This window comes from Narcine bancroftii, chromosome 1 (genome assembly GCF_036971445.1).
Source record: "Narcine bancroftii isolate sNarBan1 chromosome 1, sNarBan1.hap1, whole genome shotgun sequence".
In the NCBI taxonomy this organism is placed as follows: Eukaryota; Metazoa; Chordata; class Chondrichthyes; order Torpediniformes; family Narcinidae; genus Narcine; species Narcine bancroftii.
In genome coordinates, this window is record NC_091469.1 from 186,197,748 (window position 1) to 186,269,836 (window position 72,089).

A 72,089-nucleotide genomic window follows, 5' to 3' on the forward strand; every position below is an offset into this window, starting at 1 on the left:
CTCTGATTCCCCACATATGATTTCCCACATATGATTTCCCAACACTGATTCCCCGCCTCTGATTCGCCAGCTATGATTCCCCGCCTCTGATTCCCCGCGTCTGAATCCCTGCCTCTGATTCCCCGCTTCTGATTCCCCGCCTCTGATTCCCCAACTCTGATTCCCCGCCTGTGATTTGCCAGCTATGATTCCCCGCCTCTGATTCCCCGCCTCTGATTCCCCACATATGATTTCCCACATATGATTTCCCAACACTGATTCCCCGCCTCTGATTCGCCAGCTATGATTCCCCGCCTCTGATTCGCCAGCTATGATTCCCCGCCTCTGATTCCCCGCCTCTGATTCCCCGCCTCTGATTCCCCACATATGATTTCCCAACATTGATTCCCCGCCTCTGATTCGCCAGCTATGATTCCCCGCCTCTGATTCCCCGCGTCTGAATCCCTGCCTCTGATTCCCTGCTTCTGATTCCCAATATCTGATTCCCCGCCTCCGTTTCCCTGCCTCTGATTCCCCGCCTCTGTTTCCCCATATCTGATTCCCCGCCTCTGATTCCTCAACTCTGACTCCCCGCGTCTGATTCCAAGCCTCTGATTCCCCATGTCTGATTTCCTGCCTCTGATTCGCCGCCTCTGATTCGCCATCTCTGATTCATCGCCTCTGATTCCCCACCTCTGATTCCCCATATCTGATTCCCCACCTATGTTTCCCAGCCTCTGATTCCCCGCCTCTGATTCCCCATCTCTGATTCCCGGACTCTGATTCCCACCTCTGATTCCCCATCTCTGATTCCGCACATCCGATTCCCTGCCTCTGATTCCCCGCCTCTGATGCCCCGCCACTGATTTCATGCCTCTGATTCCCAAACTCTGATTCCCCACCTCTGATTCCCCATATCTGATTCCCCGCCTCTGTTTCCCCCCTCTGATTCCCTGCCTCTGTTTCCTCATATCTGATTCCCCGCCTCTGATTCCCCAACACTGATTTCCCGCCCCTGATTCCCCAGCTCTGATTCACCACCTCTGATTCCCCGCGTCTGATTCCCCGCCTCTGATTCCCCATCTCTGATTCCCTATCTCTGATTCCCCAATTCTGATTCCCCGCCTTTGATAACCTGCCTCTGATTCCCAACCTCTGATTCACGACCTCTGATTCCCCATATCTGATTCCCCGCCTTTGATAACCTGCCTCTGATTCCCAACCTCTGATTCCATGCCTCTGATTCCCAACCTCTGATTCCCCACCTCTGATTCCCCATATCTGATTCCCCGCCTCTATTTCCCCGCCTCTGATTCCCTGCCCCTGTTTCCTCATATCTGATTCCCCGCCTCTGATTCCCCAACACTGATTTCCCGCCTCTGATTCCCCAGCTCTGATGCACCACCTCTGATTCCCCGTGTCTGATTCCCCGCCTCTGATTCCCCATCTCTGATACCCTATCTCTGATTCCGCAATTCTGATTCCCCGCCTTTGATTCCCTGCCTCTGATTCCCAACCTCTGATTCCCAACCTCTGATTCCCCATATCTGATTCCCCGCCTCTGTTTCCCGCCTCTTATTCCCCGCCTCTGTTTCCCCATATCTGATTCCCTGCCTTTCATTCCCCAGCTCTGATTCCCCGCCTCTGACTCACCGCGTCTGATTCCCAGCCTCTGATTCCCCATGTCTGATTTCCTGCCTCTGATTCCCCGCCTCTGATTCGCCATCTCTGATTCATCGCCTCTGATTCCCCACCTCTGATTCCCCATATCTGATTCCCCACCTATGTTTCCCCGCCTCTGATTCCCCGCCTCTGATTCCCCATCTCTGATTCTCGTACTCTGATTCCCCACCTCTGATTCCCCATCTCTGATAACGCACATCCGATTCCCTGCCTCTGATTCCCCGCCTCTGATGCCCCGCCTCTGATTCCATGCCTCTGATTCCCAACCTCTGATTCCCCACCTCTGATTCCCCATATCTGATACCCGCCTCTGTTTCCCCGCCTCTGATTCCCTGCCTCTGTTTCCTCATATCTGATTCCCCGCCTCTGATTCCCCAACACTGAATCCCCGCCTCTGATACCCCAGCTCTGATTCACCACCTCTGATTCCCCGCGTCTGATTCCCCGCCTCTGATTCCCCATCTCTGATTCCCCACCTCTGATTCCCCATCTCTGATAACGCACATCCGATTCCCTGCCTCTGATTCCCCGCCTCTGATGCCCCGCCTCTGATTCCATGCCTCTGATTCCCAACCTCTGATTCCCCACCTCTGATTCCCCATATCTGATTCCCCGCCTCTGTTTCCCCGCCTCTTATTCCCCGCCTCTGTTTCCCCATATCTGATTCACGGCCTCTCATTCCCCAGCTCTGATTCTCCGCCTCTGATTCCCCATATCTGATTCCCGGCCGCTGATTCCCCAACTCTGATACCACGCCTCTGATTCCCCAGCTCTGATTCTCCGCCTCTGATTCCCAGCGTCTGATTCCCTGCCTCTGATTCCCCGCCTCTGATTCCCCATCTCTGATTCACCACCTATGATCCCCCGCCTCTGATTCCCCATGTCTGAGTCCCCGCCTCTGTTTCCCTGCCTCTGATTCCCCGCCTCTGATTCCCAATATCAGATGCCCCGCCTCTGATTCCCCAACTCTGATTCCCCGCCTGTGATTCGCCAGCTATGATTCCCCATCTCTGATTCCGCACATCCGATTCCCTGCCTCTGATTCCCCGCCTCTGATGCCCCACCTCTGATTCCCCATCTCTGATTCCGCACATCCAATTCCCTGCCTCTGATTCCCCGCCTCTTATTCCATGCCTCTGATTCCCAAACTCTGATTCCCCACCTCTGATTTCCCATATCTGATTCCCCGCCTCTGTTTCCCCGCCTCTGATTCCCTGCATCTGTTTCCTCATATCTGATTCCCCTCCTCTGATTCCCCAACACTGATTCCCCGCCTCTGATTCCCCAGCTCTGATTCACCACCTCTGATTCCCCGCGTCTGATTCCACGCCTCTGATTCCCCATCTCTGATTCCCTATCTCTGATTCCCCAATTCTGATACCCCGCCTTTGATTCCCTGCCTCTGATTCTCCAGCTATGATTCCCCGCCTCTGATTCCCCGTGTCTGAATCCCTGCCTCTGATTCCCCACCTCTGATTCCCAATATCTGATTCCCCGCCTCCGTTTCCCTGCCTCTGATTCCCCGCCTCTGTTTCCCCATATCTGATTCTCCGCCTCTGATTCCCCAACTCTGATGCCCCGCCTCTGATTCCCCATCTCTGATTCCCCGCCTCTGACTCTCCGCGTCTGATTCCCAGCCTCTGATTCCCCATGTCTGATTTCCTGCCTCTGATTCCCCGCCTCTGATTCGCCATCTCTGATTCATCGCCTCTAATTCCCCACCTCTGATTCCCCATATCTGATTCCCCACCTATGTTTCCCCGCCTCTGATTCCCCGCCTCTGATTCCCCATCTCTGATTCCCGGACTCTGATTCCCCACCTCTGATTCCCCATCTCTGATTCCGCACATCCGATTCCCTGCCTCTGATTCCCCGCCTCTGATGCCCCGCCTCTGATTCCATGCCTCTGATTCCCAACCTCTGATTCCCCACCTCTGATTCCCCATATCTGATTCCCCGCCTCTATTTCCCCGCCTCTGATTCCCTGCCCCTGTTTCCTCATATCTGATTCCCCGCCTCTGATTCCCCAACACTGATTTCCCGCCTCTGAATCCCCAGCTCTGATGCACCACCTCTGATTCCCCGTGTCTGATTCCCCGCCTCTGATTCCCCATCTCTGATTCCCTATCTCTGATTCCGCAATTCTGATTCCCCGCCTTTGATTCCCTGCCTCTGATTCCCAACCTCTGATTCCCAACCTCTGATTCCCCATCTCTGATTCCCGGACTCTGATTCCCCACCTCTGATTCCCCATCTCTGATTCCGCACATCCGATTCCCTGCCTCTGATTCCCCGCCTCTGATGCCCCGCCTCTGATTCCATGCCTCTGATTCCCAACCTCTGATTCCCCACCTCTGATTCCCCATATCTGATTCCCCGCCTCTATTTCCCCGCCTCTGATTCCCTGCCCCTGTTTCCTCATATCTGATTCCCCGCCTCTGATTCCCCAACACTGATTTCCCGCCTCTGATTCCCCAGCTCTGATGCACCACCTCTGATTCCCCGTGTCTGATTCCCCGCCTCTGATTCCCCATCTCTGATTCCCTATCTCTGATTCCGCAATTCTGATTCCCCGCCTTTGATTCCCTGCCTCTGATTCCCAACCTCTGATTCCCAACCTCTGATTCCCCATATCTGATTCCCCGCCTCTGTTTCCCGCCTCTTATTCCCCGCCTCTGTTTCCCCATATCTGATTCCCTGCCTTTCATTCCCCAGCTCTGATTCCCCGCCTCTGACTCACCGCGTCTGATTCCCAGCCTCTGATTCCCCATGTCTGATTTCCTGCCTCTGATTCCCCGCCTCTGATTCGCCATCTCTGATTCATCGCCTCTGATTCCCCACCTCTGATTCCCCATATCTGATTCCCCACCTATGTTTCCCCGCCTCTGATTCCCCGCCTCTGATTCCCCATCTCTGATTCTCGTACTCTGATTCCCCACCTCTGATTCCCCATCTCTGATAACGCACATCCGATTCCCTGCCTCTGATTCCCCGCCTCTGATGCCCCGCCTCTGATTCCATGCCTCTGATTCCCAACCTCTGATTCCCCACCTCTGATTCCCCATATCTGATACCCGCCTCTGTTTCCCCGCCTCTGATTCCCTGCCTCTGTTTCCTCATATCTGATTCCCCGCCTCTGATTCCCCAACACTGATTCCCCGCCTCTGATACCCCAGCTCTGATTCACCACCTCTGATTCCCCGCGTCTGATTCCCCGCCTCTGATTACCCATCTCTGATTCCCTATCTCTGATTCCCCAATTCTGATTCCCCGCCTTTGATTCCCTGCCTCTGATTCCCAACCTCTGATTCCCGACCTCTGATTCCCCATATCTGATTCCCCGCCTCTGTTTCCCCGCCTCTTATTCCCCGCCTCTGTTTCCCCATATCTGATTCACGGCCTCTCATTCCCCAGCTCTGATTCTCCGCCTCTGATTCCCCATATCTGATTCCCGGCCGCTGATTCCCCAACTCTGATACCACGCCTCTGATTCCCCAGCTCTGATTCTCCGCCTCTGATTCCCAGCGTCTGATTCCCTGCCTCTGATTCCCCGCCTCTGATTCCCCATCTCTGATTCACCACCTATGATCCCCCGCCTCTGATTCCCCATGTCTGAGTCCCCGCCTCTGTTTCCCTGCCTCTGATTCCCCGCCTCTGATTCCCAATATCAGATTCCCCGCCTCTGATTCCCCAACTCTGATTCCCCGCCTGTGATTCGCCAGCTATGATTCCCCGCCTCTGATTCCCCGCCTCTGATTCCCCACATATGATTTCCCACATATGATTTCCCAACACTGATTCCCCGCCTCTGATTCGCCAGCTATGATTCCCCGCCTCTGATTCCCCGCGTCTGAATCCCTGCCTCTGATTCCCCGCTTCTGATTCCCCGCCTCTGATTCCCCAACTCTGATTCCCCGCCTGTGATTTGCCAGCTATGATTCCCCGCCTCTGATTCCCCGCCTCTGATTCCCCACATATGATTTCCCACATATGATTTCCCAACACTGATTCCCCGCCTCTGATTCGCCAGCTATGATTCCCCGCCTCTGATTCGCCAGCTATGATTCCCCGCCTCTGATTCCCCGCCTCTGATTCCCCGCCTCTGATTCCCCACATATGATTTCCCAACATTGATTCCCCGCCTCTGATTCGCCAGCTATGATTCCCCGCCTCTGATTCCCCGCGTCTGAATCCCTGCCTCTGATTCCCTGCTTCTGATTCCCAATATCTGATTCCCCGCCTCCGTTTCCCTGCCTCTGATTCCCCGCCTCTGTTTCCCCATATCTGATTCCCCGCCTCTGATTCCTCAACTCTGACTCCCCGCGTCTGATTCCAAGCCTCTGATTCCCCATGTCTGATTTCCTGCCTCTGATTCCCCGCCTCTGATTCGCCATCTCTGATTCATCGCCTCTGATTCCCCACCTCTGATTCCCCATATCTGATTCCCCACCTATGTTTCCCAGCCTCTGATTCCCCGCCTCTGATTCCCCATCTCTGATTCCCGGACTCTGATTCCCACCTCTGATTCCCCATCTCTGATTCCGCACATCCGATTCCCTGCCTCTGATTCCCCGCCTCTGATGCCCCGCCACTGATTTCATGCCTCTGATTCCCAAACTCTGATTCCCCACCTCTGATTCCCCATATCTGATTCCCCGCCTCTGTTTCCCCCCTCTGATTCCCTGCCTCTGTTTCCTCATATCTGATTCCCCGCCTCTGATTCCCCAACACTGATTTCCCGCCCCTGATTCCCCAGCTCTGATTCACCACCTCTGATTCCCCGCGTCTGATTCCCCGCCTCTGATTCCCCATCTCTGATTCCCTATCTCTGATTCCCCAATTCTGATTCCCCGCCTTTGATAACCTGCCTCTGATTCCCAACCTCTGATTCACGACCTCTGATTCCCCATATCTGATTCCCCGCCTTTGATAACCTGCCTCTGATTCCCAACCTCTGATTCCATGCCTCTGATTCCCAACCTCTGATTCCCCACCTCTGATTCCCCATATCTGATTCCCCGCCTCTATTTCCCCGCCTCTGATTCCCTGCCCCTGTTTCCTCATATCTGATTCCCCGCCTCTGATTCCCCAACACTGATTTCCCGCCTCTGATTCCCCAGCTCTGATGCACCACCTCTGATTCCCCGTGTCTGATTCCCCGCCTCTGATTCCCCATCTCTGATACCCTATCTCTGATTCCGCAATTCTGATTCCCCGCCTTTGATTCCCTGCCTCTGATTCCCAACCTCTGATTCCCAACCTCTGATTCCCCATATCTGATTCCCCGCCTCTGTTTCCCGCCTCTTATTCCCCGCCTCTGTTTCCCCATATCTGATTCCCTGCCTTTCATTCCCCAGCTCTGATTCCCCGCCTCTGACTCACCGCGTCTGATTCCCAGCCTCTGATTCCCCATGTCTGATTTCTTGCCTCTGATTCCCCGCCTCTGATTCGCCATCTCTGATTCATCGCCTCTGATTCCCCACCTCTGATTCCCCATATCTGATTCCCCACCTATGTTTCCCCGCCTCTGATTCCCCGCCTCTGATTCCCCATCTCTGATTCTCGTACTCTGATTCCCCACCTCTGATTCCCCATCTCTGATAACGCACATCCGATTCCCTGCCTCTGATTCCCCGCCTCTGATGCCCCGCCTCTGATTCCATGCCTCTGATTCCCAACCTCTGATTCCCCACCTCTGATTCCCCATATCTGATACCCGCCTCTGTTTCCCCGCCTCTGATTCCCTGCCTCTGTTTCCTCATATCTGATTCCCCGCCTCTGATTCCCCAACACTGATTCCCCGCCTCTGATACCCCAGCTCTGATTCACCACCTCTGATTCCCCGCGTCTGATTCCCCGCCTCTGATTACCCATCTCTGATTCCCTATCTCTGATTCCCCAATTCTGATTCCCCGCCTTTGATTCCCTGCCTCTGATTCCCAACCTCTGATTCCCGACCTCTGATTCCCCATATCTGATTCCCCGCCTCTGTTTCCCCGCCTCTTATTCCCCGCCTCTGTTTCCCCATATCTGATTCACGGCCTCTCATTCCCCAGCTCTGATTCTCCGCCTCTGATTCCCCATATCTGATTCCCGGCCGCTGATTCCCCAACTCTGATACCACGCCTCTGATTCCCCAGCTCTGATTCTCCGCCTCTGATTCCCAGCGTCTGATTCCCTGCCTCTGATTCCCCGCCTCTGATTCCCCATCTCTGATTCACCACCTATGATCCCCCGCCTCTGATTCCCCATGTCTGAGTCCCCGCCTCTGTTTCCCTGCCTCTGATTCCCCGCCTCTGATTCCCAATATCAGATGCCCCGCCTCTGATTCCCCAACTCTGATTCCCCGCCTGTGATTCGCCAGCTATGATTCCCCGCCTCTGATTCCCCTCCTCTGATTCCCCACATATGATTTCCCACATATGATTTCCCAACACTGATTCCCCGCCTCTGATTCGCCAGCTATGATTCCCCGCCTCTGATTCCCCGCGTCTGAATCCCTGCCTCTGATTCCCCGCTTCTGATTCCCCGCCTCTGATTCCCCAACTCTGATTCCCCGCCTGTGATTTGCCAGCTATGATTCCCCGCCTCTGATTCCCCGCCTCTGATTCCCCACATATGATTTCCCACATATGATTTCCCAACACTGATTCCCCGCCTCTGATTCGCCAGCTATGATTCCCCGCCTCTGATTCGCCAGCTATGATTCCCCGCCTCTGATTCCCCGCCTCTGATTCCCCACATATGATTTCCCAACACTGATTCCCCGCCTCTGATTCGCCAGCTATGATTCCCCGCCTCTGATTCCCCGCGTCTGAATCCCTGCCTCTGATTCCCCGCTTCTGATTCCCAATATCTGATTCCCCGCCTCCGTTTCCCTGCCTCTGATTCCCCGCCTCTGTTTCCCCATATCTGATTCCCCGCCTCTGATTCCTCAACTCTGACTCCCCGCGTCTGATTCCAAGCCTCTGATTCCCCATGTCTGATTTCCTGCCTCTGATTCCCCGCCTCTGATTCGCCATCTCTGATTCATCGCCTCTGATTCCCCACCTCTGATTCCCCATATCTGATTCCCCACCTATGTTTCCCAGCCTCTGATTCCCCGCCTCTGATTCCCCATCTCTGATTCCCGGACTCTGATTCCCACCTCTGATTCCCCATCTCTGATTCCGCACATCCGATTCCCTGCCTCTGATTCCCCGCCTCTGATGCCCCGCCACTGATTTCATGCCTCTGATTCCCAAACTCTGATTCCCCACCTCTGATTCCCCATATCTGATTTCCCGCCTCTGTTTCCCCCCTCTGATTCCCTGCCTCTGTTTCCTCATATCTGATTCCCCGCCTCTGATTCCCCAACACTGATTTCCCGCCCCTGATTCCCCAGCTCTGATTCACCACCTCTGATTCCCCGCGTCTGATTCCCCGCCTCTGATTCCCCATCTCTGATTCCCTATCTCTGATTCCCCAATTCTGATTCCCCGCCTTTGATAACCTGCCTCTGATTCCCAACCTCTGATTCACGACCTCTGATTCCCCATATCTGATTCCCCGCCTCTGTTTCCCCGCCTCTTATTCCCCACCTCTGTTTCCCCATATCTGATTCCCTGCCTCTCATTCCCCAGCTCTGATTCACCACCTCTGATTCCCCGCGTCTGATTCCCCGCGTCTGATTCCCCATCTCTGATTCCCTATCTCTGATTCCCCAATTCTGATTCCCCGCCTTTGATTCCCTGCCTCTGATTCCCAACCTCTGATTCCCGACCTCTGATTCCCCATATCTGATTCCCTGCCACTGTTTCCCCGCCTCTTATTCCCCGCCTCTGTTTCCCCATATCTGATTCCCTGCCTCTCATTCCCCAGCTCTGATTCCCCGCCTCTGATTCCCCAGCTCTGATTCCCCGCCTCTGACTCCCCGCGTCTGATTCCCAGCCTCTGATTCCCCATGTTTGATTTCCTGCCTCTGATTCCCCGCCTCTGATTCGCCATCTCTGATTCATCGCCTCTGATTCCCCACCTCTGATTCCCCATATCTGATTCCCCACCTATGTTTCCCCGCCTCTGATTCCCCGCCTCTGATTCCCCATCTCTGATTCCCGGACTCTGATTCCCCACCTCTGATTCCCCATCTCTGATTCCGCACATCCGATTCCCTGCCTCTGATTCCCCGCCTCTGATGCCCCGCCTCTGATTCCATGCCTCTGATTCCCAACCTCTGATTCCCCACCTCTGATTCCCCATATCTGATACCCCGCCTCTGTTTCCCTGCCTCTGATTCCCTGCCTCTGTTTCCTCATACCTGCTTTCCCGCCTCTGATTCCCCAACACTGATTCCCCGCCTCTGATTCCCCAGCTCTGATTCACCACCTCTGATTCCCCGCGTCTGATTCCCCGCCTCTGATTACCCATCTCTGATTCCCTATCTCTGATTCCCCAATTCTGATTCCCCGCCTTTGGTTCCCTGCCTCTGATTCCCAACCTCTGTTTCCCGACCTCTGATTCCCCATATCTGATTCCCCGCCTCTGTTTCCCCGCCTCTTATTCCCCGCCTCTCTTTCCCCATATCTGATTCCCGGCCTCTCATTCCCCAGCTCTGATTCTCCGCCTCTGATTCCCCATATCTGATTCCCAGCCTCTGATTCCCCAACTTTGATACCCCGCCTCTGATTCCCCAGCTCTGATTCCCCGCCTATGATTCCCCGCGTCTGATTCCCTGCCTCTGATTCCCCGCCTCTGATTCCCCATCTCTGATTCACCACCTCTGATCCCCCGCCTCTGATTACCCATGTCTGATTCCCCGCCTCTGTTTCCCCGCCTCTGAATCCCCGCCTCTGATTCCCCATATCTGATTCCCCGCCTCTGATTCCCCAACTCTGATTCCCCGCCTGTGATTCGCCAGCTATGATTCCCCGCCTCTGATTCCCCGCATCTGATTCCTTGCCTGTGATTCCCTGCCTCTGATTCCCCACCTCTGTTACCCCGCCTCTAATTCCACACCTCCGATTCCCCATATATGATTCCACTCCTCTCATTCCCCAACTCTGATTCCCCGCCTCTGATTCCCCATCTCAGATTCCCTGCCTCTGATTCCCCGCGTCTGATTCCCTGCCTCTGATTCCCCATCTCTGATTCACCACCTTTGATTCGCCACCTCTAATTCCCCACCTCTGATTCCCGGCCTCTTATTCCCGGCATCTGATTCCCGGCCTCTGCTTTCCAGCCTCTGATTCCCCGCTTCTGATTCTGATTCCCTGCCTCTGATTCCCCATCTCTGATTCCACACATCTGATTCCCTGCCTCTGATTCCCCACTTCTGATTCCCCGCCTCTGATTCCCCACCTCTGTTTCCCCACCTCTGATTCCCCGCCTCTGTTTCCCCATATCTAATTCCCCGCCTCTGATTCCCCAACTTTGATTCCCCGCTCTGATTCCACAGCTCTGAATTCCTGCCTCTGATTCCCCACATCTGATTCCCTGCCTCTGAATCCCCACCTCTGATTCCCAACCTCTGATTCCCCTCCTCTGATTCCCCATATCTGATTTCCCTCCTCTGTTTCCCTGCCTCTGATTCCCCGCCTCTGTTACCCCATATCTGATTCCCCGCCTCTGATTCCCCAACTCTGATTCTGCACATCTGATTCCCTGCCTCTTATTCCCCACCTCTGATTCCCGGCTTCTGATTCCCTGCCTCTCATTCCCGGCCTCTCATTCCCCGCCTCTGATTCCCGGCCTCAGATTCCCCGCCTCTGATTCCCTGCCTGTGATTCCCCATCTCTGATTCCGCACATCTGATTCCATGCCTCTAATTCCCCGCCTCTGATTCCCCGCCTCTGATTCCCTGCCTCTGATTCCCAACCTCTGATTCCCCACCTCTGATTCCCCATATCTGATTCCCCGCCTCTGTTTCCCCGCCTCTGATTCCGGGCCTCTGTTTCCCCCTATCTGATGCCCCGCCTCTGATTCCCAAACTCTGATTCCCCGCCTCTGATTCCCCAGCTCTGAATCCCCGCCTCTGATTCCCCGTGTTTGATTCCCTGCCTCTGATTCCCCGCCTCTGCTTCCCCATCTCTGATCCACCGCCTTTGATTCGCCACCTCTGATTCCCCATATGTGATTCCCCGCCTCTGTTTCCCCGCCTCTGATTCCCCGCCTCTGATTCCCCATATCTCATTCCCAGCCTCTGATTCCCCACCTCTGATTCCCGGCCTCTTATTCCCGGTATCTGATTCCCGGCCTCTGATTCCCGGCCTCTGATTCCCCGCTTCTGATTCTGATTCCCTGCCTCTGATTCCCCATCTCTGATTCCGCACATCTGATTCCCTGCCTCTGATTTCCCACTTCTGATTACCCATATCTGATTCCCCGCCTCTGTTTCCCCGCCTCTGATTCCCCGCCTCTGTTTCCCCGCCTCTGATTCCCCTCCTCTGTTTCCCCATATCTAATTCCCCGCCTCTGATACCCCAACTCTGATTCCCCGCTCTGATTCCCCAGCTCTGAATCCCCGACTCTGATTCCCCGCATCTGATTCACTGCCTCTGAATCCCCACCTCTGATTACCTGCCTCTGATTCCCCATTTCTGATTCCCGGCCTCTGATTCCCGGCCTCTGATTCCCAGCCTCTGATTCCCCATCTCTGATTCCCCGCCTCTGATTCCCCGACTCTGATTCCCCGCCTCTGATTCCCCAGCTCTGATTCCCCGCCTCTGATTCCCCGCGTCTGATTCCCCGCCTCTGAATCCCCGCCTCTGATTCCCCATCTCTGATTCACCACCGCTAATTCCCGGCCTCTGATTCCCCACTACTGATTCCTGGCCTCTGATTCCCGGCCTCTGATTCCCCGCCTCTGATTCCCCATCTCTGATTCCCGGCCTCTGATTCCCCGACTCTGATTCCCTGCCTCTGATTCCCCAGCTCTGATTCCCCACCTCTGATTACCCGCGTCTGATTCCCTGACTCTAATTCCCGGCCTCTGATTCCCCATCTCTGATTCACCGCCTCTGATTCCCCACCTCTGATTCCCCATATCTGATTCCCCGCCTCAGTTTCCCCGCCTCTGATTCCCCGCCTCTGATTCCCCATATCTGATACCCCGCCTCTGATTCCCCAACTCTGATTCCCCGCCTCTGATTCCCCAGTTATGATTCCCCACTTCTGATTCCCCGCGTCTGATTCCCTGCTTCTGATTCCCTGCCTCTGATTCCCCATCTGTGATTAACCACCTCTGATTCTCCGCATCTGATTCCCCGCCTCAGTTCCCCGCCTCTGATTCCCCATCTCTGATTCACCACCACTGATTCCCTGCGTCTGATTCCCTGCCTGTGATTCCCCGCCTCTGATTCACCATCTCTGATTCACTGCCTCTGATTCCCCTTCTCTGATTCCACATGTCTGATTCACCACCGCTAATTCCCGGCCTCTGATTCCCCACTACTGATTCCCGGCCTCTGATTCCCGGCCTCGGATTCCCCGCCTCTGATTCCCCGCCTCTGATTCGCCATCTCTGATTCATCGCCTCTGATTCCCCACCTCTGATTCCCCATATCTGATTCCCCACCTATGTTTCCCCGCCTCTGATTCCCCGCCTCTGATTCCCCATCTCTGATTCCCGGACTCTGATTCCCCACCTCTGATTCCCCATCTCTGATTCCGCACATCCGATTCCCTGCCTCTGATTCCCCGCCTCTGATGCCCCGCCTCTGATTCCATGCCTCTGATTCCCAACCTCTGATTCCCCACCTCTGATTCCCCATATCTGATACCCCGCCTCTGTTTCCCTGCCTCTGATTCCCTGCCTCTGTTTCCTCATACCTGCTTTCCCGCCTCTGATTCCCCAACACTGATTCCCCGCCTCTGATTCCCCAGCTCTGATTCACCACCTCTGATTCCCCGCGTCTGATTCCCCGCCTCTGATTACCCATCTCTGATTCCCTATCTCTGATTCCCCAATTCTGATTCCCCGCCTTTGGTTCCCTGCCTCTGATTCCCAACCTCTGATTCCCGACCTCTGATTCCCCATATCTGATTCCCCGCCTCTGTTTCCCCGCCTCTTATTCCCCGCCTCTCTTTCCCCATATCTGATTCCCGGCCTCTCATTCCCCAGCTCTGATTCTCCGCCTCTGATTCCCCATATCTGATTCCCAGCCTCTGATTCCCCAACTTTGATACCCCGCCTCTGATTCCCCAGCTCTGATTCCCCGCCTATGATTCCCCGCGTCTGATTCCCTGCCTCTGATTCCCCGCCTCTGATTCCCCATCTCTGATTCACCACCTCTGATCCCCCGCCTCTGATTACCCATGTCTGATTCCCCGCCTCTGTTTCCCCGCCTCTGAATCCCCGCCTCTGATTCCCCATATCTGATTCCCCGCCTCTGATTCCCCAACTCTGATTCCCCGCCTGTGATTCGCCAGCTATGATTCCCCGCCTCTGATTCCCCGCATCTGATTCCTTGCCTGTGATTCCCTGCCTCTGATTCCCCACCTCTGTTACCCCGCCTCTAATTCCCCACCTCCGATTCCCCATATATGATTCCACTCCTCTCATTCCCCAACTCTGATTCCCCGCCTCTGAATCCCCATCTCAGATACCCTGCCTCTGATTCCCCGCGTCTGATTCCCTGCCTCTGATTCCCCATCTCTGATTCACCTCCTTTGATTCGCCACCTCTAATTCCCCACCTCTGATTCCCGGCCTCTTATTCCCGGCATCTGATTCCCGGCCTCTGCTTTCCAGCCTCTGATTCCCCGCTTCTGATTCTGATTCCCTGCCTCTGATTCCCCATCTCTGATTCCACACATCTGATTCCCTGCCTCTGATTCCCCACTTCTGATTCCCCGCCTCTGATTCCCCACCTCTGTTTCCCCACCTCTGATTCCCCGCCTCTGTTTCCCCATATCTAATTCCCCGCCTCTGATTCCCCAACTCTGATTCCCCGCTCTGATTCCACAGCTCTGAATTCCCGCCTCTGATTCCCCACATCTGATTCCCTGCCTCTGAATCCCCACCTCTGATTCCCAACCTCTGATTCCCCTCCTCTGATTCCCCATATCTGATTTCCCTCCTCTGTTTCCCTGCCTCTGATTCCCCGCCTCTGTTACCCCATATCTGATTCCCCGCCTCTGATTCCCCAACTCTGATTCTGCACATCTGATTCCCTGCCTCTTATTCCCCACCTCTGATTCCCGGCTTCTGATTCCCTGCCTCTCATTCCCGGCCTCTCATTCCCCGCCTCTGATTCCCGGCCTCAGATTCCCCGCCTCTGATTCCCTGCCTGTGATTCCCCATCTCTGATTCCGCACATCTGATTCCATGCCTCTAATTCCCCGCCTCTGATTCCCCGCCTCTGATTCCCTGCCTCTGATTCCCAACCTCTGATTCCCCACCTCTGATTCCCCATATCTGATTCCCCGCCTCTGTTTCCCCGCCTCTGATTCCGGGCCTCTGTTTCCCCCTATCTGATGCCCCGCCTCTGATTCCCAAACTCTGATTCCCCGCCTCTGATTCCCCAGCTCTGAATCCCTGCCTCTGATTCCCCGTGTTTGATTCCCTGCCTCTGATTCCCCGCCTCTGCTTCCCCATCTCTGATCCACCGCCTTTGATTCGCCACCTCTGATTCCCCATATGTGATTCCCCGCCTCTGTTTCCCCGCCTCTGATTCTCCGCCACTGATTCCCCATATCTCATTCCCAGCCTCTGATTCCCCACCTCTGATTCCCGGCCTCTTATTCCCGGTATCTGATTCCCGGCCTCTGATTCCCGGCCTCTGATTCCCCGCTTCTGATTCTGATTCCCTGCCTCTGATTCCCCATCTCTGATTCCGCACATCTGATTCCCTGCCTCTGATTTCCCACCTCTGATTACCCATATCTGATTCCCCGCCTCTGTTTCCCCGCCTCTGATTCCCCGCCTCTGTTTCCCCGCCTCTGATTCCCCTCCTCTGTTTCCCCATATCTAATTCCCCGCCTCTGATACCCCAACTCTGATTCCCCGCTCTGATTCCCCAGCTCTGAATCCCCGACTCTGATTCCCCGCATCTGATTCACTGCCTCTGAATCCCCACCTCTGATTACCTGCCTCTGATTCCCCATTTCTGATTCCCGGCCTCTGATTCCCGGCCTCTGATTCCCAGCCTCTGATTCCCCATCTCTGATTCCCCGCCTCTGATTCCCCGACTCTGATTCCCCGCCTCTGATTCCCCAGCTCTGATTCCCCGCCTCTGATTCCCCGCGTCTGATTCCCCGCCTCTGAATCCCCGCCTCTGATTCCCCATCTCTGATTCACCACCGCTAATTCCCGGCCTCTGATTCCCCACTACTGATTCCTGGCCTCTGATTCCCGGCCTCTGATTCCCCGCCTCTGATTCCCCATCTCTGATTCCCGGCCTCTGATTCCCCGACTCTGATTCCCTGCCTCTGATTCCCCAGCTCTGATTCCCCACCTCTGATTACCCGCGTCTGATTCCCTGACTCTAATTCCCGGCCTCTGATTCCCCATCTCTGATTCACCGCCTCTGATTCCCCACCTCTGATTCCCCATATCTGATTCCCCGCCTCAGTTTCCCCGCCTCTGATTCCCCGCCTCTGATTCCCCATATCTGATACCCCGCCTCTGATTCCCCAACTCTGATTCCCCGCCTCTGATTCCCCAGTTATGATTCCCCACTTCTGATTCCCCGCGTCTGATTCCCTGCTTCTGATTCCCTGCCTCTGATTCCCCATCTGTGATTAACCACCTCTGATTCTCCGCATCTGATTCCCCGCCTCAGTTCCCCGCCTCTGATTCCCCATCTCTGATTCACCACCACTGATTCCCTGCGTCTGATTCCCTGCCTGTGATTCCCCGCCTCTGATTCACCATCTCTGATTCACTGCCTCTGATTCCCCTTCTCTGATTCCACATGTCTGATTCACCACCGCTAATTCCCGGCCTCTGATTCCCCACTACTGATTCCCGGCCTCTGATTCCCGGCCTCGGATTCCCCGCCTCTGATTCCCCGCCTCTGATTCGCCATCTCTGATTCATCGCCTCTGATTCCCCACCTCTGATTCCCCATATCTGATTCCCCACCTATGTTTCCCCGCCTCTGATTCCCCGCCTCTGATTCCCCATCTCTGATTCCCGGACTCTGATTCCCCACCTCTGATTCCCCATCTCTGATTCCGCACATCCGATTCCCTGCCTCTGATTCCCCGCCTCTGATGCCCCGCCTCTGATTCCATGCCTCTGATTCCCAACCTCTGATTCCCCACCTCTGATTCCCCATATCTGATACCCCGCCTCTGTTTCCCTGCCTCTGATTCCCTGCCTCTGTTTCCTCATACCTGCTTTCCCGCCTCTGATTCCCCAACACTGATTCCCCGCCTCTGATTCCCCAGCTCTGATTCACCACCTCTGATTCCCCGCGTCTGATTCCCCGCCTCTGATTACCCATCTCTGATTCCCTATCTCTGATTCCCCAATTCTGATTCCCCGCCTTTGGTTCCCTGCCTCTGATTCCCAACCTCTGATTCCCGACCTCTGATTCCCCATATCTGATTCCCCGCCTCTGTTTCCCCGCCTCTTATTCCCCGCCTCTCTTTCCCCATATCTGATTCCCGGCCTCTCATTCCCCAGCTCTGATTCTCCGCCTCTGATTCCCCATATCTGATTCCCAGCCTCTGATTCCCCAACTTTGATACCCCGCCTCTGATTCCCCAGCTCTGATTCCCCGCCTATGATTCCCCGCGTCTGATTCCCTGCCTCTGATTCCCCGCCTCTGATTCCCCATCTCTGATTCACCACCTCTGATCCCCCGCCTCTGATTACCCATGTCTGATTCCCCGCCTCTGTTTCCCCGCCTCTGAATCCCCGCCTCTGATTCCCCATATCTGATTCCCCGCCTCTGATTCCCCAACTCTGATTCCCCGCCTGTGATTCGCCAGCTATGATTCCCCGCCTCTGATTCCCCGCATCTGATTCCTTGCCTGTGATTCCCTGCCTCTGATTCCCCACCTCTGTTACCCCGCCTCTAATTCCCCACCTCCGATTCCCCATATATGATTCCACTCCTCTCATTCCCCAACTCTGATTCCCCGCCTCTGATTCCCCATCTCAGATACCCTGCCTCTGATTCCCCGCGTCTGATTCCCTGCCTCTGATTCCCCATCTCTGATTCACCTCCTTTGATTCGCCACCTCTAATTCCCCACCTCTGATTCCCGGCCTCTTATTCCCGGCATCTGATTCCCGGCCTCTGCTTTCCAGCCTCTGATTCCCCGCTTCTGATTCTGATTCCCTGCCTCTGATTCCCCATCTCTGATTCCACACATCTGATTCCCTGCCTCTGATTCCCCACTTCTGATTCCCCGCCTCTGATTCCCCACCTCTGTTTCCCCACCTCTGATTCCCCGCCTCTGTTTCCCCATATCTAATTCCCCGCCTCTGATTCCCCAACTCTGATTCCCCGCTCTGATTCCACAGCTCTGAATTCCCGCCTCTGATTCCCCACATCTGATTCCCTGCCTCTGAATCCCCACCTCTGATTCCCAACCTCTGATTCCCCTCCTCTGATTCCCCATATCTGATTTCCCTCCTCTGTTTCCCTGCCTCTGATTCCCCGCCTCTGTTACCCCATATCTGATTCCCCGCCTCTGATTCCCCAACTCTGATTCTGCACATCTGATTCCCTGCCTCTTATTCCCCACCTCTGATTCCCGGCTTCTGATTCCCTGCCTCTCATTCCCGGCCTCTCATTCCCCGCCTCTGATTCCCGGCCTCAGATTCCCCGCCTCTGATTCCCTGCCTGTGATTCCCCATCTCTGATTCCGCACATCTGATTCCATGCCTCTAATTCCCCGCCTCTGATTCCCCGCCTCTGATTCCCTGCCTCTGATTCCCAACCTCTGATTCCCCACCTCTGATTCCCCATATCTGATTCCCCGCCTCTGTTTCCCCGCCTCTGATTCCGGGCCTCTGTTTCCCCCTATCTGATGCCCCGCCTCTGATTCCCAAACTCTGATTCCCCGCCTCTGATTCCCCAGCTCTGAATCCCCGCCTCTGATTCCCCGTGTTTGATTCCCTGCCTCTGATTCCCCGCCTCTGCTTCCCCATCTCTGATCCACCGCCTTTGATTCGCCACCTCTGATTCCCCATATGTGATTCCCCGCCTCTGTTTCCCCGCCTCTGATTCCCCGCCTCTGATTCCCCATATCTCATTCCCAGCCTCTGATTCCCCACCTCTGATTCCCGGCCTCTTATTCCCGGTATCTGATTCCCGGCCTCTGATTCCCGGCCTCTGATTCCCCGCTTCTGATTCTGATTCCCTGCCTCTGATTCCCCATCTCTGATTCCGCACATCTGATTCCCTGCCTCTCATTTCCCACCTCTGATTACCCATATCTGATTCCCCGCCTCTGTTTCCCCGCCTCTGATTCCCCGCCTCTGTTTCCCCGCCTCTGATTCCCCTCCTCTGTTTCCCCATATCTAATTCCCCGCCTCTGATACCCCAACTCTGATTCCCCGCTCTGATTCCCCAGCTCTGAATCCCCGACTCTGATTCCCCGCATCTGATTCACTGCCTCTGAATCCCCACCTCTGATTACCTGCCTCTGATTCCCCATTTCTGATTCCCGGCCTCTGATTCCCGGCCTCTGATTCCCAGCCTCTGATTCCCCATCTCTGATTCCCCGCCTCTGATTCCCCGACTCTGATTCCCCGCCTCTGATTCCCCAGCTCTGATTCCCCGCCTCTGATTCCCCGCGTCTGATTCCCCGCCTCTGAATCCCCGCCTCTGATTCCCCATCTCTGATTCACCACCGCTAATTCCCGGCCTCTGATTCCCCACTACTGATTCCTGGCCTCTGATTCCCGGCCTCTGATTCCCCGCCTCTGATTCCCCATCTCTGATTCCCGGCCTCTGATTCCCAGACTCTGATTCCCTGCCTCTGATTCCCCAGCTCTGATTCCCCACCTCTGATTACCCGCGTCTGATTCCCTGACTCTAATTCCCGGCCTCTGATTCCCCATCTCTGATTCACCGCCTCTGATTCCCCACCTCTGATTCCCCATATCTGATTCCCCGCCTCAGTTTCCCCGCCTCTGATTCCCCGTCTCTGATTCCCCATATCTGATACCCCGCCTCTGATTCCCCAACTCTGATTCCCCGCCTCTGATTCCCCAGTTATGATTCCCCACTTCTGATTCCCCGCGTCTGATTCCCTGCTTCTGATTCCCTGCCTCTGATTCCCCATCTGTGATTAACCACCTCTGATTCTCCGCATCTGATTCCCCGCCTCAGTTTCCCCGCCTCTGATTCCCCATCTCTGATTCACCACCACTGATTCCCTGCGTCTGATTCCCTGCCTGTGATTCCCCGCCTCTGATTCACCATCTCTGATTCACTGCCTCTGATTCCCCTTCTCTGATTCCACATGTCTGATTCACCACCGCTAATTCCCGGCCTCTGATTCCCCACTACTGATTCCCGGCCTCTGATTCCCGGCCTCGGATTCCCCGCCTCTGATTCCCCATCTCTGATTCCCCGCCTCTGATTCCACATCTCTGATTCACCGCCTCTGATTCCCCACCTCTGATTCCCCATATCTGATAAGCCATCTCTGTTTCCCCGCCTCTGATTCCCCACCTCTGATTCCCCATATCTGATTCCCCGCCTCTGATTCCCCATCTCTGATTCTCGGACTCAGATTCCCCACCTCTGATTCCCCGCCTCTGATTCCCTGCCTCTGATTCCCCATCTCTGATTTCCCATATCTGATTCCCCAGCTCTGATTCCCAACATCTGATTCCCTGCCTCTGATTCCCCACCTCTGATTCCCAATATCTGATTCCCTGCCTCTGTTTCCCCACTTCTGATTCCCCGCCTCTGTTTCCCCATATCTGATTCCCCACCTCTGATTCCCCAACTCTGATTCCTCGCCTCTGATTCCCCAGCTCTGATTCCCCGCCTCTGATTCCCCGTGTCTGATTCCTTGCCTCTGATTCCCCGCCTCTGATTCCCCATCTCTGATTCACCACCACTGATTCCCTGCGTCTGATTCCCTGCCTGTGATTCCCCGCCTCTGATTCACCATCTCTGATTCACTGCCTCTGATTCCCCTTCATGATTCCCCATGTCTGATTCCCCAATTCTGATTCCCGCCTCTGATGCCCCACCTCTGATTCCCCGCCTCTGATTCCCCATATCTTATTCCCCGCCTCTGATTCCCAAACTCAGATTTCCCGCCTCATATTCCCCAGCTCTGATTCCCCGCCTCTGATTCCCCGCGTCTGATTCCCCGCCTCTGAATCCCCGCCTCTGATTCCCCATCTCTGATTCACCACCGCTAATTCCCGGCCTCTGATTCCCCACTACTGATTCCCGGCCTCTGATTCCCGGCCTCTGATTCCCCGCCTCTGATTCCCCATCTCTGATTCCCCGCCTCTGATTCCCCGACTCTGATTCCCTGCCTCTGATTCCCCAGCTCTGATTCCCCACCTCTGATTACCCGCGTCTGATTCCCTGACTCTAATTCCCGGCCTCTGATTCCCCATCTCTGATTCACCGCCTCTGATTCCCCACCTCTGATTCCCCATATCTGATTCCCCGCCTCAGTTTCCCCGCCTCTGATTCCCCGCCTCTGATTCCCCATATCTGATACCCCGCCTCTGATTCCCCAACTCTGATTCCCCGCCTCTGATTCCCCAGTTATGATTCCCCACTTCTGATTCCCCGCGTCTGATTCCCTGCTTCTGATTCCCTGCCTCTGATTCCCCATCTGTGATTAACCACCTCTGATTCTCCGCGTCTGATTCCCCGCCTCAGTTTCCCCGCCTCTGATTCCCCATATCTGATTCCTGGCCTCTGATTCCCGGCCTATGATTCACCGCTTCTAATTCCCCGCCTCTGATTCCCTGCCTCTGATTCCCCATCTCTGATTCACGAGCTCTGATTCCCCACCTCTGATTACCCGCGTCTGATTCCCTGATTCTAATTCCCCGCCTCTGATTCCCCATCTCTGATTCACCGCCTCTGATTCCCCACCTCTGTTTCCCCATATCTGATTCCCCACCTCTGATTCCCCAACTCTGATTCCCCGCCTCTGATTCCCCAGCTCTGATTCCCCGCCTCTGATTCCCCGTGTCTGATTCCTTGCCTCTGATTCCCCGCCTCTGATTCCCCATCTCTGATTCACCACCACTGATTCCCTGCGTCTGATTCCCTGCCTGTGATTCCCCGCCTCTGATTCACCATCTCTGATTCACTGCCTCTGATTCCCCTTCATGATTCCCCATGTCTGATTCCCCAATTCTGATTCCCGCCTCTGATGCCCCACCTCTGATTCCCCGCCTCTGATTCCCCATATCTTATTCCCCGCCTCTGATTCCCAAACTCAGATTTCCCGCCTCATATTCCCCAGCTCTGATTCCCCGCCTCTGATTCCCCGCGTCTGATTCCCCGCCTCTGAATCCCCGCCTCTGATTCCCCATCTCTGATTCACCACCGCTAATTCCCGGCCTCTGATTCCCCACTACTGATTCCCGGCCTCTGATTCCCGGCCTCTGATTCCCCGCCTCTGATTCCCCATCTCTGATTCCCCACCTCTGATTCCCCGACTCTGATTCCCTGCCTCTGATTCCCCAGCTCTGATTCCCCACCTCTGATTACCCGCGTCTGATTCCCTGACTCTAATTCCCGGCCTCTGATTCCCCATCTCTGATTCACCGCCTCTGATTCCCCACCTCTGATTCCCCATATCTGATTCCCCGCCTCAGTTTCCCCGCATCTGATTCCCCGCCTCTGATTCCCCATATCTGATACCCCGCCTCTGATTCCCCAACTCTGATTCCCCGCCTCTGATTCCCCAGTTATGATTCCCCACTTCTGATTCCCCGCGTCTGATTCCCTGCTTCTGATTCCCTGCCTCTGATTCCCCATCTGTGATTAACCACCTCTGATTCTCCGCGTCTGATTCCCCGCCTCAGTTTCCCCGCCTCTGATTTCCCATATCTGATTCCCGGCCTCTGATTCCCGGCCTGTGATTCCCCGCTTCTAATTCCCCGCCTCTGATTCCCTGCCTCTGATTCCCCATCTCTTATTCACGAGCTCTGATTCCCCACCTCTGATTACCCGCGTCTGATTCCCTGATTCTAATTCCCCGCCTCTGATTCCCCATCTCTGATTCACCGCCTCTGATTCCCCACCTCTGATTCCCCATATCTGATACCCCGCCTCGGATTCCCCAACTCTGATTCCCCAACTCTGATTCCCCGCCTCTGATTCCCCAGCTATGATTCCCCACCTCTGATTCCCCGCGTCTGATTCCCTGCTTCTGATTCCGCGCCTCTGATTCCCCAGCTCTGATTCCCCATCTCTGATTCCCAAATTCTGATTCCCTGCCTCTGATTCCCCACCTCTGATTCCCAATATCTGATTCCCCGCCTCTGTTTCCCCGCCTCTGATTCCCCGCCTCTGTTTCCCCATATCTGATTCCCCACCTCTGATTCCCCAACTCTGATTCCCCGCCTCTGATTCCCCAGCTCTGATTCCCCGCCTCTGATTCCACGTGTCTGATGCCCTGCCTCTGATTCCTCGCCTCTGATTTCCCATCTCTGATTCACTGCCTCTGATTCCCCACCTCTGATTCCCCATATCTGATTAGCCACCTCTGTTTCCCCGCCTCTGATTCCCAGCCTCTGATTCCCCATATCTGATTCCCAGCCTCTGATTCCCCATCTCTGATTCCCGGACTCTGAATCCCCACCTCTGATTCCCGGCCTCTCATTCCCGGCCTTTGATTCCCGCTTCTGATTCCCCGCCTCTGATTCCCTGCCTCTGATTCCCCATGTCTGATACCCCATATCTGATACCCCGCCTTGGATTCCCCAACTCTGATTCCCCAACTCTGATTCCCCGCCTCTGATTCCCCAGCTATGATTCCCCACCTCTGATTCCCGGCGTCTGATTCCCTGCTTCTGATTCCCTGCCTCTGATTCCCCATCTGTGATTAACCACCTCTGATTCTCCACGTCTGATTCTGCGCCTCTGATTCCCCATCTCTGAATCCCCATCTCTGATTCCCAAATTCTGATTCCCCGCCGCTGATTCCCCTGCTCTGATTCCCCATCTCTGATTCCCAAATTCTGATTCACTGCCTCTGATTCCCCACCTCTGATTCCCAATATCTGATTCCCCGCCTCTCTTTCCCCGCCTCTGATTCCCCGCCTCTGTTTCCCCATCTGATTCCCCACCTCTGATTCCCCAACTCTGATTCCCCGCCTCTGATTCCCCAGCTCTGATTCCCGCCTCTGATTCCACATGTCTGATGCCCTGCCTCTGATTCCCCGCCTCTGATTTCCCATCTCTGATTCACTGCCTCTGATTCCCCACCTCTGATTCCCCATATCTGATTAGCCACCTCTGTTTCCCCGCCTCTGATTCCCAGCCTCTGATTCCCCATATCTGATTCCCAGCCTCTGATTCCCCACCTCTGATTCCCGAACTCTCATTCCCGGCCTTTGATTCCCGCTTCTGATTCCCCGCCTCTGATTCCCTGCCTCTGATTCCCCATGTCTGATTCCCCACATCTGATTCCCTGCCTCTGATATCCCGCCTCCGATTCCCTGCCTCTGATTCCCTGCCACTAATTCCCCGCCTCTGATTCCCCTATCTGATTCCCTGCCTCTGATGCCCCATATCTGATTCCCAGCCTCTGATTCCCCAACTCTGATTCCCCGCCTCTAATTCCTCAGCTCTGATTCCCCACCTCTGATTCCCCGTGTCTAATTCCCTGCCTCTGATTCCCCGCCTCTGATTCCCCATCTTGTATTCACCACCACTGATTCCCTGCGTCTGATTCCCTGCCTGTGATTCCCCGCCTCTGATTCACCATCTCTGATTCACTGCCTCTGATTCCCCTTCTCTGATTCCCCATGTCTGATTCCCCAATTCTGATTCCCTCCTCTGATGCCCAACCTCTGATTCCCCTCCTCTGATTGCCCATATCTGATTCCCCGCCTCTGATTCCCGATCTCTGATTCACCACCGCTAATTCCCGGCATCTGATTCCCCACTACTGATTCCCGGCCTCTGATTCCCGGCCTCTGATTCCCCGCCTCTGATTCCCCATCTCTGATTCCCCGCTCTGATTCCCCGACTCTGATTCCCTGCCTTTCATTCCCCAGCTCTGATTCCCCGCCTCTGACTCCCCGCGTCTGATTCCCAGCCTCTGATTCCCCATGTCTGATTTCCTGCCTCTGATTCCCCGCCTCTGATTCGCCATCTCTGATTCATCGCCTCTGATTCCCCACCTCTGATTCCCCATATCTGATTCCCCACCTACGTTTCCCCGCCTCTGATTCCCCGCCTCTGATTCCCCATCTCTGATTCCCGGACTCTGATTCCCCACCTCTGATACCCCATCTCTGATTCCGCACATCCGATTCCCTGCCTCTGATTCCCCGCCTCTGATGCCCCGCCTCTGATTCCATGCCTCTGATTCCCAACCTCTGATTCCCCACCTCTGATTCCCCATATCTGATTCCCCGCCTTTGTTTCCCCGCCTCTGATTCCCTGCCCCTGTTTCCTCATATCTGATTTACCGCCTCTGATTCCCCAGCTCTGATTCACCACCTCTGATTCCCCGCGTCTGATTCCCGGCCTCTGATTCCCCATCTCTGATTCCCTATCTCTGATTCCCCAATTCTGATTCCCCGCCTTTGATTCCCTGCCTCTGATTCCCAACCTCTGATTCCCGACCTCTGATTCCCCATATCTGATTCCCCGCCTCTGTTTCCCCGCCTCTTATTCCCCGCCTCTGTTTCCCCATATCTGATTCCCTGCCTTTCATTCCCCAGCTCTGATTCATCGCCTCTGACTCCCCGCGTCTGATTCCCAGCCTCTGATTCCCAATGTCTGATTTCCTGCCTCTGATTCCCCGCCTCTGATTCCCCACCTCTGATTCCCCATATCTGATTCCCCACCTATGTTTCCCCGTCTCTGATTCCCCGCCTCGGATTCCCCATCTCTGATTCTCGGACTCTGATTCCCCACCTCTGATTCCCCATCTCTGATTCCGCACATCCGATTCCCTGCCTCTGATTCCCCGCCTCTGATGCCCCACCTCTGATTCCCCATCTCTGATTCCGCACATCCAATTCCCTGCCTCTGATTCCCCGCCTCTGATGCCCCGCCTCTTATTCCATGCCTCTGATTCCCAAACTCTGATTCCCCACCTCTGATTTCCCATATCTGATTCCCCGCCTCTGTTTCCCCGCCTCTGATTCCCTGCATCTGTTTCCTCATATCTGATTCCCCTCCTCTGATTCCCCAACACTGATTCCCCGCCTCTGATTCCCCAGCTCTGATTCACCACCTCTGATTCCCCGCGTCTGATTCCACGCCTCTGATTCCCCATCTCTGATTCCCTATCTCTGATTCCCCAATTCTGATACCCCGCCTTTGAATCCCTGCCTCTGATTCTCCAGCTATGATTCCCCGCCTCTGATTCCCCGCGTCTGAATCCCTGCCTCTGATTCCCCACCTCTGATTCCCAATATCTGATTCCCCGCCTCCGTTTCCCTGCCTCTGATTCCCCGCCTCTGTTTCCACATATCTGATTCTCCGCCTCTGATTCCCCAACTCTGATGCCCCGCCTCTGATTCCCCATCTCTGATTCCCCGCCTCTGACTCTCCGCGTCTGATTCCCAGCCTCTGATTCCCCATGTCTGATTTCCTGCCTCTGATTCCCCGCCTCTGATTCGCCATCTCTGATTCATCGCCTCTAATTCCCCACCTCTGATTCCCCATATCTGATTCCCCACCTATGTTTCCCCGCCTCTGATTCCCCGCCTCTGATTCCCCATCTCTGATTCCCGGACTCTGATTCCCCACCTCTGATTCCCCATCTCTGATTCCGCACATCCGATTCCCTGCCTCTGATTCCCCGCCTCTGATGCCCCGCCTCTGATTCCATGCCTCTGATTCCCAACCTCTGATTCCCCACCTCTGATTCCACATATCTGATTCCCCGCCTCTATTTCCCCGCCTCTGATTCCCTGCCCCTGTTTCCTCATATCTGATTCCCCGCCTCTGATTCCCCAACACTGATTTCCCGCCTCTGATTCCCCAGCTCTGATGCACCACCTCTGATTCCCCGTGTCTGATTCCCCGCCTCTGATTCCCCATCTCTGATTCCCTATCTCTGATTCCGCAATTCTGATTCCCCGCCTTTGATTCCCTGCCTCTGATTCCCAACCTCTGATTCCCAACCTCTGATTCCCCATATCTGATTCCCCGCCTCTGTTTCCCGCCTCTTATTCCCCGCCTCTGTTTCCCCATATCTGATTCCCTGCCTTTCATTCCCCAGCTCTGATTCCCCGATTCTGACTCCCCGCGTCTGATTCCCAGCCTCTGATTCCCCATGTCTGATTTCCTGCCTCTGATTCCCCGCCTCTGATTCGCCATCTCTGATTCATCGCCTCTGATTCCCCACCTCTGATTCCCCATATCTGATTCCCCACCTATGTTTCCCCGCCTCTGATTCCCCGCCTCTGATTCCCCATCTCTGATTCTCGTACTCTGATTCCCCACCTCTGATTCCCCATCTCTGATAACGCACATCCGATTCCCTGCCTCTGATTCCCCGCCTCTGATGCCCCGCCTCTGATTCCATGCCTCTGATTCCCAACCTCTGATTCCCCACCTCTGATTCCCCATATCTGATACCCGCCTCTGTTTCCCCGCCTCTGATTCCCTGCCTCTGTTTCCTCATATCTGATTCCCCGCCTCTGATTCCCCAACACTGATTCCCCGCCTCTGATACCCCAGCTCTGATTCACCACCTCTGATTCCCCGCGTCTGATTCCCCGCCTCTGATTACCCATCTCTGATTCCCTATCTCTGATTCCCCAATTCTGATTCCCCGCCTTTGATTCCCTGCCTCTGATTCCCAACCTCTGATTCCCGACCTCTGATTCCCCATATCTGATTCCCCGCCTCTGTTTCCCCGCCTCTTATTCCCCGCCTCTGTTTCCCCATATCTGATTCACGGCCTCTCATTCCCCAGCTCTGATTCTCTGCCTCTGATTCCCCATATCTGATTCCCCGCCGCTGATTCCCCAACTCTGATACCACGCCTCTGATTCCCCAGCTCTGATTCTCCGCCTCTGATTCCCAGCGTCTGATTCCCTGCCTCTGATTCCCCGCCTCTGATTCCCCATCTCTGATTCACCACCTATGATCCCCCGCCTCTGATTCCCCATGTCTGAGTCCCCGCCTCTGTTTCCCTGCCTCTGATTCCCCGCCTCTGATTCCCAATATCAGATTCCCCGCCTCTGATTCCCCAACTCTGATTCCCCGCCTGTGATTCGCCAGCTATGATTCCCCGCCTCTGATTCCCCGCCTCTGATTCCCCACATATGATTTCCCAACACTGATTCCCCGCCTCTGATTCGCCAGCTATGATTCCCCGCCTCTGATTCCCCGCGTCTGAATCCCTGCCTCTGATTCCCCGCTTCTGATTCCCAATATCTGATTCCCCGCCTCCGTTTCCCTGCCTCTGATTCCCCGCCTCTGTTTCCCCATATCTGATTCCCCGCCTCTGATTCCTCAACTCTGACTCCCCGCGTCTGATTCCAAGCCTCTGATTCCCCATGTCTGATTTCCTGCCTCTGATTCCCCGCCTCTGATTCGCCATCTCAGATTCATCGCCTCTGATTCCCCACCTCTGATTCCCCATATCTGATTCCCCACCTATGTTTCCCAGCCTCTGATTCCCCGCCTCTGATTCCCCATCTCTGATTCCCGGACTCTGATTCCCACCTCTGATTCCCCATCTCTGATTCCGCACATCCGATTCCCTGCCTCTGATTCCCCGCCTCTGATGCCCCGCCACTGATTTCATGCCTCTGATTCCCAAACTCTGATTCCCCACCTCTGATTCCCCATATCTGATTCCCCGCCTCTGTTTCCCCCCTCTGATTCCCTGCCTCTGTTTCCTCATATCTGATTCCCCGCCTCTGATTCCCCAACACTGATTTCCCGCCCCTGATTCCCCAGCTCTGATTCACCACCTCTGATTCCCCGCGTCTGATTCCCCGCCTCTGATTCCCCATCTCTGATTCCCTATCTCTGATTCCCCAATTCTGATTCCCCGCCTTTGATAACCTGCCTCTGATTCCCAACCTCTGATTCACGACCTCTGATTCCCCATATCTGATTCCCCGCCTCTGTTTCCCCGCCTCTTATTCCCCACCTCTGTTTCCCCATATCTGATTCCCTGCCTCTCATTCCCCAGCTCTGATTCACCACCTCTGATTCCCCGCGTCTGATTCCCCGCGTCTGATTCCCCATCTCTGATTCCCTATCTCTGATTCCCCAATTCTGATTCCCCGCCTTTGATTCCCTGCCTCTGATTCCCAACCTCTGATTCCCGACCTCTGATTCCCCATATCTGATTCCCTGCCACTGTTTCCCCGCCTCTTATTCCCCGCCTCTGTTTCCCCATATCTGATTCCCTGCCTCTCATTCCCCAGCTCTGATTCCCCGCCTCTGATTCCCCAGCTCTGATTCCCCGCCTCTGACTCCCCGCGTCTGATTCCCAGCCTCTGATTCCCCATGTTTGATTTCCTGCCTCTGATTCCCAGCCTCTGATTCGCCATCTCTGATTCATCGCCTCTGATTCCCCACCTCTGATTCCCCATATCTGATTCCCCACCTATGTTTCCCCGCCTCTGATTCCCCACCTCTGATTCCCCATCTCTGATACCCGGACTCTGATTCCCCACCTCTGATTCCCCATCTCTGATTCCGCACATCCGATTCCCTGCCTCTGATTCCCCGCCTCTGGTGCCCCGCCTCTGATTCCATGCCTCTGATTCCCAACCTCTGATTCCCCACCTCTGATTCCCCATATCTGATACCTCGCCTCTGTTTCCCTGCCTCTGATTCCCTGCCTCTGTTTCCTCATACCTGCTTTCCCGCCTCTGATTCCCCAACACTGATTCCCCGCCTCTGATTCCCCAGCTCTGATTCACCACCTCTGATTCCCCGCGTCTGATTCCCCGCCTCTGATTACCCATCTCTGATTCCCTATCTCTGATTCCCCACTTCTGATTCCCCGCCTTTGGTTCCCTGCCTCTGATTCCCAACCTCTGATTCCCGACCTCTGATTCCCCATATCTGATTCCCCGCCTCTGTTTCCCCGCCTCTTATTCCCCGCCTCTCTTTCCCCATATCTGATTCCCGGCCTCTCATTCCCCAGCTCTGATTCTCCGCCTCTGATTTCCCATATCTGATTCCCCGCCGCTGATTCCCCAACTTTGATACCCCGCCTCTGATTCCCCAGCTCTGATTCCCCGCCTATGATTCCCCGCGTCTGATTCCCTGCCTCTGATTCCCCGCCTCTGATTCCCCATCTCTGATTCACCACCTCTGATCCCCCGCCTCTGATTACCCATGTCTGATTCCCCACCTCTGTTTCCCCGCCTCTGAATCCCCGCCTCTGATTCCCCATATCTGATTCCCCGCCTCTGATTCCCCAACTCTGATTCCCCGCCTGTGATTCGCCAGCTATGATTCCCCGCCTCTGATTCCCCGCATCTGATTCCTTGCCTGTGATTCCCTGCCTCTGATTCCCCACCTCTGTTACCCCGCCTCTAATTCCCCGCCTCCGATTCCCCATATATGATTCCACTCCTCTCATTCCCCAACTCTGATTCCCCGCCTCTGATTCCCCATCTCAGATTCCCTGCCTCTGATTCCCCGCGTCTGATTCCCTGCCTCTGATTCCCCATCTCTGATTCACCTCCTTTGATTCGCCACCTCTAATTCCCCACCTCTGATTCCCGGCCTCTTATTCCCGGCATCTGATTCCCGGCCTCTGCTTTCCAGCCTCTGATTCCCCGCTTCTGATTCTGATTCCCTGCCTCTGATTCCCCATCTCTGATTCCACACATCTGATTCCCTGCCTCTGATTCCCCACTTCTGATTCCCCGCCTCTGATTCCCCACCTCTGTTTCCCCACCTCTGATTCCCCGCCTCTGTTTCCCCATATCTAATTCCCCGCCTCTGATTCCCCAACTCTGATTCCCCGCTCTGATTCCACAGCTCTGAATTCCCGCCTCTGATTCCCCACATCTGATTCCCTGCCTCTGAATCCCCACCTCTGATTCCCAACCTCTAATTCCCCTCCTCTGATTCCCCATATCTGATTTCCCTCCTCTGTTTCCCTGCCTCTGATTCCCCGCCTCTGTTACCCCATATCTGATTCCCCGCCTCTGATTCCCCAACTCTGATTCTGCACATCTGATTCCCTGCCTCTTATTCCCCACCTCTGATTCCCGGCCTCTGATTCCCTGCCTCTCATTCCCGGCCTCTCATTCCCCGCCTCTGATTCCCGGCCTCAGATTCCCCGCCTCTGATTCCCTGCCTGTGATTCCCCATCTCTGATTCCGCACATCTGATTCCATGCCTCTAATTCCCCGCCTCTGATTCCCCGCCTCTGATTCCCTGCCTCTGATTCCCAACCTCTGATTCCCCACCTCTGATTCCCCATATCTGATTCCCCGCCTCTGTTTCCCCGCCTCTGATTCCGGGCCTCTGTTTCCCCCTATCTGATGCCCCGCCTCTGATTCCCAAACTCTGATTCCCCGCCTCTGATTCCCCAGCTCTGAATCCCCGCCTCTGATTCCCCGTGTTTGATTCCCTGCCTCTGATTCCCCGCCTCTGCTTCCCCATCTCTGATCCACCGCCTTTGATTCGCCACCTCTGATTCCCCATATGTGATTCCCCGCCTCTGTTTCCCCGCCTCTGATTCCCCGCCTCTGATTCCCCATATCTCATTCCCAGCCTCTGATTCCCCACCTCTGATTCCCGGCCTCTTATTCCCGGTATCTGATTCCCGGCCTCTGATTCCCGGCCTCTGATTCCCCGCTTCTGATTCTGATTCCCTGCCTCTGATTCCCCATCTCTGATTCCGCACATCTGATTCCCTGCCTCTGATTTCCCACCTCTGATTACCCATATCTGATTCCCCGCCTCTGTTTCCCCGCCTCTGATTCCCCGCCTCTGTTTCCCCGCCTCTGATTCCCCTCCTCTGTTTCCCCATATCTAATTCCCCGCCTCTGATACCCCAACTCTGATTCCCCGCTCTGATTCCCCAGCTCTGAATCCCCGACTCTGATTCCCCGCATCTGATTCACTGCCTCTAAATCCCCACCTCTGATTACCTGCCTCTGATTCCCAACCTCTGATTCCCCTCCTCTGCTTCCCCATATCTGATTCCCCGCCTCCGTTTCCCTGCCTCTGATTCCCCGCCTCTGTTTCCCCATATCTGATTCCCCGCCTCTGATACCCCCACTCTGATTCCCCGCCTCTAATTCCCCAGCTCTGATTCCCCGCCTCTGACTCCCCGCGTCTGATTCCCAGCCTCTGATTCCCCATATCTGATTTCCTGCCTCTGATTCCCCGCCTCTGATTCCCCGCCTCTGATTCCCCATCTCTGATTCCCGGACTCTGATTCCCCACCTCTGATTCCCCATCTCTGATTCCGCACATCCGATTCCCTGCCTCTGATTCCCCGCCTCTGATGCCCCGCCTCTGATTCCATGCCTCTGATTCCCAACCTCTGATTCCCCACCTCTGATTCCCCATATCTGATTCCCCGCCTCTGTTTCCCCGCCTCTGATTCCCTGCCTCTGTTTCCTCATACCTGATTCCCCGCCTCTGATTCCCCAACACTGATTCCCCGCCTCTGATTCCCCAGCTCTGATTCACCACCTCTGATTCCCCGCGTCTGATTCCCCGCATCTGATTACCCATCTCTGATTCGCTATCTCTGATTCCCCAATTCTGATTCCCCACCTTTGATTCCCTGCCTCTGATTCCCAACCTCTGATTCCCGACCTCTGATTCCCCATATCTGATTCCCCGCCTCTGTTTCCCCGCCTCTTATTCACCGCCTCTGATTCCCCATATCTGATTCCCGGCCTCTCATTCCCCAGCTCTGATTCCCCGCCTCTGATTCACCATATCTGATTCCCCGCCGCTGATTCCCCAACTCTGATACCCCGCCTCTGATTCCCCAGCTCTGATTCCCCATATCTGATTCCCAGCCTCTGATTCCCCATCTCTGATTCCCGGACTCTGAATCCCCACCTCTGATTCCCGGCCTCTCATTCCCGGCCTTTGATTCCCGCTTCTGATTCCCTGCCTCTGATTCCCTGCCTTTGATTCCCCATGTCTGATTCCCCACATCTGATTCCCTGCCTCTGATATCCCGCCTCTGATTCCCCGCCTCTGATTCCCTGCCACTAATTCCCCGCCTCTGATTACCCTATCTGATTCCCTGCCTCTGATGCCCCATATCTGATTCCCTGCCTCTGATTCCCCAACTCTGATTCCCCGCCTCTGATTCCTCAGCTCTGATTCCCCACCTCTGATTCCCCGTGTCTAATTCCCTGCCTCTGATTCCCCGCCTCTGATTCCCCATCTTGGATTCACCACCACTGATTCCCCGCGTCTGATTCCCTGCCTGTGATTCCCCGCCTCTGATTCACCATCTCTGATTCACTGCCGTTGATTCCCTTCTCTGATTCCCCATGTCTGATTCCCCAATTCTGATTCCCGCCTCTGATGCCCAACCTCTGATTCCCCTCCTCTGATTGCCCATATCTGATTCCCCGACTCTGATTCCCCATATCTTATTCTCCGCCTCTGATTCCCCACCTCTGATTCCCCGCCTCTGTTTCCCCATATCTGATTACCCACCTCTGATTCCCCAACTCTGATTCCCCGCCTCTGATTCCCCAGCTCTGATTCCCCGCCTCTGATTCCCCGTGTCTGATTCCCTGCCTCTGATTCCCCGCCTCTGATTCCACATCTCTGATTCACCGCCTCTGATTCCCCACCTCTGATTCCCCATATCTGATAAGCCATCTCTGTTTCCCCGCCTCTGATTCCCCACCTCTGATTCCCCATATCTGATTCCCCGCCTCTGATTCCCCATCTCTGATTCCCGGACTCAGATTCCCCACCTCTGATTCCCCGCCTCTGATTCCCTGCTTCTGATTCCCCATCTCTGATTTCCCATATCTGATTCCCCAGCTCTGATTCCCAATATCTGATTCCCTGCCTCTGATTCCCCACCTCTGATTCCCAATATCTGATTACCTGCCTCTGTTTCCCCACTTCTGATTCCCCGCCTCTGTTTCCCCATATCTGATTCCCCACCTCTGATTCCCCAACTCTGATTCCCCGCCTCTGATTTCCCAGCTCTGATTCCCCGCCTCTGATTCCCCGTGTCTGTTTCCTTGCCTCTGATTCCCCGCCTCTGATTCCCCATCTCTGATTCACCACCACTGATTCCCTGCGTCTGATTCCCTGCCTGTGATTCCCCGCCTCTGATTCACCATCTCTGATTCACTGCCTCTGATTCCCCTTCTCTGATTCCCCATGTGTGATTCCCCAATTCTGATTCCCGCCTCTGATTCCCCACTACTGATTCCCGGCCTCTGATTCCCGGCCTCTGATTCCCAGCCTCTGATTCCCCATCTCTGATTCCCCGCCTCTGAATCCCCGACTCTGATTCCCCGCCTCTGATTCCCCAGCTCTGATTCCCCGCCTCTGATTCCCCGCGTCTGATTCCCCGCCTCTGAATCCCCGCCTCTGATTCCCCATCTCTGATTCACCACCGCTAATTCCCGGCCTCTGATTCCCCACTACTGATTCCTGGCCTCTGATTCCCGGCCTCTGATTCCCCGCCTCTGATTCCCCATCTCTGATTCCCGGCCTCTGATTCCCCGACTCTGATTCCCTGCCTCTGATTCCCCAGCTCTGATTCCCCGCCTCTGATTACCCGCGTCTGATTCCCTGACTCTAATTCCCGGCCTCTGATTCCCCATCTCTGATTCACCGCCTCTGATTCCCCACCTCTGATTCCCCATATCTGATTCCCCGCCTCAGTTTCCCCGCCTCTGATTCCCCGCCTCTGATTCCCCATATCTGATACCCCGCCTCTGATTCCCCAACTCTGATTCCCCGCCTCTGATTCCCCAGTTATGATTCCCCACTTCTGATTCCCCGCGTCTGATTCCCTGCTTCTGATTCCCTGCCTCTGATTCCCCATCTGTGATTAACCACCTCTGATTCTCCGCATCTGATTCCCCGCCTCAGTTTCCCCGCCTCTGATTCCCCATCTCTGATTCACCACCACTGATTCCCTGCGTCTGATTCCCTGCCTGTGATTCCCCGCCTCTGATTCACCATCTCTGATTCACTGCCTCTGATTCGCCTTCTCTGATTCCCCATGTCTGATTCACCACCGCTAATTCCCGGCCTCTGATTCCCCACTACTGATTCCCGGCCTCTGATTCCCGGCCTCGGATTCCCCGCCTCTGATTCCCCATCTCTGATTCCCCGCCTCTGATTCCACATCTCTGATTCACCGCCTCTGATTCCCCACCTCTGATTCCCCATATCTGATAAGCCATCTCTGTTTCCCCGTCTCTGATTCCCCACCTCTGATTCCCCATATCTGATTCCCCGCCTCTGATTCCCCATCTCTGATTCTCGGACTCAGATTCCCCACCTCTGATTCCCCGCCTCTGATTCCCTGCCTCTGATTCCCCATCTCTGATTTCCCATATCTGATTCCCCAGCTCTGATTCCCAACATCTGATTCCCTGCCTCTGATTCCCCACCTCTGATTCCCAATATCTGATTCCCTGCCTCTGTTTCCCCACTTCTGATTCCCCGCCTCTGTTTCCCCATATCTGATTCCCCACCTCTGATTCCCCAACTCTGATTCCTCGCCTCTGATTCCCCAGCTCTGATTCCCCGCCTCTGATTCCCCGTGTCTGATTCCTTGCCTCTGATTCCCCGCCTCTGATTCCCCATCTCTTATTCACCACCACTGATTCCCTGCGTCTGATTCCCTGCCTGTGATTCCCCGCCTCTGATTCACCATCTCTGATTCACTGCCTCTGATTCCCCTTCATGATTCCCCATGTCTGATTCCCCAATTCTGATTCCCGCCTCTGATGCCCCACCTCTGATTCCCCGCCTCTGATTCCCCATATCTTATTCCCCGCCTCTGATTCCCAAACTCAGATTTCCCGCCTCATATTCCCCAGCTCTGATTCCCCGCCTCTGATTCCCCGTGTCTGATTCCCCGCCTCTGAATCCCAGCCTCTGATTCCCCATCTCTGATTCACCGCCTCTGATTCCCCACCTCTGATTCCCCATATCTGATTCCCCGCCTCAGTTTCCCCGCCTCTGATTCCCCGCCTCTGATTCCCCATATCTGATACCCCGCCTCTGATTCCCCAACTCTGATTCCCCGCCTCTGATTCCCCAGTTATGATTCCCCACTTCTGATACCCCGCGTCTGATACCCTGCTTCTGATTCCCTGCCTCTGATTCCCCATCTGTGATTAACCACCTCTGATTCTCCGCGTCTGATTCCCCGCCTCAGTTTCCCCGCCTCTGATTCCCCATATCTGATTCCCGGCCTCTGATTCCCGGCCTATGATTCACCGCTTCTAATTCCCCGCCTCTGATTCCCTGCCTCTGATTCCCCATCTCTGATTCACGAGCTCTGATTCCCCACCTCTGATTACCCGCGTCTGATTCCCTGATTCTAATTCCCCGCCTCTGATTCCCCATCTCTGATTCCCCACCTCTGATTCCCCGTGTCTAATTCCCTGCCTCTGATTCCCCGCCTCTGATTCCCCATCTTGGATTCACCACCACTGATTCCCCGCGTCTGATTCCCTGCCTGTGATTCCCCGCCTCTGATTCACCATCTCTGATTCACTGCCGTTGATTCCCTTCTCTGATTCCCCATGTCTGATTCCCCAATTCTGATTCCCGCCTCTGATGCCCAACCTCTGATTCCCCTCCTCTGATTGCCCATATCTGATTCCCCGACTCTGATTCCCCATATCTTATTCTCCGCCTCTGATTCCCAAACTCAGATTCCCCGCTTCTGATTCCCCAGCTCTGATTCCCCACATCTGATTCTCTGCCTCTGATTCCCCACCTCTGATTCCCCGCCTCTGTTTCCCCATATCTGATTACCCACCTCTGATTCCCCAACTCTGATTCCCCGCCTCTGATTCCCCAGCTCTGATTCCCCGCCTCTGATTCCCCGTGTCTGATTCCCTGCCTCTGATTCCCCGCCTCTGATTCCACATCTCTGATTCACCGCCTCTGATTCCCCACCTCTGATTCCCCATATCTGATAAGCCATCTCTGTTTCCCCGCCTCTGATTCCCCACCTCTGATTCCCCATATCTGATTCCCCGCCTCTGATTCCCCATCTCTGATTCCCGGACTCAGATTCCCCACCTCTGATTCCCCGCCTCTGATTCCCTGCTTCTGATTCCCCATCTCTGATTTCCCATATCTGATTCCCCAGCTCTGATTCCCAATATCTGATTCCCTGCCTCTGATTCCCCACCTCTGATTCCCAATATCTGATTACCTGCCTCTGTTTCCCCACTTCTGATTCCCCGCCTCTGTTTCCCCATATCTGATTCCCCACCTCTGATTCCCCAACTCTGATTCCCCGCCTCTGATTTCCCAGCTCTGATTCCCCGCCTCTGATTCCCCGTGTCTGTTTCCTTGCCTCTGATTCCCCGCCTCTGATTCCCCATCTCTGATTCACCACCACTGATTCCCTGCGTCTGATTCCCTGCCTGTGATTCCCCGCCTCTGATTCACCATCTCTGATTCACTGCCTCTGATTCCCCTTCTCTGATTCCCCATGTGTGATTCCCCAATTCTGATTCCCGCCTCTGATTCCCCACTACTGATTCCCGGCCTCTGATTCCCGGCCTCTGATTCCCAGCCTCTGATTCCCCATCTCTGATTCCCCGCCTCTGAATCCCCGACTCTGATTCCCCGCCTCTGATTCCCCAGCTCTGATTCCCCGCCTCTGATTCCCCGCGTCTGATTCCCCGCCTCTGAATCCCCGCCTCTGATTCCCCATCTCTGATTCACCACCGCTAATTCCCGGCCTCTGATTCCCCACTACTGATTCCTGGCCTCTGATTCCCGGCCTCTGATTCCCCGCCTCTGATTCCCCATCTCTGATTCCCGGCCTCTGATTCCCCGACTCTGATTCCCTGCCTCTGATTCCCCAGCTCTGATTCCCCACCTCTGATTACCCGCGTCTGATTCCCTGACTCTAATTCCCGGCCTCTGATTCCCCATCTCTGATTCACCGCCTCTGATTCCCCACCTCTGATTCCCCATATCTGATTCCCCGCCTCAGTTTCCCCGCCTCTGATTCCCCGCCTCTGATTCCCCATATCTGATACCCCGCCTCTGATTCCCCAACTCTGATTCCCCGCCTCTGATTCCCCAGTTATGATTCCCCACTTCTGATTCCCGCGTCTGATTCCCTGCTTCTGATTCCCTGCCTCTGATTCCCCATCTGTGATTAACCACCTCTGATTCTCCGCATCTGATTCCCCGCCTCAGTTTCCCCGCCTCTGATTCCCCATCTCTGATTCACCACCACTGATTCCCTGCGTCTGATTCCCTGCCTGTGATTCCCCGCCTCTGATTCACCATCTCTGATTCACTGCCTCTGATTCGCCTTCTCTGATTCCCCATGTCTGATTCACCACCGCTAATTCCCGGCCTCTGATTCCCCACTACTGATTCCCGGCCTCTGATTCCCGGCCTCGGATTCCCCGCCTCTGATTCCCCATCTCTGATTCCCCGCCTCTGATTCCACATCTCTGATTCACCGCCTCTGATTCCCCACCTCTGATTCCCCATATCTGATAAGCCATCTCTGTTTCCCCGTCTCTGATTCCCCACCTCTGATTCCCCATATCTGATTCCCCGCCTCTGATTCCCCATCTCTGATTCTCGGACTCAGATTCCCCACCTCTGATTCCCCGCCTCTGATTCCCTGCCTCTGATTCCCCATCTCTGATTTCCCATATCTGATTCCCCAGCTCTGATTCCCAACATCTGATTCCCTGCCTCTGATTCCCCACCTCTGATTCCCAATATCTGATTCCCTGCCTCTGTTTCCCCACTTCTGATTCCCCGCCTCTGTTTCCCCATATCTGATTCCCCACCTCTGATTCCCCAACTCTGATTCCTCGCCTCTGATTCCCCAGCTCTGATTCCCCGCCTCTGATTCCCCGTGTCTGATTCCTTGCCTCTGATTCCCCGCCTCTGATTCCCCATCTCTTATTCACCACCACTGATTCCCTGCGTCTGATTCCCTGCCTGTGATTCCCCGCCTCTGATTCACCATCTCTGATTCACTGCCTCTGATTCCCCTTCATGATTCCCCATGTCTGATTCCCCAATTCTGATTCCCGCCTCTGATGCCCCACCTCTGATTCCCCGCCTCTGATTCCCCATATCTTATTCCCCGCCTCTGATTCCCAAACTCAGATTTCCCGCCTCATATTCCCCAGCTCTGATTCCCCGCCTCTGATTCCCCGTGTCTGATTCCCCGCCTCTGAATCCCAGCCTCTGATTCCCCATCTCTGATTCACCGCCTCTGATTCCCCACCTCTGATTCCCCATATCTGATTCCCCGCCTCAGTTTCCCCGCCTCTGATTCCCCGCCTCTGATTCCCCATATCTGATACCCCGCCTCTGATTCCCCAACTCTGATTCCCCGCCTCTGATTCCCCAGTTATGATTCCCCACTTCTGATACCCCGCGTCTGATACCCTGCTTCTGATTCCCTGCCTCTGATTCCCCATCTGTGATTAACCACCTCTGATTCTCCGCGTCTGATTCCCCGCCTCAGTTTCCCCGCCTCTGATTCCCCATATCTGATTCCCGGCCTCTGATTCCCGGCCTATGATTCACCGCTTCTAATTCCCCGCCTCTGATTCCCTGCCTCTGATTCCCCATCTCTGATTCACGAGCTCTGATTCCCCACCTCTGATTACCCGCGTCTGATTCCCTGATTCTAATTCCCCGCCTCTGATTCCCCATCTCTGATTCACCGCCTCTGATTCCCCACCTCTGTTTCCCCATATCTGATTCCCCACCTCTGATTCCCCAACTCTGATTCCCCGCCTCTGATTCCCCAGCTCTGATTCCCCGCCTCTGATTCCCCGTGTCTGATTCCTTGCCTCTGATTCCCCGCCTCTGATTCCCCATCTCTGATTCACCACCACTGATTCCCTGCGTCTGATTCCCTGCCTGTGATTCCCCGCCTCTGATTCACCATCTCTGATTCACTGCCTCTGATTCCCCTTCATGATTCCCCATGTCTGATTCCCCAATTCTGATTCCCGCCTCTGATGCCCCACCTCTGATTCCCCGCCTCTGATTCCCCATATCTTATTCCCCGCCTCTGATTCCCAAACTCAGATTTCCCGCCTCATATTCCCCAGCTCTGATTCCCCGCCTCTGATTCCCCGCGTCTGATTCCCCGCCTCTGAATCCCCGCCTCTGATTCCCCATCTCTGATTCACCACCGCTAATTCCCGGCCTCTGATTCCCCACTACTGATTCCCGGCCTCTGATTCCCGGCCTCTGATTCCCCGCCTCTGATTCCCCATCTCTGATTCCCCGCCTCTGATTCCCCGACTCTGATTCCCTGCCTCTGATTCCCCATCTCTGATTCACCGCCTCTGATTCCCCACCTCTGATTCCCCATATCTGATTCCCCGCCTCAGTTTCCCCGCCTCTGATTCCCCGCCTCTGATTCCCCATATCTGATACCCCGCCTCTGATTCCCCAACTCTGATTCCCCGCCTCTGATTCCCCAGTTATGATTCCCCACTTCTGATTCCCCGCGTCTGATTCCCTGCTTCTGATTCCCTGCCTCTGATTCCCCATCTGTGATTAACCACCTCTGATTCTCCGCGTCTGATTCCCCGCCTCAGTTTCCCCGCCTCTGATTTCCCATATCTGATTCCCGGCCTCTGATTCCCGGCCTGTGATTCCCCGCTTCTAATTCCCCGCCTCTGATTCCCTGCCTCTGATTCCCCATCTCTTATTCACGAGCTCTGATTCCCCACCTCTGATTACCCGCGTCTGATTCCCTGATTCTAATTCCCCGCCTCTGATTCCCCATCTCTGATTCACCGCCTCTGATTCCCCACCTCTGATTCCCCATATATGATACCCCGCCTCGGATTCCCCAACTCTGATTCCCCAACTCTGATTCCCCGCCTCTGATTCCCCAGCTATGATTCCCCACCTCTGATTCCCCGCGTCTGATTCCCTGCTTCTGATTCCGCGCCTCTGATTCCCCAGCTCTGATTCCCCATCTCTGATTCCCAAATTCTGATTCCCTGCCTCTGATTCCCCACCTCTGATTCCCAATATCTGATTCCCCGCCTCTGTTTCCCCGCCTCTGATTCCCCGCCTCTGTTTCCCCATATCTGATTCCCCACCTCTGATTCCCCAACTCTGATTCCCCGCCTCTGATTCCCCAGCTCTGATTCCCCGCCTCTGATTCCACGTGTCTGATGCCCTGCCTCTGATTCCCCGCCTCTGATTTCCCATCTCTGATTCACTGCCTCTGATTCCACACCTCTGATTCCCCATATCTGATTAGCCACCTCTGTTTCCCCGCCTCTGATTCCCAGCCTCTGATTCCCCATATCTGATTCCCAGCCTCTGATTCCCCATCTCTGATTCCCGGACTCTGATTCCCACCTCTGATTCCCCATCTCTGATTCCGCACATCCGATTCCCTGCCTCTGATTCCCCGCCTCTGATGCCCCGCCTCTGATTCCATGCCTCTGATTCCCAACCTCTGATTCCCCACCTCTGATTCCCCATATCTGATTCCCCGCCTCTATTTCCCCGCCTCTGATTCCCTGCCCCTGTTTCCTCATATCTGATTCCCCGCCTCTGATTCCCCAACACTGATTTCCCGCCTTTGATTCCCCAGCTCTGATGCACCACCTCTGATTCCCCGTGTCTGATTCCCCGCCTCTGATTCCCCATCTCTGATTCCCTATCTCTGATTCCGCAATTCTGATTCCCCGCCTTTGATTCCCTGCCTCTGATTCCCAACCTCTGATTCCCAACCTCTGATTCCCCATATCTGATTCCCCGCCTCTGTTTCCCGCCTCTTATTCCCCGCCTCTGTTTCCCCATATCTGATTCCCTGCCTTTCATTCCCCAGCTCTGATTCCCCGATTCTGACTCCCCGCGTCTGATTCCCAGCCTCTGATTCCCCATGTCTGATTTCCTGCCTCTGATTCCCCGCCTCTGATTCGCCATCTCTGATTCATCGCCTCTGATTCCCCACCTCTGATTCCCCATATCTGATTCCCCACCTATGTTTCCCCGCCTCTGATTCCCCGCCTCTGATTCCCCATCTCTGATTCTCGTACTCTGATTCCCCACCTCTGATTCCCCATCTCTGATAACGCACATCCGATTCCCTGCCTCTGATTCCCCGCCTCTGATGCCCCGCCTCTGATTCCATGCCTCTGATTCCCAACCTCTGATTCCCCACCTCTGATTCCCCATATCTGATTAGCCACCTCTGTTTCCCCGCCTCTGATTCCCAGCCTCTGATTCCCCATATCTGATTCCCAGCCTCTGATTCCCCACCTCTGATTCCCGAACTCTCATTCCCGGCCTTTGATTCCCGCTTCTGATTCCCCGCCTCTGATTCCCTGCCTCTGATTCCCCATGTCTGATTCCCCACATCTGATTCCCTGCCTCTGATATCCCGCCTCCGATTCCCTGCCTCTGATTCCCTGCCACTAATTCCCCGCCTCTGATTCCCCTATCTGATTCCCTGCCTCTGATGCCCCATATCTGATTCCCAGCCTCTGATTCCCCAACTCTGATTCCCCGCCTCTAATTCCTCAACTCTGATTCCTCACCTCTGATTCCCCGTGTCTAATTCCCTGCCTCTGATTCCCCGCCTCTGATTCCCCATCTTGTATTCACCACCACTGATTCCCTGCGTCTGATTCCCTGCCTGTGATTCCCCGCCTCTGATTCACCATCTCTGATTCACTGCCTCTGATTCCCCTTCTCTGATTCCCCATGTCTGATTCCCCAATTCTGATTCCCGCCTCTGATGCCCAACCTCTGATTCCCCTCCTCTGATTGCCCATATCTGATTCCCCGCCTCTGATTCCCGATCTCTGATTCACCACCGCTAATTCCCGGCATCTGATTCCCCACTACTGATTCCCGGCCTCTGATTCCCGGCCTCTGATTCCCCGCCTCTGATTCCCCATCTCTGATTCCCCGCTCTGATTCCCCGACTCTGATTCCCTGCCTTTCATTCCCCAGCTCTGATTCCCCGCCTCTGACTCCCCGCGTCTGATTCCCAGCCTCTGATTCCCCATGTCTGATTTCCTGCCTCTGATTCCCCGCCTCTGATTCGCCATCTCTGATTCATCGCCTCTGATTCCCCACCTCTGATTCCCCATATCTGATTCCCCACCTACGTTTCCCCGCCTCTGATTCCCCGCCTCTGATTCCCCATCTCTGATTCCCGGACTCTGATTCCCCACCTCTGATACCCCATCTCTGATTCCGCACATCCGATTCCCTGCCTCTGATTCCCTGCCTCTGATGCCCCGCCTCTGATTCCATGCCTCTGATTCCCAACCTCTGATTCCCCACCTCTGATTCCCCATATCTGATTCCCCGCCTTTGTTTCCCCGCCTCTGATTCCCTGCCCCTGTTTCCTCATATCTGATTTACCGCCTCTGATTCCCCAGCTCTGATTCACCACCTCTGATTCCCCGCGTCTGATTCCCGGCCTCTGATTCCCCATCTCTGATTCCCTATCTCTGATTCCCCAATTCTGATTCCCCGCCTTTGATTCCCTGCCTCTGATTCCCAACATCTGATTCCCGACCTCTGATTCCCCATATCTGATTCCCCGCCTCTGTTTCCCCGCCTCTTATTCCCCGCCTCTGTTTCCCCATATCTGATTCCCTGCCTTTCATTCCCCAGCTCTGATTCATCGCCTCTGACTCCCCGCGTCTGATTCCCAGCCTCTGATTCCCAATGTCTGATTTCCTGCCTCTGATTCCCCGCCTCTGATTCCCCACCTCTGATTCCCCATATCTGATTCCCCACCTCTGTTTCCCCGCCTCTGATTCCCTGCCTCTGATTCCCCACTTCTGATTCCCCGCGTCTGATTCCCTGCTTCTGATTCCCTGCCTCTGATTCCCCATCTGTGATTAACCACCTCTGATTCTCCGCATCTGATTCCCCGCCTCAGTTTCCCCGCCTCTGATTCCCCATCTCTGATTCACCACCACTGATTCCCTGCGTCTGATTCCCTGCCTGTGATTCCCCGCCTCTGATTCACCATCTCTGATTCACTGCCTCTGATTCGCCTTCTCTGATTCCCCATGTCTGATTCACCACCGCTAATTCCCGGCCTCTGATTCCCCACTACTGATTCCCGGCCTCTGATTCCCGGCCTCGGATTCCCCGCCTCTGATTCCCCATCTCTGATTCCCCGCCTCTGATTCCACATCTCTGATTCACCGCCTCTGATTCCCCACCTCTGATTCCCCATATCTGATAAGCCATCTCTGTTTCCCCGTCTCTGATTCCCCACCTCTGATTCCCCATATCTGATTCCCCGCCTCTGATTCCCCATCTCTGATTCTCGGACTCAGATTCCCCACCTCTGATTCCCCGCCTCTGATTCCCTGCCTCTGATTCCCCATCTCTGATTTCCCATATCTGATTCCCCAGCTCTGATTCCCAACATCTGATTCCCTGCCTCTGATTCCCCACCTCTGATTCCCAATATCTGATTCCCTGCCTCTGTTTCACCACTTCTGATTCCCCGCCTCTGTTTCCCCATATCTGATTCCCCACCTCTGATTCCCCAACTCTGATTCCTCGCCTCTGATTCCCCAGCTCTGATTCCCCGCCTCTGATTCCCCGTGTCTGATTCCTTGCCTCTGATTCCCCGCCTCTGATTCCCCATCTCTTATTCACCACCACTGATTCCCTGCGTCTGATTCCCTGCCTGTGATTCCCCGCCTCTGATTCACCATCTCTGATTCACTGCCTCTGATTCCCCTTCATGATTCCCCATGTCTGATTCCCCAATTCTGATTCCCGCCTCTGATGCCCCACCTCTGATTCCCCGCCTCTGATTCCCCATATCTTATTCCCCGCCTCTGATTCCCAAACTCAGATTTCCCGCCTCATATTCCCCAGCTCTGATTCCCCGCCTCTGATTCCCCGCGTCTGATTCCCCGCCTCTGAATCCCCGCCTCTGATTCCCCATCTCTGATTCACCACCGCTAATTCCCGGCCTCTGATTCCCCACTACTGATTCCCGGCCTCTGATTCCCGGCCTCTGATTCCCCGCCTCTGATTCCCCATCTCTGATTCCCCGCCTCTGATTCCCCGACTCTGATTCCCTGCCTCTGATTCCCCAGCTCTGATTCCCCACCTCTGATTACCCGCGTCTGATTCCCTGACTCTAATTCCCGGCCTCTGATTCCCCATCTCTGATTCACCGCCTCTGATTCCCCACCTCTGATTCCCCATATCTGATTCCCCGCCTCAGTTTCCCCGCCTCTGATTCCCCGCCTCTGATTCCCCATATCTGATACCCCGCCTCTGATTCCCCAACTCTGATTCCCCGCCTCTGATTCCCCAGTTATGATTCCCCACTTCTGATACCCCGCATCTGATTCCCTGCTTCTGATTCCCTGCCTCTGATTCCCCATCTGTGATTAACCACCTCTGATTCTCCGCGTCTGATTCCCCGCCTCAGTTTCCCCGCCTCTGATTCCCCATATCTGATTCCCGGCCTCTGATTCCCGGCCTATGATTCACCGCTTCTAATTCCCCGCCTCTGATTCCCTGCCTCTGATTCCCCATCTCTGATTCACGAGCTCTGATTCCCCACCTCTGATTACCCGCGTCTGATTCCCTGATTCTAATTCCCCGCCTCTGATTCCCCATCTCTGATTCACCGCCTCTGATTCCCCACCTCTGTTTCCCCATATCTGATTCCCCACCTCTGATTCCCCAACTCTGATTCCCCGCCTCTGATTCCCCAGCTCTGATTCCCCGCCTCTGATTCCCCGTGTCTGATTCCTTGCCTCTGATTCCCCGCCTCTGATTCCCCATCTCTGATTCACCACCACTGATTCCCTGCGTCTGATTCCCTGCCTGTGATTCCCCGCCTCTGATTCACCATCTCTGATTCACTGCCTCTGATTCCCCTTCATGATTCCCCATGTCTGATTCCCCAATTCTGATTCCCGCCTCTGATGCCCCACCTCTGATTCCCCGCCTCTGATTCCCCATATCTTATTCCCCGCCTCTGATTCCCAAACTCAGATTTCCCGCCTCATATTCCCCAGCTCTGATTCCCCGCCTCTGATTCCCCGCGTCTGATTCCCCGCCTCTGAATCCCCGCCTCTGATTCCCCATCTCTGATTCACCACCGCTAATTCCCGGCCTCTGATTCCCCACTACTGATTCCCGGCCTCTGATTCCCGGCCTCTGATTCCCCGCCTCTGATTCCCCATCTCTGATTCCCCGCCTCTGATTCCCCGACTCTGATTCCCTGCCTCTGATTCCCCAGCTCTGATTCCCCACCTCTGATTACCCGCGTCTGATTCCCTGACTCTAATTCCCGGCCTCTGATTCCCCATCTCTGATTCACCGCCTCTGATTCCCCACCTCTGATTCCCCATATCTGATTCCCCGCCTCAGTTTCCCCGCCTCTGATTCCCCGCCTCTGATTCCCCATATCTGATACCCCGCCTCTGATTCCCCAACTCTGATTCCCCGCCTCTGATTCCCCAGTTATGATTCCCCACTTCTGATTCCCCGCGTCTGATTCCCTGCTTCTGATTCCCTGCCTCTGATTCCCCATCTGTGATTAACCACCTCTGATTCTCCGCGTCTGATTCCCCGCCTCAGTTTCCCCGCCTCTGATTTCCCATATCTGATTCCCGGCCTCTGATTCCCGGCCTGTGATTCCCCGCTTCTAATTCCCCGCCTCTGATTCCCTGCCTCTGATTCCCCATCTCTTATTCACGAGCTCTGATTCCCCACCTCTGATTACCCGCGTCTGATTCCCTGATTCTAATTCCCCGCCTCTGATTCCCCATCTCTGATTCACCGCCTCTGATTCCCCACCTCTGATTCCCCATATCTGATACCCCGCCTCGGATTCCCCAACTCTGATTCCCCAACTCTGATTCCCCGCCTCTGATTCCCCAGCTATGATTCCCCACCTCTGATTCCCCGCGTCTGATTCCCTGCTTCTGATTCCGCGCCTCTGATTCCCCAGCTCTGATTCCCCATCTCTGATTCCCAAATTCTGATTCCCTGCCTCTGATTCCCCACCTCTGATTCCCAATATCTGATTCCCCGCCTCTGTTTCCCCGCCTCTGATTCCCCGCCTCTGTTTCCCCATATCTGATTCCCCACCTCTGATTCCCCAACTCTGATTCCCCGCCTCTGATTCCCCAGCTCTGATTCCCCGCCTCTGATTCCACGTGTCTGATGCCCTGCCTCTGATTCCCCGCCTCTGATTTCCCATCTCTGATTCACTGCCTCTGATTCCCCACCTCTGATTCCCCATATCTGATTAGCCACCTCTGTTTCCCCGCCTCTGATTCCCAGCCTCTGATTCCCCATATCTGATTCCCAGCCTCTGATTCCCCATCTCTGATTCCCGGACTCTGAATCCCCACCTCTGATTCCCGGCCTCTCATTCCCGGCCTTTGATTCCCGCTTCTGATTCCCCGCCTCTGATTCCCTGCCTCTGATTCCCCATGTCTGATACCCCATATCTGATACCCCGCCTTGGATTCCCCAACTCTGATTCCCCAACTCTGATTCCCCGCCTCTGATTCCCCAGCTATGATTCCCCACCTCTGATTCCCGGCGTCTGATTCCCTGCTTCTGATTCCCTGCCTCTGATTCCCCATCTGTGATTAACCACCTCTGATTCTCCACGTCTGATTCTGCGCCTCTGATTCCCCATCTCTGAATCCCCATCTCTGATTCCCAAATTCTGATTCCCCGCCTCTGATTCCCCAGCTCTGATTCCCCATCTCTGATTCCCAAATTCTGATTCCCTGCCTCTGATTCCCCACCTCTGATTCCCAATATCTGATTCCCCGCCTCTCTTTCCCCGCCTCTGATTCCCCGCCTCTGTTTCCCCATCTGATTCCCCACCTCTGATTCCCCAACTCTGATTCCCCGCCTCTGATTCCCCAGCTCTGATTCCCGCCTCTGATTCCACATGTCTGATGCCCTGCCTCTGATTCCCCGCCTCTGATTTCCCATCTCTGATTCACTGCCTCTGATTCCCCACCTCTGATTCCCCATATCTGATTAGCCACCTCTGTTTCCCCGCCTCTGATTCCCAGCCTCTGATTCCCCATATCTGATTCCCAGCCTCTGATTCCCCACCTCTGATTCCCGAACTCTCATTCCCGGCCTTTGATTCCCGCTTCTGATTCCCCGCCTCTGATTCCCTGCCTCTGATTCCCCATGTCTGATTCCCCACATCTGATTCCCTGCCTCTGATATCCCGCCTCTGATTCCCTGCCTCTGATTCCCTGCCACTAATTCCCCGCCTCTGATTCCCCTATCTGATTCCCTGCCTCTGATGCCCCATATCTGATTCCCAGCCTCTGATTCCCCAACTCTGATTCCCCGCCTCTAATTCCTCAGCTCTGATTCCCCACCTCTGATTCACCGTGTCTAATTCCCTGCCTCTGATTCCCCGCCTCTGATTCCCCATCTTGTATTCACCACCACTGATTCCCTGCGTCTGATTCCCTGCCTGTGATTCCCCGCCTCTGATTCACCATCTCTGATTCACTGCCTCTGATTCCCCTTCTCTGATTCCCCATGTCTGATTCCCCAATTCTGATTCCCGCCTCTGATGCCCAACCTCTGATTCCCCTCCTCTGATTGCCCATATCTGATTCCCCGCCTCTGATTCCCGATCTCTGATTCACCACCGCTAATTCCCGGCATCTGATTCCCCACTACTGATTCCCGGCCTCTGATTCCCGGCCTCTGATTCCCCGCCTCTGATTCCCCATCTCTGATTCCCCGCCTCTGATTCCCCGACTCTGATTCCCTGCCTCTGATTCCCCAGCTCTGATTCCCCACCTCTGATTACCCGCGTCTGATTCCCTGACTCTAATTCCCGGCCTCTGATTCCCCATCTCTGATTCACCGCCTCTGATTCTCCACCTCTGATTCCCCAATTCTGATTCCCGCCTCTGATGCCCCACCTCTGAATCCCCTCCTCTGATTCCCCATATCTGATTCCCCGCCTCTGATTCCCCATATCTTATTCCCCGCCTCTGATTCCCAAACTCAGATTCCCCGACACTGATTCCCCAGCTCTGATACCCCGCCTCAGATTCCCCGCGTCTGATTCCCCGCCTTTGAATCCCTGCCTCTGATTCCCCATCTCTGATTCACCACCGCTAATTCCCGGCGTCTGATTCCCGGCCTCTGATACCCCGCCTCTGATTCCCCATCTCTGATTCCCCACCTCTGATTCCCCGACTTGATTCCCCGCCTCTGATTCCCCAGCTCTGATTCCCCACCTCTGATTACCCGCATCTGATTCCCTGACTCTAATTCCCGGCCTCTGATTCCCCATCACTCATTCACCGCCTCTGATTACCCACCTCTGATTCCCCATATCTGATTCCCCGCCTCTGATTCCCCGCCTCTGATTCCCCATATCTGATACCCCGCCTCTGATTCCCCAACTCTGAATCCCCGCCTCTGATTCCCCAGCTATGATTCCCCGCCTCTGATCCCCCGCGTCTGAATCCCTGCTTCTGATTCCCTGCCTCTGTTTCCCCATCTGTGATTAACCACCTTTGATTCTCCGCGTCTGTTTCCCCGCCTCTGATTCCCCATCTCTGATTCCCCATCTCTGATTCCCAAATTCTGATTCCCCGCCTCTGATTCCCCAGCTCTGACTCCCCACATCTGATTCCCTGCCTCTGATTCCCCAACTCTGATTCCCAATATCTGATTCCCCGCCTCTGTTTCCCCGCCTCTGATTCCCCGCCTCTGTTTCCCCATATCTGATTCCCCACCTCTGATTCCTCAACTCTGATTCCCCGCATCTGATTCCCCAGCTCTGATTCCCCGCCTTTGATTCCCCGTGTCTGATTCCCTGCCTCTGATTCCCCGCCTCTGATTCCCCATCTCTGATTCACCGCCTCTGATTCCCCATCTCTGATTCCCCATATCTAATTAGCCACCTCTGTTTCCCCGCCTCTGATTCCCCGCCTCTGATTCCCCATATCTGATTCCCCACCTCTGATTCCCCATCTCTGATTCACGGACTCACATTCCCCACCTCTGATTCACAGCCTCTGATTCCCGGCCAATGATTCCCCGCTTCTGATTCCCCGCCTCTGATTCCCTGCCTCTGATTCCCCATCTCTGATTCACTGCCTCTGATTCCCCACCTCTGATTCCCCATATCTGATTAGCCACCTCTGTATCTCAGCCTCTGATTCCCGCCTCTGATTCCCCATATCTGATTCCCCGCCTCTGATTCCCCATCTCTGATTCCCGTACTCTGATTCCCCACCTCTGATTCCCTGCCTCTGATTCCCGGCCTATGATTCCCCGCTTCTGATTCCCCGCCTCTGATTCCCTGCCTCTGATTCCCCATGTCTGATTCCCCACATCTGATTCCCTGCCTCTGATACCCCACCTCTGATTACCCGCCTCTGATTCCCTGCCACTAATTCCCCGCCTCTGATTCCCCATATCTGATTCCCTGCCTCTGATGCCCCATATCTGCTTCCCTGCCTCTGATTCCTCAGCTCTGATTCCCCACCTCTGATTCCCCGTGTCTGATTCCCCAATTCTGATTCCCGCCTCTGATGCCCAACCTCTGATTCCCCTCCTCTGATTGCCCATATCTGATTCCCCGCCTTTGATTCCCGATCTCTGATTCACCACCGCTAATTCCCGGCCTCTGATTCCCCACTACTGATTCCCGGCCTCTGATTCCCGGCCTCTGATTCCCGGCCTCTGATTCCCCGCCTCTGATTCCCCATCTCTGATTCCCCGCCTCTGATTCCCCGACTCTGATTCCCTGCCTCTGATTCCCCAGCTCTGATTCCCCACCTCTGATTACCCGCGTCTGATTCCCTGACTCTAATTCCCGGCCTCTGATTCCCCATCTCTGATTCACCGCCTCTGATTCCCCACCTCTGATTCCCCAATTCTGATTCCCGCCTCTGATGCCCCACCTCTGAATCCCCTCCTCCGATTCCCCATATCTGATTCCCCGCCTCTGATTCCCCATATCTTATTCCCCGCCTCTGATTCCCAAACTCAGATTCCACGCCTCTGATTCCCCAGCTCTGATACCCCGCCTCAGATTCCCCGCGTCTGATTCCCCGCCTCTGAATCCCTGCCTCTGATTCCCCATCTCTGATTCACCACCGCTAATTCCCGGCCTCTGATTCCCGGCCTCTGATACCCCGCCTCTGATTCCCCATCTCTGATTCCCCACCTCTGATTCCCCGACTCTGATTCCCCGCCTCTGATTCCCCAGCTCTGATTCCCCACCTCTGATTACCCGCATCTGATACCCTGACTCTAATTCCCGGCCTCTGATTCCCCATCTCTCATTCACCGCCTCTGATTACCCACCTCTGATTCCCCATATCTGATTCCCCGCCTCTGATTCCCCGCCACTGATTCCCCATATCAGATACCCCGCCTCTGATTCCCCAACTCTGAATCCCCGCCTCTGATTCCCCAGCTATGATTCCCCGCCTCTGATCCCCCGCGTCTGAATCCCTGCTTCTGATTCCCTGCCTCTGTTTCCCCATCTGTGATTAACCACCTTTGATTCTCCGCGTCCGTTTCCCCGCCTCTGATTCCCCATCTCTGATTCCCCATCTCTGATTCCCAAATTCTGATTCCCCGCCTCTGATTCCCCAGCTCTGACACGCCACATCTGATTCCCTGCCTCTGATTCCCCACCTCTGATTCCCCGCCTCTGATTCCCTGCCACTAATTCCCCGCCTCTGATTCCCCATATCTGATTCCCTGCCTCTGATGCCCCATATCTGCTTCCCTGCCTCTGATTCCTCAGCTCTGATTCCCCACCTCTGATTCCCCGTGTCTAATTCCCTGCCTCTGATTCCCCATCTTGGATTCACCACCACTGATTCCCTGCGTCTGATTCCCTGCCTGTGATTCCCCGCCTCTGATTCACCATCTCTGATTCACTGCCTCTGATTCCCCTTCTCTGATTCCCCATGTCTGATTCCCCAATTCTGATTCCCGCCTCTGATGCCCCACCTCTGATTCCCCTCCTCTGATTGCCCATATCTGATTCCCCGCCTCTGATTCCCCATATCTTATTCCCCACCTCTTATTCCCAAACTCAGATGCCCCGCCTCTGATTCCCCAGCTCTGATTCCCCACATCTGATTCCCTGCTTCTGATTCCCCACCTCTGATTCCCAATATCTGATTCCCTGCCTCTGTTTCCCCACCTCTGATTCCCCGCCTCTGTTTCCCCATATCTGATTCCCCACCTCTGATTCCCCAACTCTGATTCCCCGCCTCTGATTCCCCAGCTCTGATTCCCGGCCTCTGATTCCCCGTGTCTGATTCCCTGCCTCTGATTCCCCGCCTCTGATTCCCCATCTCTGATTCACCGCCTCTGATTCACCACCTCTGATTCCCCATATCTGATAAGCCATCTTTGTTTCCCCGCCTCTGATTCCCCGCCTCTGATTCCCCATATCTGATTCCCCACCTCTGATTCCCCATCTCTGATTCCCGGACTCAGATTCCCCACCTCTGATTCCCAGACTCTGATTCCCGGAATATGATTCCCCGCTTCTGATTCCCTGCCTCTGATTCCCTGCCTCTGATTCCCCATCTCTGATTCCCCATATCTGATTCCCTGCCTCTGATTCGCCATCTCGGATTCCCGCCCTCCGATTCCCCACCTCTGGTTCCCCATATCTGATATCCCTCCTCTGTTTCCCCGCCTCTGATTCCCCGCCTCTGTTTCCCCATATCGGATTCCCCGCCTCTGATTCCCCAACTCTGATTCCCCGCCTCTGATTCCTCAGCTCTGATTCCCCGCCTCTGATTCCCCGCGTCTGATTCCCTGCCTCTGATTCCCCGCCTCTGATTCCCCATCTCTGATTCCCCACCTCCGATTACCCGCGTCTGATTCCCTGATTCTAATTCCCCGCCTCTGATTCCCCATCTCTGATTCACCACCTCTGATTCCCCACCTCTGATTCCCCATATCTGATACCCCGCCTCGGATTCCCCAACTCTGATTCCCCAACTCTGATTCCCCGCCTCTGATTCCCCAGCTATGATTCCCCACCTCTGATTCCCCGCGTCTGATTCCCTGCTTCTGATTCCCTGCCTCTGATTCCCCATCTGTGATTAACCACCTCTGATTCTCCACGTCTGATTCCGCACCTCTGATTCCCCATCTCTGATTCCCATCTCTGATTCCCAAATTCTGATTCCCCGCCTCTGATTCCCCAGCTCTGATTCCCCATCTCTGATTCCCAAATTCTGATTCCCTGCCTCTGATTCCCCACCTCTGATTCCCAATATCTGATTCCCCTCCTCTGTTTCCCCGCCTCTGATTCCCCGCCTCTGTTTCCCCATATCTGATTCCCCACCTCTGATTCCCCAACTCTGATTCCCCGCCTCTGATACCCCAGCTCTGATTCCCCGCCTCTGATTCCACGTGTCTGATGCCCTGCCTCTGATTCCCCGCCTCTGATTTCCCATCTCTGATTCCCTGCCACTAATTCCCCGCCTCTGATTCCCCTATCTGATTCCCTGCCTCTGATGCCCCATATCTGATTCCCAGCCTCTGATTCCCCAACTCTGATTCCCCGCCTCTGATTCCTCAGCTCTGATTCCCCACCTCTGATTCCCTGCGTCTGATTCCCTGCCTGTGATTCCCCGCCTCTGATTCACCATCTCTGATTCACGGCCTCTGATTCCCCTTCTCTGATTCCCCATGTCTGATTCCCCAATTCTGATTCCCGCCTCTGATGCCCAACCTCTGATTCCCCTCCTCTGATTGCCCATATCTGATTCCCCGCCTCTTATTCCCCATATCTTATTCTCCGCCTCTGATTCCCAAACTCAGATGCCCCGCCTCTGATTCCCCAGCTCTGATTCCCCACATCTGATTCCCTGCTTCTGATTCCCCACCTCTGATTCCCAATATCTAATTCCCTGCCTCTGTTTCCCCACCTCTGATTCCCCGCCTCTGTTTCCCCATATCTGATTCCCCACATCTGATTCCCCAACTCTGATTCCCCGCCTCTGATTCCCCAGCTCTGATTCCCCGCCTCTGATTCCCCGTGTCTGATTCCCTGCCTCTGATTCCCCGCCTCTGATTCCCCATCTCTGATTCACCGCCTCTGATTCACCACCTCTGATTCCCCATATCTGATAAGCCATCTTTGTTTCCCCGCCTCTGATTCCCCGCCTCTGATTCCCCATATCTGATTCCCCACCTCTGATTCCCCATCTCTGATTCCCGGACTCAGATTCCCCACCTCTGATTCCCAGACTCTGATTCCCGGAATATGATTCTCCGCCTCTGATTCCCCGCCTCTGATTCCCTGCATCTGATTCCCCATCTCTGATTCCCCATATCTGATTCCCTGCCTCTGATTCGCCATCTCGGATTCCCGCCCTCCGATTCCCCACCTCTGGTTCACAATATCTGATATCCCTCCTCTGTTTCCCCGCCTCTGATTCCCCGCCTCTGATTCCCCATATCTGATTCCCCGCCTCTGATTCCCCAACTCTGATTCCCCGCCTCTGATTCCTCAGCTCTGATTCCCCGCCTCTGATTCCCCGCGTCTGATTCCCTGCCTCTGATTCCCCGCCTCTGATTCCCCATCTCTGATTCACCACCACTGATTCCCTGCGTCTGATTCCCTGCCTGTGATTCCCAGCCTCTGATTCCCCTATCTGATTCCCTGCCTCTGATGCCCCATATCTGATTCCCAGCCTCTGATTCCCCAACTCTGATTCCCCGCCTCTGATTCCTCAGCTCTGATTCCCCACCTCTGATTCCCCGTGTCTAATTCCCTGCCTCTGATTCCCCGCCTCTGATTCCCCATCTTGGATTCACCACCACTGATTCCCTGCGTCTCATTCCCTGCCTGTGATTCCCCGCCTCTGATTCACCATCTCGGATTCACTGCCTCTGATTCCCCTTCTCTGATTCCCCATGTCTGATTCCCCAATTCTGATTCCCGCCTCTGATGCCCAACCTCTGATTCCCCTCCTCTGATTGCCCATATCTGATTCCCTGCCTCTGATTCCCCATGTCTGATTCCCCACATCTGATTCCCTGCCTCTGATATCCCACCTCTGATTCCCCGCCTCTGATTCCCTGCCACTAATTCCCCGCCTCTGATTCCCCTATCTGATTCCCTGCCTCTGATGCCCCATATCTGATTCACAGCCTCTGATTCCCCGCCTCTGATTCCTCAGCTCTGATTCCCCACCTCTGATTCCCCGTGTCTAATTCCCTGCCTCTGATTCCCCGCCTCTGATTCCCCATCTTGGATTCACCACCACTGATTCCCTGCGTCTGATTCCCTGCCTGTGATTCCCCGCCTCTGATTTACCATCTCTGATTCACTGCCTCTGATTCCCCTTCTCTGATTCCCCATGTCTGATTCCCCAATTCTGATTCCCGCCTCTGATGCCCAACCTCTGATTCCCCTCCTCTGATTGCCCATATCTGATTCCCCGCCTCTGATTCCCCATATCTTATTCTCCGCCTCTGATTCCCAAACTCAGATTCCCCGCCTCTGATTCCCCAGCTCTGATTCCCCACATCTGATTCTCTGCCTCTGATTCCCCACCTCTGATTCCCCGCCTCTGTTTCCCCATATCTGATTACCCGTCTCTGATTCCCCAACTCTGATTCCCTGCCTCTGATTCCCCGCCTCTGATTCCACATCTCTGATTCACCACCTCTGATTCCCCACCTCTGATTCCCCATATCTGATAAGCCATCTCTGTTTCCCCGCCTCTGATTCCCCACCTCTTATTCCCCATATCTGATTCCCCGCCTCTGATTCCCCATCTCTGATTCCCTGCCTCTGATTCCCCATGTCTGATACCCCATATCTGATACCCCGCCTTGGATTCCCCAACTCTGATTCCCCAACTCTGATTCCCCGCCTCTGATTCCCCAGCTATGATTCCCCACCTCTGATTCCCGGCGTCTGATTCCCTGCTTCTGATTCCCTGCCTCTGATTCCCCATCTGTGATTAACCACCTCTGATTCTCCACGTCTGATTCTGCGCCTCTGAATCCCCATCTCTGAATCCCCATCTCTGATTCCCAAATTCTGATTCCCCGCCTCTGATTCCCCAGCTCTGATTCCCCATCTCTGATTCCCAAATTCTGATTCCCTGCCTCTGATTCCCCACCTCTGATTCCCAATATCTGATTCCCCGCCTCTCTTTCCCCGCCTCTGATTCCCCGCCTCTGTTTCCCCATCTGATTCCCCACCTCTGATTCCCCAACTCTGATTCCCCGCCTCTGATTCCCCAGCTCTGATTCCCGCCTCTGATTCCACATGTCTGATGCCCTGCCTCTGATTCCCCGCCTCTGATTTCCCATCTCTGATTCACTGCCTCTGATTCCCCACCTCTGATTCCCCATATCTGATTAGCCACCTCTGTTTCCCCGCCTCTGATTCCCAGCCTCTGATTCCCCATATCTGATTCCCAGCCTCTGATTCCCCACCTCTGATTCCCGAACTCTCATTCCCGGCCTTTGATTCCCGCTTCTGATTCCCCGCCTCTGATTCCCTGCCTCTGATTCCCCATGTCTGATTCCCCACATCTGATTCCCTGCCTCTGATATCCCGCCTCTGATTCCCTGCCTCTGATTCCCTGCCACTAATTCCCCGCCTCTGATTCCCCTATCTGATTCCCTGCCTCTGATGCCCCATATCTGATTCCCAGCCTCTGATTCCCCAACTCTGATTCCCCGCCTCTAATTCCTCAGCTCTGATTCCCCACCTCTGATTCACCGTGTCTAATTCCCTGCCTCTGATTCCCCGCCTCTGATTCCCCATCTTGTATTCACCACCACTGATTCCCTGCGTCTGATTCCCTGCCTGTGATTCCCCGCCTCTGATTCACCATCTCTGATTCACTGCCTCTGATTCCCCTTCTCTGATTCCCCATGTCTGATTCCCCAATTCTGATTCCCGCCTCTGATGCCCAACCTCAGATTCCCCTCCTCTGATTGCCCATATCTGATTCCCCGCCTCTGATTCCCGATCTCTGATTCACCACCGCTAATTCCCGGCATCTGATTCCCCACTACTGATTCCCGGCCTCTGATTCCCGGCCTCTGATTCCCCGCCTCTGATTCCCCATCTCTGATTCCCCGCCTCTGATTCCCCGACTCTGATTCCCTGCCTCTGATTCCCCAGCTCTGATTCCCCACCTCTGATTACCCGCGTCTGATTCCCTGACTCTAATTCCCGGCCTCTGATTCCCCATCTCTGATTCACCGCCTCTGATTCTCCACCTCTGATTCCCCAATTCTGATTCCCGCCTCTGATGCCCCACCTCTGAATCCCCTCCTCTGATTCCCCATATCTGATTCCCCGCCTCTGATTCCCCATATCTTATTCCCCGCCTCTGATTCCCAAACTCAGATTCCCCGACTCTGATTCCCCAGCTCTGATACCCCGCCTCAGATTCCCCGCGTCTGATTCCCCGCCTTTGAATCCCTGCCTCTGATTCCCCATCTCTGATTCACCACCGCTAATTCCCGGCGTCTGATTCCCGGCCTCTGATACCCCGCCTCTGATTCCCCATCTCTGATTCCCCACCTCTGATTCCCCGACTGTGATTCCCCGCCTCTGATTCCCCAGCTCTGATTCCCCACCTCTGATTACCCGCATCTGATTCCCTGACTCTAATTCCCGGCCTCTGATTCCCCATCACTCATTCACCGCCTCTGATTACCCACCTCTGATTCCCCATATCTGATTCCCCGCCTCTGATTCCCCGCCTCTGATTCCCCATATCTGATACCCCGCCTCTGATTCCCCAACTCTGAATCCCCGCCTCTGATTCCCCAGCTATGATTCCCCGCCTCTGATCCCCCGCGTCTGAATCCCTGCTTCTGATTCCCTGCCTCTGTTTCCCCATCTGTGATTAACCACCTTTGATTCTCCGCGTCTGTTTCCCCGCCTCTGATTCCCCATCTCTGATTCCCCATCTCTGATTCCCAAATTCTGATTCCCCGCCTCTGATTCCCCAGCTCTGACTCCCCACATCTGATTCCCTGCCTCTGATTCCCCAACTCTGATTCCCAATATCTGATTCCCCGCCTCTGTTTCCCCGCCTCTGATTCCCCGCCTCTGTTTCCCCATATCTGATTCCCCACCTCTGATTCCTCAACTCTGATTCCCCGCATCTGATTCCCCAGCTCTGATTCCCCGCCTTTGATTCCCCGTGTCTGATTCCCTGCCTCTGATTCCCCGCCTCTGATTCCCCATCTCTGATTCACCGCCTCTGATTCCCCATCTCTGATTCCCCATATCTAATTAGCCACCTCTGTTTCCCCGCCTCTGATTCCCCGCCTCTGATTCCCCATATCTGATTCCCCACCTCTGATTCCCCATCTCTGATTCACGGACTCACATTCCCCACCTCTGATTCACAGCCTCTGATTCCCGGCCAATGATTCCCCGCTTCTGATTCCCCGCCTCTGATTCCCTGCCTCTGATTCCCCATCTCTGATTCACTGCCTCTGATTCCCCACCTCTGATTCCCCATATCTGATTAGCCACCTCTGTTTCTCAGCCTCTGATTCCCGCCTCTGATTCCCCATATCTGATTCCCCGCCTCTGATTCCCCATCTCTGATTCCCGTACTCTGATTCCCCACCTCTGATTCCCTGCCTCTGATTCCCGGCCTATGATTCCCCGCTTCTGATTCCCCGCCTCTGATTCCCTGCCTCTGATTCCCCATGTCTGATTCCCCACATCTGATTCCCTGCCTCTGATACCCCACCTCTGATTACCCGCCTCTGATTCCCTGCCACTAATTCCCCGCCTCTGATTCCCCATATCTGATTCCCTGCCTCTGATGCCCCATATCTGCTTCCCTGCCTCTGATTCCCCACCTCTGATTCCCAATATCTGATTCCCTGCCTCTGTTTCCCCACCTCTGATTACCCGCCTCTGATTCCCTGCCACTAATTCCCCGCCTCTGATTCCCCATATCTGATTCCCTGCCTCTGATGCCCCACATCTGATTCCCTGCCTCTGATTCCCCACCTCTGATTCCCAATATCTGATTCCCTGCCTCTGTTTCCCCACCTCTGATTACCCGCCTCTGATTCCCTGCCACTAATTCCCCGCCTCTGATTCCCCATATCTGATTCCCTGCCTCTGATGCCCCACATCTGATTCCCTGCCTCTGATTCCCCACCTCTGATTCCCAATATCTGATTCCCTGCCTCTGTTTCCCCACCTCTGATTACCCGCCTCTGATTCCCTGCCACTAATTCCCCGCCTCTGATTCCCCATATCTGATTCCCTGCCTCTGATGCCCCACATCTGATTCCCTGCCTCTGATTCCCCACCTCTGATTCCCAATATCTGATTCCCTGCCTCTGATTCCCCGCCTCTGATTCACCATCTCTGATTCACTGCCTCTGATTCCCCTTCATGATTCCCCATGTCTGATTCCCCAATTCTGATTCCCGCCTCTGATGCCCCACCTCTGATTCCCCGCCTCTGATTCCCCATATCTTATTCCCCGCCTCTGATTCCCAAACTCAGATTTCCCGCCTCATATTCCCCAGCTCTGATTCCCCGCCTCTGATTCCCCGCGTCTGATTCCCCGCCTCTGAATCCCCGCCTCTGATTCCCCATCTCTGATTCACCACCGCTAATTCCCGGCCTCTGATTCCCCACTACTGATTCCCGGCCTCTGATTCCCGGCCTCTGATTCCCCGCCTCTGATTCCCCATCTCTGATTCCCCGCCTCTGATTCCCCGACTCTGATTCCCTGCCTCTGATTCCCCATCTCTGATTCACCGCCTCTGATTCCCCACCTCTGATTCCCCATATCTGATTCCCCGCCTCAGTTTCCCCGCCTCTGATTCCCCGCCTCTGATTCCCCATATCTGATACCCCGCCTCTGATTCCCCAACTCTGATTCCCCGCCTCTGATTCCCCAGTTATGATTCCCCACTTCTGATTCCCCGCGTCTGATTCCCTGCTTCTGATTCCCTGCCTCTGATTCCCCATCTGTGATTAACCACCTCTGATTCTCCGCGTCTGATTCCCCGCCTCAGTTTCCCCGCCTCTGATTTCCCATATCTGATTCCCGGCCTCTGATTCCCGGCCTGTGATTCCCCGCTTCTAATTCCCCGCCTCTGATTCCCTGCCTCTGATTCCCCATCTCTTATTCACGAGCTCTGATTCCCCACCTCTGATTACCCGCGTCTGATTCCCTGATTCTAATTCCCCGCCTCTGATTCCCCATCTCTGATTCACCGCCTCTGATTCCCCACCTCTGATTCCCCATATATGATACCCCGCCTCGGATTCCCCAACTCTGATTCCCCAACTCTGATTCCCCGCCTCTGATTCCCCAGCTATGATTCCCCACCTCTGATTCCCCGCGTCTGATTCCCTGCTTCTGATTCCGCGCCTCTGATTCCCCAGCTCTGATTCCCCATCTCTGATTCCCAAATTCTGATTCCCTGCCTCTGATTCCCCACCTCTGATTCCCAATATCTGATTCCCCGCCTCTGTTTCCCCGCCTCTGATTCCCCGCCTCTGTTTCCCCATATCTGATTCCCCACCTCTGATTCCCCAACTCTGATTCCCCGCCTCTGATTCCCCAGCTCTGATTCCCCGCCTCTGATTCCACGTGTCTGATGCCCTGCCTCTGATTCCCCGCCTCTGATTTCCCATCTCTGATTCACTGCCTCTGATTCCACACCTCTGATTCCCCATATCTGATTAGCCACCTCTGTTTCCCCGCCTCTGATTCCCAGCCTCTGATTCCCCATATCTGATTCCCAGCCTCTGATTCCCCATCTCTGATTCCCGGACTCTGATTCCCACCTCTGATTCCCCATCTCTGATTCCGCACATCCGATTCCCTGCCTCTGATTCCCCGCCTCTGATGCCCCGCCTCTGATTCCATGCCTCTGATTCCCAACCTCTGATTCCCCACCTCTGATTCCCCATATCTGATTCCCCGCCTCTATTTCCCCGCCTCTGATTCCCTGCCCCTGTTTCCTCATATCTGATTCCCCGCCTCTGATTCCCCAACACTGATTTCCCGCCTCTGATTCCCCAGCTCTGATGCACCACCTCTGATTCCCCGTGTCTGATTCCCCGCCTCTGATTCCCCATCTCTGATTCCCTATCTCTGATTCCGCAATTCTGATTCCCCGCCTTTGATTCCCTGCCTCTGATTCCCAACCTCTGATTCCCAACCTCTGATTCCCCATATCTGATTCCCCGCCTCTGTTTCCCGCCTCTTATTCCCCGCCTCTGTTTCCCCATATCTGATTCCCTGCCTTTCATTCCCCAGCTCTGATTCCCCGATTCTGACTCCCCGCGTCTGATTCCCAGCCTCTGATTCCCCATGTCTGATTTCCTGCCTCTGATTCCCCGCCTCTGATTCGCCATCTCTGATTCATCGCCTCTGATTCCCCACCTCTGATTCCCCATATCTGATTCCCCACCTATGTTTCCCCGCCTCTGATTCCCCGCCTCTGATTCCCCATCTCTGATTCTCGTACTCTGATTCCCCACCTCTGATTCCCCATCTCTGATAACGCACATCCGATTCCCTGCCTCTGATTCCCCGCCTCTGATGCCCCGCCTCTGATTCCATGCCTCTGATTCCCAACCTCTGATTCCCCACCTCTGATTCCCCATATCTGATTAGCCACCTCTGTTTCCCCGCCTCTGATTCCCAGCCTCTGATTCCCCATATCTGATTCCCAGCCTCTGATTCCCCACCTCTGATTCCCGAACTCTCATTCCCGGCCTTTGATTCCCGCTTCTGATTCCCCGCCTCTGATTCCCTGCCTCTGATTCCCCATGTCTGATTCCCCACATCTGATTCCCTGCCTCTGATATCCCGCCTCCGATTCCCTGCCTCTGATTCCCTGCCACTAATTCCCCGCCTCTGATTCCCCTATCTGATTCCCTGCCTCTGATGCCCCATATCTGATTCCCAGCCTCTGATTCCCCAACTCTGATTCCCCGCCTCTAATTCCTCAACTCTGATTCCTCACCTCTGATTCCCCGTGTCTAATTCCCTGCCTCTGATTCCCCGCCTCTGATTCCCCATCTTGTATTCACCACCACTGATTCCCTGCGTCTGATTCCCTGCCTGTGATTCCCCGCCTCTGATTCACCATCTCTGATTCACTGCCTCTGATTCCCCTTCTCTGATTCCCCATGTCTGATTCCCCAATTCTGATTCCCGCCTCTGATGCCCAACCTCTGATTCCCCTCCTCTGATTGCCCATATCTGATTCCCCGCCTCTGATTCCCGATCTCTGATTCACCACCGCTAATTCCCGGCATCTGATTCCCCACTACTGATTCCCGGCCTCTGATTCCCGGCCTCTGATTCCCCGCCTCTGATTCCCCATCTCTGATTCCCCGCTCTGATTCCCCGACTCTGATTCCCTGCCTTTCATTCCCCAGCTCTGATTCCCCGCCTCTGACTCCCCGCGTCTGATTCCCAGCCTCTGATTCCCCATGTCTGATTTCCTGCCTCTGATTCCCCGCCTCTGATTCGCCATCTCTGATTCATCGCCTCTGATTCCCCACCTCTGATTCCCCATATCTGATTCCCCACCTACGTTTCCCCGCCTCTGATTCCCCGCCTCTGATTCCCCATCTCTGATTCCCGGACTCTGATTCCCCACCTCTGATACCCCATCTCTGATTCCGCACATCCGATTCCCTGCCTCTGATTCCCTGCCTCTGATGCCCCGCCTCTGATTCCATGCCTCTGATTCCCAACCTCTGATTCCCCACCTCTGATTCCCCATATCTGATTCCCCGCCTTTGTTTCCCCGCCTCTGATTCCCTGCCCCTGTTTCCTCATATCTGATTTACCGCCTCTGATTCCCCAGCTCTGATTCACCACCTCTGATTCCCCGCGTCTGATTCCCGGCCTCTGATTCCCCATCTCTGATTCCCTATCTCTGATTCCCCAATTCTGATTCCCCGCCTTTGATTCCCTGCCTCTGATTCCCAACATCTGATTCCCGACCTCTGATTCCCCATATCTGATTCCCCGCCTCTGTTTCCCCGCCTCTTATTCCCCGCCTCTGTTTCCCCATATCTGATTCCCTGCCTTTCATTCCCCAGCTCTGATTCATCGCCTCTGACTCCCCGCGTCTGATTCCCAGCCTCTGATTCCCAATGTCTGATTTCCTGCCTCTGATTCCCCGCCTCTGATTCCCCACCTCTGATTCCCCATATCTGATTCCCCACCTCTGTTTCCCCGCCTCTGATTCCCTGCCTCTGATTCCCCACTTCTGATTCCCCGCGTCTGATTCCCTGCTTCTGATTCCCTGCCTCTGATTCCCCATCTGTGATTAACCACCTCTGATTCTCCGCATCTGATTCCCCGCCTCAGTTTCCCCGCCTCTGATTCCCCATCTCTGATTCACCACCACTGATTCCCTGCGTCTGATTCCCTGCCTGTGATTCCCCGCCTCTGATTCACCATCTCTGATTCACTGCCTCTGATTCGCCTTCTCTGATTCCCCATGTCTGATTCACCACCGCTAATTCCCGGCCTCTGATTCCCCACTACTGATTCCCGGCCTCTGATTCCCGGCCTCGGATTCCCCGCCTCTGATTCCCCATCTCTGATTCCCCGCCTCTGATTCCACATCTCTGATTCACCGCCTCTGATTCCCCACCTCTGATTCCCCATATCTGATAAGCCATCTCTGTTTCCCCGTCTCTGATTCCCCACCTCTGATTCCCCATATCTGATTCCCCGCCTCTGATTCCCCATCTCTGATTCTCGGACTCAGATTCCCCACCTCTGATTCCCCGCCTCTGATTCCCTGCCTCTGATTCCCCATCTCTGATTTCCCATATCTGATTCCCCAGCTCTGATTCCCAACATCTGATTCCCTGCCTCTGATTCCCCACCTCTGATTCCCAATATCTGATTCCCTGCCTCTGTTTCACCACTTCTGATTCCCCGCCTCTGTTTCCCCATATCTGATTCCCCACCTCTGATTCCCCAACTCTGATTCCTCGCCTCTGATTCCCCAGCTCTGATTCCCCGCCTCTGATTCCCCGTGTCTGATTCCTTGCCTCTGATTCCCCGCCTCTGATTCCCCATCTCTTATTCACCACCACTGATTCCCTGCGTCTGATTCCCTGCCTGTGATTCCCCGCCTCTGATTCACCATCTCTGATTCACTGCCTCTGATTCCCCTTCATGATTCCCCATGTCTGATTCCCCAATTCTGATTCCCGCCTCTGATGCCCCACCTCTGATTCCCCGCCTCTGATTCCCCATATCTTATTCCCCGCCTCTGATTCCCAAACTCAGATTTCCCGCCTCATATTCCCCAGCTCTGATTCCCCGCCTCTGATTCCCCGCGTCTGATTCCCCGCCTCTGAATCCCCGCCTCTGATTCCCCATCTCTGATTCACCACCGCTAATTCCCGGCCTCTGATTCCCCACTACTGATTCCCGGCCTCTGATTCCCGGCCTCTGATTCCCCGCCTCTGATTCCCCATCTCTGATTCCCCGCCTCTGATTCCCCGACTCTGATTCCCTGCCTCTGATTCCCCAGCTCTGATTCCCCACCTCTGATTACCCGCGTCTGATTCCCTGACTCTAATTCCCGGCCTCTGATTCCCCATCTCTGATTCACCGCCTCTGATTCCCCACCTCTGATTCCCCATATCTGATTCCCCGCCTCAGTTTCCCCGCCTCTGATTCCCCGCCTCTGATTCCCCATATCTGATACCCCGCCTCTGATTCCCCAACTCTGATTCCCCGCCTCTGATTCCCCAGTTATGATTCCCCACTTCTGATACCCCGCATCTGATTCCCTGCTTCTGATTCCCTGCCTCTGATTCCCCATCTGTGATTAACCACCTCTGATTCTCCGCGTCTGATTCCCCGCCTCAGTTTCCCCGCCTCTGATTCCCCATATCTGATTCCCGGCCTCTGATTCCCGGCCTATGATTCACCGCTTCTAATTCCCCGCCTCTGATTCCCTGCCTCTGATTCCCCATCTCTGATTCACGAGCTCTGATTCCCCACCTCTGATTACCCGCGTCTGATTCCCTGATTCTAATTCCCCGCCTCTGATTCCCCATCTCTGATTCACCGCCTCTGATTCCCCACCTCTGTTTCCCCATATCTGATTCCCCACCTCTGATTCCCCAACTCTGATTCCCCGCCTCTGATTCCCCAGCTCTGATTCCCCGCCTCTGATTCCCCGTGTCTGATTCCTTGCCTCTGATTCCCCGCCTCTGATTCCCCATCTCTGATTCACCACCACTGATTCCCTGCGTCTGATTCCCTGCCTGTGATTCCCCGCCTCTGATTCACCATCTCTGATTCACTGCCTCTGATTCCCCTTCATGATTCCCCATGTCTGATTCCCCAATTCTGATTCCCGCCTCTGATGCCCCACCTCTGATTCCCCGCCTCTGATTCCCCATATCTTATTCCCCGCCTCTGATTCCCAAACTCAGATTTCCCGCCTCATATTCCCCAGCTCTGATTCCCCGCCTCTGATTCCCCGCGTCTGATTCCCCGCCTCTGAATCCCCGCCTCTGATTCCCCATCTCTGATTCACCACCGCTAATTCCCGGCCTCTGATTCCCCACTACTGATTCCCGGCCTCTGATTCCCGGCCTCTGATTCCCCGCCTCTGATTCCCCATCTCTGATTCCCCGCCTCTGATTCCCCGACTCTGATTCCCTGCCTCTGATTCCCCAGCTCTGATTCCCCACCTCTGATTACCCGCGTCTGATTCCCTGACTCTAATTCCCGGCCTCTGATTCCCCATCTCTGATTCACCGCCTCTGATTCCCCACCTCTGATTCCCCATATCTGATTCCCCGCCTCAGTTTCCCCGCCTCTGATTCCCCGCCTCTGATTCCCCATATCTGATACCCCGCCTCTGATTCCCCAACTCTGATTCCCCGCCTCTGATTCCCCAGTTATGATTCCCCACTTCTGATTCCCCGCGTCTGATTCCCTGCTTCTGATTCCCTGCCTCTGATTCCCCATCTGTGATTAACCACCTCTGATTCTCCGCGTCTGATTCCCCGCCTCAGTTTCCCCGCCTCTGATTTCCCATATCTGATTCCCGGCCTCTGATTCCCGGCCTGTGATTCCCCGCTTCTAATTCCCCGCCTCTGATTCCCTGCCTCTGATTCCCCATCTCTTATTCACGAGCTCTGATTCCCCACCTCTGATTACCCGCGTCTGATTCCCTGATTCTAATTCCCCGCCTCTGATTCCCCATCTCTGATTCACCGCCTCTGATTCCCCACCTCTGATTCCCCATATCTGATACCCCGCCTCGGATTCCCCAACTCTGATTCCCCAACTCTGATTCCCCGCCTCTGATTCCCCAGCTATGATTCCCCACCTCTGATTCCCCGCGTCTGATTCCCTGCTTCTGATTCCGCGCCTCTGATTCCCCAGCTCTGATTCCCCATCTCTGATTCCCAAATTCTGATTCCCTGCCTCTGATTCCCCACCTCTGATTCCCAATATCTGATTCCCCGCCTCTGTTTCCCCGCCTCTGATTCCCCGCCTCTGTTTCCCCATATCTGATTCCCCACCTCTGATTCCCCAACTCTGATTCCCCGCCTCTGATTCCCCAGCTCTGATTCCCCGCCTCTGATTCCACGTGTCTGATGCCCTGCCTCTGATTCCCCGCCTCTGATTTCCCATCTCTGATTCACTGCCTCTGATTCCCCACCTCTGATTCCCCATATCTGATTAGCCACCTCTGTTTCCCCGCCTCTGATTCCCAGCCTCTGATTCCCCATATCTGATTCCCAGCCTCTGATTCCCCATCTCTGATTCCCGGACTCTGAATCCCCACCTCTGATTCCCGGCCTCTCATTCCCGGCCTTTGATTCCCGCTTCTGATTCCCCGCCTCTGATTCCCTGCCTCTGATTCCCCATGTCTGATACCCCATATCTGATACCCCGCCTTGGATTCCCCAACTCTGATTCCCCAACTCTGATTCCCCGCCTCTGATTCCCCAGCTATGATTCCCCACCTCTGATTCCCGGCGTCTGATTCCCTGCTTCTGATTCCCTGCCTCTGATTCCCCATCTGTGATTAACCACCTCTGATTCTCCACGTCTGATTCTGCGCCTCTGATTCCCCATCTCTGAATCCCCATCTCTGATTCCCAAATTCTGATTCCCCGCCTCTGATTCCCCAGCTCTGATTCCCCATCTCTGATTCCCAAATTCTGATTCCCTGCCTCTGATTCCCCACCTCTGATTCCCAATATCTGATTCCCCGCCTCTCTTTCCCCGCCTCTGATTCCCCGCCTCTGTTTCCCCATCTGATTCCCCACCTCTGATTCCCCAACTCTGATTCCCCGCCTCTGATTCCCCAGCTCTGATTCCCGCCTCTGATTCCACATGTCTGATGCCCTGCCTCTGATTCCCCGCCTCTGATTTCCCATCTCTGATTCACTGCCTCTGATTCCCCACCTCTGATTCCCCATATCTGATTAGCCACCTCTGTTTCCCCGCCTCTGATTCCCAGCCTCTGATTCCCCATATCTGATTCCCAGCCTCTGATTCCCCACCTCTGATTCCCGAACTCTCATTCCCGGCCTTTGATTCCCGCTTCTGATTCCCCGCCTCTGATTCCCTGCCTCTGATTCCCCATGTCTGATTCCCCACATCTGATTCCCTGCCTCTGATATCCCGCCTCTGATTCCCTGCCTCTGATTCCCTGCCACTAATTCCCCGCCTCTGATTCCCCTATCTGATTCCCTGCCTCTGATGCCCCATATCTGATTCCCAGCCTCTGATTCCCCAACTCTGATTCCCCGCCTCTAATTCCTCAGCTCTGATTCCCCACCTCTGATTCACCGTGTCTAATTCCCTGCCTCTGATTCCCCGCCTCTGATTCCCCATCTTGTATTCACCACCACTGATTCCCTGCGTCTGATTCCCTGCCTGTGATTCCCCGCCTCTGATTCACCATCTCTGATTCACTGCCTCTGATTCCCCTTCTCTGATTCCCCATGTCTGATTCCCCAATTCTGATTCCCGCCTCTGATGCCCAACCTCTGATTCCCCTCCTCTGATTGCCCATATCTGATTCCCCGCCTCTGATTCCCGATCTCTGATTCACCACCGCTAATTCCCGGCATCTGATTCCCCACTACTGATTCCCGGCCTCTGATTCCCGGCCTCTGATTCCCCGCCTCTGATTCCCCATCTCTGATTCCCCGCCTCTGATTCCCCGACTCTGATTCCCTGCCTCTGATTCCCCAGCTCTGATTCCCCACCTCTGATTACCCGCGTCTGATTCCCTGACTCTAATTCCCGGCCTCTGATTCCCCATCTCTGATTCACCGCCTCTGATTCTCCACCTCTGATTCCCCAATTCTGATTCCCGCCTCTGATGCCCCACCTCTGAATCCCCTCCTCTGATTCCCCATATCTGATTCCCCGCCTCTGATTCCCCATATCTTATTCCCCGCCTCTGATTCCCAAACTCAGATTCCCCGACACTGATTCCCCAGCTCTGATACCCCGCCTCAGATTCCCCGCGTCTGATTCCCCGCCTTTGAATCCCTGCCTCTGATTCCCCATCTCTGATTCACCACCGCTAATTCCCGGCGTCTGATTCCCGGCCTCTGATACCCCGCCTCTGATTCCCCATCTCTGATTCCCCACCTCTGATTCCCCGACTTGATTCCCCGCCTCTGATTCCCCAGCTCTGATTCCCCACCTCTGATTACCCGCATCTGATTCCCTGACTCTAATTCCCGGCCTCTGATTCCCCATCACTCATTCACCGCCTCTGATTACCCACCTCTGATTCCCCATATCTGATTCCCCGCCTCTGATTCCCCGCCTCTGATTCCCCATATCTGATACCCCGCCTCTGATTCCCCAACTCTGAATCCCCGCCTCTGATTCCCCAGCTATGATTCCCCGCCTCTGATCCCCCGCGTCTGAATCCCTGCTTCTGATTCCCTGCCTCTGTTTCCCCATCTGTGATTAACCACCTTTGATTCTCCGCGTCTGTTTCCCCGCCTCTGATTCCCCATCTCTGATTCCCCATCTCTGATTCCCAAATTCTGATTCCCCGCCTCTGATTCCCCAGCTCTGACTCCCCACATCTGATTCCCTGCCTCTGATTCCCCAACTCTGATTCCCAATATCTGATTCCCCGCCTCTGTTTCCCCGCCTCTGATTCCCCGCCTCTGTTTCCCCATATCTGATTCCCCACCTCTGATTCCTCAACTCTGATTCCCCGCATCTGATTCCCCAGCTCTGATTCCCCGCCTTTGATTCCCCGTGTCTGATTCCCTGCCTCTGATTCCCCGCCTCTGATTCCCCATCTCTGATTCACCGCCTCTGATTCCCCATCTCTGATTCCCCATATCTAATTAGCCACCTCTGTTTCCCCGCCTCTGATTCCCCGCCTCTGATTCCCCATATCTGATTCCCCACCTCTGATTCCCCATCTCTGATTCACGGACTCACATTCCCCACCTCTGATTCACAGCCTCTGATTCCCGGCCAATGATTCCCCGCTTCTGATTCCCCGCCTCTGATTCCCTGCCTCTGATTCCCCATCTCTGATTCACTGCCTCTGATTCCCCACCTCTGATTCCCCATATCTGATTAGCCACCTCTGTTTCTCAGCCTCTGATTCCCGCCTCTGATTCCCCATATCTGATTCCCCGCCTCTGATTCCCCATCTCTGATTCCCGTACTCTGATTCCCCACCTCTGATTCCCTGCCTCTGATTCCCGGCCTATGATTCCCCGCTTCTGATTCCCCGCCTCTGATTCCCTGCCTCTGATTCCCCATGTCTGATTCCCCACATCTGATTCCCTGCCTCTGATACCCCACCTCTGATTACCCGCCTCTGATTCCCTGCCACTAATTCCCCGCCTCTGATTCCCCATATCTGATTCCCTGCCTCTGATGCCCCATATCTGCTTCCCTGCCTCTGATTCCTCAGCTCTGATTCCCCACCTCTGATTCCCCGTGTCTGATTCCCCAATTCTGATTCCCGCCTCTGATGCCCAACCTCTGATTCCCCTCCTCTGATTGCCCATATCTGATTCCCCGCCTTTGATTCCCGATCTCTGATTCACCACCGCTAATTCCCGGCCTCTGATTCCCCACTACTGATTCCCGGCCTCTGATTCCCGGCCTCTGATTCCCGGCCTCTGATTCCCCGCCTCTGATTCCCCATCTCTGATTCCCCGCCTCTGATTCCCCGACTCTGATTCCCTGCCTCTGATTCCCCAGCTCTGATTCCCCACCTCTGATTACCCGCGTCTGATTCCCTGACTCTAATTCCCGGCCTCTGATTCCCCATCTCTGATTCACCGCCTCTGATTCCCCACCTCTGATTCCCCAATTCTGATTCCCGCCTCTGATGCCCCACCTCTGAATCCCCTCCTCCGATTCCCCATATCTGATTCCCCGCCTCTGATTCCCCATATCTTATTCCCCGCCTCTGATTCCCAAACTCAGATTCCACGCCTCTGATTCCCCAGCTCTGATACCCCGCCTCAGATTCCCCGCGTCTGATTCCCCGCCTCTGAATCCCTGCCTCTGATTCCCCATCTCTGATTCACCACCGCTAATTCCCGGCCTCTGATTCCCGGCCTCTGATACCCCGCCTCTGATTCCCCATCTCTGATTCCCCACCTCTGATTCCCCGACTCTGATTCCCCGCCTCTGATTCCCCAGCTCTGATTCCCCACCTCTGATTACCCGCATCTGATACCCTGACTCTAATTCCCGGCCTCTGATTCCCCATCTCTCATTCACCGCCTCTGATTACCCACCTCTGATTCCCCATATCTGATTCCCCGCCTCTGATTCCCCGCCACTGATTCCCCATATCAGATACCCCGCCTCTGATTCCCCAACTCTGAATCCCCGCCTCTGATTCCCCAGCTATGATTCCCCGCCTCTGATCCCCCGCGTCTGAATCCCTGCTTCTGATTCCCTGCCTCTGTTTCCCCATCTGTGATTAACCACCTTTGATTCTCCGCGTCCGTTTCCCCGCCTCTGATTCCCCATCTCTGATTCCCCATCTCTGATTCCCAAATTCTGATTCCCCGCCTCTGATTCCCCAGCTCTGACACGCCACATCTGATTCCCTGCCTCTGATTCCCCACCTCTGATTCCCCGCCTCTGATTCCCTGCCACTAATTCCCCGCCTCTGATTCCCCATATCTGATTCCCTGCCTCTGATGCCCCATATCTGCTTCCCTGCCTCTGATTCCTCAGCTCTGATTCCCCACCTCTGATTCCCCGTGTCTAATTCCCTGCCTCTGATTCCCCATCTTGGATTCACCACCACTGATTCCCTGCGTCTGATTCCCTGCCTGTGATTCCCCGCCTCTGATTCACCATCTCTGATTCACTGCCTCTGATTCCCCTTCTCTGATTCCCCATGTCTGATTCCCCAATTCTGATTCCCGCCTCTGATGCCCCACCTCTGATTCCCCTCCTCTGATTGCCCATATCTGATTCCCCGCCTCTGATTCCCCATATCTTATTCCCCACCTCTTATTCCCAAACTCAGATGCCCCGCCTCTGATTCCCCAGCTCTGATTCCCCACATCTGATTCCCTGCTTCTGATTCCCCACCTCTGATTCCCAATATCTGATTCCCTGCCTCTGTTTCCCCACCTCTGATTCCCCGCCTCTGTTTCCCCATATCTGATTCCCCACCTCTGATTCCCCAACTCTGATTCCCCGCCTCTGATTCCCCAGCTCTGATTCCCGGCCTCTGATTCCCCGTGTCTGATTCCCTGCCTCTGATTCCCCGCCTCTGATTCCCCATCTCTGATTCACCGCCTCTGATTCACCACCTCTGATTCCCCATATCTGATAAGCCATCTTTGTTTCCCCGCCTCTGATTCCCCGCCTCTGATTCCCCATATCTGATTCCCCACCTCTGATTCCCCATCTCTGATTCCCGGACTCAGATTCCCCACCTCTGATTCCCAGACTCTGATTCCCGGAATATGATTCCCCGCTTCTGATTCCCTGCCTCTGATTCCCTGCCTCTGATTCCCCATCTCTGATTCCCCATATCTGATTCCCTGCCTCTGATTCGCCATCTCGGATTCCCGCCCTCCGATTCCCCACCTCTGGTTCCCCATATCTGATATCCCTCCTCTGTTTCCCCGCCTCTGATTCCCCGCC